Source organism: Argentina silus (genome assembly GCF_951799395.1).
Source record: "Argentina silus genome assembly, chromosome: 8".
In the NCBI taxonomy this organism is placed as follows: Eukaryota; Metazoa; Chordata; class Actinopteri; order Argentiniformes; family Argentinidae; genus Argentina; species Argentina silus.
The window spans coordinates 17631818-17703344 of record NC_139662.1 but is presented as its reverse complement, the minus strand read 5'-3'; the positions used below and the strand labels follow the sequence as shown (position 1 = coordinate 17703344).

General features: G+C 43.2%; 6 protein-coding genes across 7 annotated transcripts in view; 5 read left to right on the top strand and 1 right to left on the bottom strand.

Moving 5' to 3' along the window:
- Positions 1-24610: 24610 nt before the first annotated feature.
- On the top strand, positions 24611-32020 carry dnajc11a (DnaJ (Hsp40) homolog, subfamily C, member 11a). The gene is made up of 16 exons (XM_083674481.1): positions 24611-24708; positions 25317-25446; positions 25621-25694; positions 25848-25949; positions 26102-26230; positions 26342-26464; positions 26613-26686; positions 26792-26981; positions 27611-27696; positions 28018-28134; positions 28348-28503; positions 28884-28953; positions 29146-29203; positions 29289-29431; positions 30259-30388; positions 30572-32020. Exons 1-16 carry the CDS (start codon positions 24637-24639, stop codon positions 30595-30597), a joined length of 1680 nt encoding a protein of 559 aa, XP_083530607.1. The 5' UTR covers positions 24611-24636; the 3' UTR covers positions 30598-32020.
- A 1297-nt stretch (positions 32021-33317) lies between these two features.
- On the top strand, positions 33318-36817 carry LOC310807952 (uncharacterized protein). Its single transcript, XM_083674623.1, has 5 exons — positions 33318-33445; positions 33875-33998; positions 34207-34730; positions 35149-35319; positions 35794-36817. The coding sequence occupies exons 2-5, from the start codon at positions 33986-33988 to the stop codon at positions 36001-36003; spliced, it is 918 nt and encodes a 305-aa protein (XP_083530749.1). The 5' UTR covers positions 33318-33445; positions 33875-33985; the 3' UTR covers positions 36004-36817.
- Positions 36818-38296: 1479 nt separating this feature from the next.
- Positions 38297-42958, top strand: LOC310808044 (uncharacterized protein; the record flags this gene model as incomplete). The annotated part of the gene is made up of 4 exons (XM_083674741.1): positions 38297-38496; positions 40074-40359; positions 40528-41370; positions 42365-42958. The coding sequence occupies 4 exons, from the start codon at positions 38297-38299 to the stop codon at positions 42563-42565; spliced, it is 1530 nt and encodes a 509-aa protein (XP_083530867.1). The 3' UTR covers positions 42566-42958.
- Positions 42959-43648: 690 nt separating this feature from the next.
- Positions 43649-64733, top strand: cep104 (centrosomal protein 104; the record flags this gene model as incomplete). The annotated part of the gene is made up of 22 exons (XM_083674326.1): positions 43649-43692; positions 44238-44364; positions 45195-45368; positions 45740-45878; positions 46084-46146; positions 47316-47392; positions 47881-48049; positions 49432-49587; positions 50330-50563; positions 51574-51789; positions 52034-52201; positions 53840-54013; positions 55756-55932; positions 58213-58413; positions 59577-59672; positions 59992-60043; positions 60255-60330; positions 60624-60732; positions 61053-61191; positions 62032-62099; positions 64270-64357; positions 64588-64733. Exons 2-22 carry the CDS (start codon positions 44252-44254, stop codon positions 64731-64733), a joined length of 2835 nt encoding a protein of 944 aa, XP_083530452.1. The 5' UTR covers positions 43649-43692; positions 44238-44251.
- A 2437-nt stretch (positions 64734-67170) lies between these two features.
- On the bottom strand, positions 67171-68502 carry b3gnt7l (UDP-GlcNAc:betaGal beta-1,3-N-acetylglucosaminyltransferase 7, like). The gene has a single exon (XM_083674325.1). The coding sequence runs from the start codon at positions 68451-68453 to the stop codon at positions 67173-67175; it is 1281 nt and encodes a 426-aa protein (XP_083530451.1). The 5' UTR covers positions 68454-68502; the 3' UTR covers positions 67171-67172.
- Positions 68503-70552: 2050 nt separating this feature from the next.
- cUnh1orf174 (chromosome Un C1orf174 homolog) overlaps positions 70553-71527 on the top strand; it is a 2335-nt gene continuing 1360 nt past the window's right edge. Inside the window, exons 1-3 of one of the 2 annotated variants that reach the window (XM_083675404.1) lie at positions 70553-70763; positions 71262-71348; positions 71479-71527. The exon at positions 71479-71527 is cut by the window's right edge and continues 335 nt beyond it. In XM_083675404.1, the coding sequence (XP_083531530.1) occupies positions 70749-70763; positions 71262-71348; positions 71479-71527 (151 nt within the window). In that variant the 5' untranslated portion in view covers positions 70553-70748. Of the gene's footprint in view, positions 70866-71261; positions 71349-71478 lie in introns of both variants that reach the window. The other variant, XM_083675405.1, reaches the window with a different exon arrangement.

The window sequence follows — 71527 nt, the reverse complement described above, 5'->3', positions numbered from 1 at the left end:
GAGACGCTGGGCTCTACGTTTGTAGTCCTTTCATATTTTCTTCAATAAACACTTAAAAAGTAATCATTACCGTTACAAAAGAACAGAGGAAAAGATGAAAACTGTATCTGATTGAACCAATCTCCTGCAGCTCTCCTTTGAAATATTGCGCCACGGATTCTCAAATAATAACAGTGGGGGGTGGGGGGGGGGGGGGGGGGGGGTGGGGGGAGTTGAAAAAACAGAGGGGCGGGGAAAGGGTTAAAAGACATGACGATCCAATCAGAGATAAGGACCGAGTGATTACACCACTGTATCCAATTGTCCTCATCATTATGGCGCCTATCTCATATTGTCGCTGATCGTCTCTCCAGATTACCGCTCTCCTCAGTCTTCTCATTTCATTAGCTATGCTTTTTGACCACTGTAGCTCCCCGCCTCGCCACCTCCCCGGCCCGCCAACTCCCCGGCCCGCCACCTCCCCGCCTCGCCACCTCCCCGGCCTGCCACCTCCCCGCCTCGCCAGCCTCCCCGCCCCGCCAGCCTCCCAGCTTGATCAGCCCCCGCTGCCCAGGGTCTGCTGAGTTGAGTGTGTCCGCTGAGACTCTGCCGCGCTGTCCTGAGTGGGGGCATATTGCATGTAGACGCCACGCCGCGCCACTGCCAGTGTTAGCGGCAAGCAGAGAGGATTATTCCTGACGAAAGGGGCATTACGTGTGTAGCAGGCCGACGGAGGCCAGAGCTGATGCCCTCATCTCCCTCGGTTCAGCAGCAGTTCAGAGGCGGTGCCAGTCCCTCTAAACTGTGTGTGGGGGGGGGGGGGGGGGTGGGGGGGGGGGGGGTTGGGGGCTCAGCTCACACAAGTACCCTGCCGTTCATTAAGGACTGAGGGTGTCACACCAGCTTAGGTCCCCTGTCTCCTCTCACCCTGAAGCTTCATGCTGTACACCACTGGTTTTGTTCTACTGTATGACCGAGGACGGGTTTTTTTCCTCAACATGGCAAATGTTTCGTGGTTCTTAATGCGTTCTGATACCTCACAAGCGGTGGTTTTCATCCAAAGCAGCTTCCGATAACATTTTACATTAACAAGTTACATTAAGTTGCTCTATACTGTACCTGTGTAGCAATGCTGCATTTACTCTCGTAACAATATTGTATGGTTATGTTGTCACTTGATACTTTTTAATAGCTTTTTAATTGCCTTATAATTGAGTCGAACTGTTATAGTATATTACACAACTAGAATAAGTCACTAAAGAGCTCCTCTATGTAAAAACATGTTACAGTAATATAATGTTGTTACTATTATTTAAAACAAAATCACCCAGGGTGAAGTGTTACTCATTTATGCTAAATAATGTAGCTTACTTTTTCGGTTACCTGTCCACTAAAATTGACCATTGTGTTCCCACAGGTCCAGACCAAAGAGAGACAAAAAAGCAAGGGATGCGTTTCAACAATAGCACTGGTGCGTGGCATTGCAATTCTCCAACACATTTCTAGTCATCCTGCATCCCTATGCTGGAGTCACCAAACACGGAGCTTGTTTGTTTGATCTTGAAAGGGATATAAGCTTAAAGCCCCTCTCGTGTGAGGTGTCCTTCTTTAAAACGATTTTAATCTCAACAGGAATGTCCGGCAAAATAGAGGTCATGGCGTCGGAGCACCCAGCAGACAATAGCTGCTGGTTGCAGACCTGAAAGGAATTCTGGGAGGATTTGTTCCTCCCAGGCTCATCTGAGAAAGCCATAGGGGCTGCAGACTGAAAGTTTGCAATGACACAAACAAAACACACTCACACATATAAAGGAGCTGGACTGTCTGTGTTGAAACAAGCCCACGGTATAGTGCAAATACGATGGGAATCTGGTAAGTTTAAGAGGGTATAAAGTGCCATGTAATGTTAAGTACTGTATGGACTGTAAATCTCTTCTCATTTGATGAAACTGAGGTGCAGTACTTATTTTTTAATATCAAGGGTTTAAAAACCCTTAGCTAATTCAATCCTGCAAATAAATGCCCCCCAGTGTTTATTTCTTTAGACATAGTCCCTACCTCTGTTTCCTTCTGTTATGGTTGTGTCTACTAAATAAATTGTCAGGCTTTGCCTCATGTTTACTCTTAATCTCACTTTGACAATTTAAAAGCCGAGCAAAGCGTGTGTGCGTGCGTGCACATCCCCGGCTCTGGGGCTGCCTCCGAGCCTCTGACGCCAGCCTCCTCCCTCCTCCCTCCTCCCTCCTCCCTCCTCTCGCATTTTGATCAGATTGGTTTATCTAATTTTCCAGTAAATGGTTGAAATGTATTCCTGCACACCTTCTCCCCAGAAATGTACACAAGGGAATCGGGAGAATGAGATAGAAATGAATAGCTCTGCATTAGCAGCATCCCCCCCCCCCCCCCCACCCTCCCCTCCCCTCTCCAACCCCTGCATTCCACCACAGATTCAGAAAGGCAAGAAAGAAATATTTTCCACCTACAGAGGGATGAAATAAACACTTCTTCCCCGACACGGGTGTGACAGAGATCTTTCTTACCTATAAGGGACAACGCAGACACCTCTCCGCCCACAGAGGGGGGAGATAGGCAAGACAGATGCCTTGACACCCATGGAGGGTGAGGCAAACCAGCACCACTTGACTCTCCAGCTCAGACAAATAGAGAAATAACATATAGGATTTGTAATCGTTAAAGATTAAATGTCAGAATCATTATGGAACATGAAATGAAAAGGTCATTGAATGACACAATAGGTAACTAATTAGTATCTGGTTTCCATGCTTTACTCTTTTATTCTGAGTTGGAAAGGTAAGTGCGGCCCAAATTCCCTCACATGTACAGGAACGCACACACACGCACGCGCATACACACACACACACACACACACACACACACACACACACACACACACACACACACACACACACACACACACAAAAGGCTGCAGCTTGCATTTTTCTGCACACATCACGATAGTCTATGTTTTCGGGAAAACAAATTAAAAACAAATTCAATTAAATGCTATTGAATCCTGCTGGCAGAAGCGGTCAGTCATCAATGGCCCTAACCCGCCAAAATGTTAGGAATGTAATCAGACAGAGCAAAAAAGCAACAAGGTTGCATTAGGCATGCTGAACCAGCTCCAGAAATATGCAGAGAATTGATGAAGTGCCACTTTCGCTAAGAGTCACACAATCGCGTCGACAAGAGACTCCGTAATCCCTCCCTGCCTCCTCGCCTGCCACCAATGAGGCTCCTCGGCGATGGTCGGCACGAAGCACATGAAAGAGAAACGCCCTTGATTTTTTGGGAAGGTTGGTTCTTTCTCTCTCCTCAACCCTGGAAAGTGGTGCTCTCTCGGGGGCGAACAGCATAACAGAATCAGACATGCTCTTTTTCCTTGTGCTATTCCAAAAACAAATAAAACAGGATAAGCTATGACATTTATCCCTAAACCCCACAAAGCAATATATGTTGTGCTCTGTTTGAAGTGATTGTAGAAACACAACTAGGTTGCCTTTCATAAAATCTGTCTGATGTGACTTAATTTGGGTAATAACTGACATGACAAGCCAACAGCTGTAGCCAACAACATTCAACCCTCAACAAGTGCTTAGTCCTACATTTTGAAATCAATTTCATAAATACAATAATTAAATTTGACTGCTAGCAGAACACTGTAGGTCAGACAGGGGAGACAAGCTACAACATCAGCCTCAATTAGAAACATGCTAGAGGATTATTTTACTTTTTTTTTTCCTAACATGAAAGTGAGTGAGCAAAAAGAGAGGCAGATGGAGATAAGGATGTGATAGAGAGAGAGAGATAATGCAGAGGAGATTGTGTGCATTATTGTTATTGTGTGCCATTGTGTCTTATTCAAATCAGCTCTGTAACAGTTACTCCCAAAGACAGATGGATTCATACAAAACAGATAAATTGCTGTGCATCATCTTGAAGAGCAGCACACACACACGCACACACACACACACACACACACACACACACACACACACACACACACACACACACACACACACACACACACACACACACACACACACACAAACACACACACACACACACAAACACACACACACACACACACACACAGACATACACACACACATACACAGACACACACACACACACACACACACACACACACACACACACACACACACACACACAAACAAGGTTGCAGAATGCACGTGTTTTCCCTCCCCCCCCTCACACACACACACACACACACACACATTACAAGTGAGGACTTCTAATATAAATACAAATGATACAGTATCGTTCATTTCAAAACCGCATCTCTTGCCTTGCGGTGCAGAATGTGTGAATAATCTGTCACGATGTTTGTTGTCATATCTGCTACCCGTTCTTCAGTCAGTTAACTTCCATACCAATGATGACAGTAATTCTGGTCACAATTTGTTTAATCAAGAATATGGGTGGCTGCTTTTTGCATATTGGTTAAATTTTTTCTCCCTTCATAATTAGTGGAACTGACTTCGATCAAATCTTCATGCATCTAATCATTTCAAATCATTCTCAATTTAAAAACTAATTTCCTAATATTGACTGCAATTTTCAATAGATCAATATCGGAAATTAAAGCCATAGATTAATTGATCTGCACCCCAAGAAAAATAGTTGTGACAAGATTCTGGCAATAGTTGACTCTTAACACCAGGAATGGCTTTCCTCTCCGTCTCCATCTCTGTCTGGGTGTTTATTCCACACACAGCGCCATACTCAAGCACAAACCTTGTCACTATATACAAAAAAAGAAACCACTTCACTGTTGAAGTATCAAAACGGTTTCCGTGTCATAGACCACACCTTTAAGAGAGGATTGTTGACTATTTGTCACTCCAGAGTTTCGGCGGGGCTTGAACTGATGTGCAAGAGACAGGTGAGTGATGATGCGGGTGAGACCGTCAAAAGGTTTCTCAACCAATCAGTGCGCTCCTCCGCGCTCTTTTATTTAACAAATTACGCCGTTGAATGTCATTAATTATAAGGGGAAAGGAAACACAGTGAATAACTTTAGAATGATAAAAAAACAGGGCTGCTTTTTCTTTGTCTTCTCTCCTCTGACGTTACCATTGCCTGTCGATTAATGTGCTAAAACCACACGCCTGCTTCATTGGGATCAATTGTATTAAAAATGCGAGGCCTTCAACGGCAGCTTATGAATTTCCTTGGAGAAACTATGCAATAGCAATCATTTAAAATCCCTCCAGCTTTAAGCAGCTAAATATTGTTTAGTCTCAATCTCCTGTCGGTCTCTATACAGGGAGAGCCACACAAAACAGATTGAACGTGGACGACAAATAAAATGTGAACATCAAGCAAGACACTGTCTCACTTCCATTAAATGATAAAGTAGCTGTACTGAAAAGAAATGAACTAATTTAAAATGGCTGGCCTATAGGTCAAGGACAGGCAGAGCAAACGGCATCTGTGATTTCTTTTCACACGGGCATACAAATAAAAACATTTTGCACTTTCATTTTTAAACAAGTTGCGTTATCTTGGTTTGATACAGTATATGAATGTGAGACACCCCTGGGCTTTTATGCAGCCTATGTTAAATACTCTCTGTGTTTACATTACGGGTTCCACATAATGCTTCCTGAATACAACTGCAATGCAGCTCTGTGAATAAGAAATAATGCATGATTGACAGTTGGATTTATTCTTTAGGCATAACTGGGAATCCTTTAAGAATGGGTAGTGTATAAATACATATAGGCTACCAGGTAAGACACATCCATTCTGAACAAGCTATTTTTTCCCTACTGTGTGGTGGCACTAGTGTTGAAACAAATCCTTGTGCTCATCTTTTCATTGTTCCGGTGAGCGTGGCGTGATCAAAGGTCAGACTATCCATGAGGAGGGCAATGACACGACGCCGGAGAAACCTCCCATGTCTGTTTTTACAGCAGCCAAACAGGGAGCAAAAGCCTCCAGACAAATTAAGACAATGAATATTTTACAGTGGTAGAAAATAAATGCTAATGTGTTTTGGAAATATAAAGCTCTGGGCATGTACATTATGAAAATTCCAAGCTTAACTGTTTAAATTTCAGTGTTCTGTGACATCCTAAATTCAGTATCATGCATTTCCCGGTTTATTTTACTGTTGGCAACAGTCCCAACTATGTAAGTGAAACGAGCAAATGGAGTTCTGGAGCTAAAAAAAACATGTTTTTTGTGATTATGCTGGCGCTGAATAACAGATAGGCCTTGAACCAGGAGCATATCATTATATACACACACACATTATGATTCAATAATTTGAAGACAATATTTTGCCAATACTACCTTTCACTTGAAGGTAAGAATAACATTTAATACAAAATATGAAGTAAGAATCGGTTGCCTTTTATGTTATGCAAATGTTACATGCAAGGTTCTTCAGGGTTGAAGTAAAGTGGAATGATAAATGAAGTGAGCGAGAGTGTTTTAAGAGTTCTTAGAACTAAGGTTCCAAGAATTCGGCAGGTACCGACACAGTGTGTTGCCTAAACAACCCACAGCATGTCCTGTATAACTTTGTTTCTGCTGTATCTGATATCTGTGTTAACAACCTGAAGGCCGAATGCTGTGTTTTATCAGTGGAACTGTACAAGAGACTCAAACATCTGCAATGATAGGAGCAGGGTGACTGGGAGAAACGGCCATACCTCATTGGTGTTCCACCTGTGTCTCTCCTTTGGCAGCGAGGAGCATTTTGGTAGACATTCAAGCAGCTTTTTGGGCAGGTATATTTTCAAATGTCCATGTTCATCTGCAAAGAGAAAATGAGACAGAAGAAATCAGACAGGTTTGCACAAAACTGCAGTAGACATGGTGTGTGTGTGTGTGTGTGTGTGTGTGTGTGCGTGTGTGTGTGTGTGTGTGTGTGTGTGTGCGCGTGTGTGTGTGAGCGTGCAATTGCGTGCCTGGGTGTGTGTCTCAGTGTGTCTGAGTGTGTGTACACACAACGGTTCAAGAAAAAACCCCATTACGTTGCCTTGTGGTGAGGGTAACATCCCACCTTACCAGGTAACACATATGACAATACCTATCCATCTCTGAACAAAGGCAATCTTTATAAACTAAAAGGAAAACAATGGTAAGCTTTACCAGAACAATAGTTCCCCTGCTACAGTAATTCCAAGCGTGAGGTAAAGTGGTCAAACACCTTTAGGCAGGCACAAATGCCTGTGGTGATAAAACGAAGAAGAAAGAAAATACAACTTGTTCAGTGGGCAATTAAAGCCGGGCCGTATTTCAAGCTCTTCCTCATTCTCGCCGCGTCGGCCTCCGCATGCCTCGTTACATGGTTGAGACTACATGTTGCATTTTATAATAATTGCACGAGTATAATGAAGCCAATGCAGTACAGAGTAGACAATGTGCTCAGAAATACTATCACACACACGCTCCTGCTCAGTGTCCTGTTGTTCATTTCATTTCCTTATTTCTGTACAAATATGCAGATGGCATTTCATCCGGGACTAAAGCATGTGCAAATTCTATTTGTTTGGAGACCAAATTTACAGTGAATTCATGATATTGTGGACAAAACTAATATAGTCTTTGGGATGAATATTACAAGAAAATTAGAATAATATTTTTCTAAAGCGTCAACACGGTTGTTAGAAATCGTATGCATCCATAGCTTTTGCAATTTACATACAAAATGAGGATAGCTTATTCACAGCCAGCAGCTTATCATTAGGAGTGGGTATAAACAGGCAGAGGGAGTTACTGCCAATCATCGTGACAAGACAGAGCACTCTTTCAAACGGCGGAGGCACCGCTACTGTACGGTACGTAGGGGAACACAGCAACCTAACCTGGGCTAGCTCCAAATCAAGAGTCTGAGTAATAACGTGTTAGTGGAGAACTGCTCAGTGTAACAGTGTTGATGTAACAACCATCAGGTGACAACAAGTGATATCAGCATAACTAATCTGTTTTCCTGAGAAAAGGGTCCAAACTATAGAGGTTATGCATTCATTTATGCCACCTAATGTTTAGATGGTGGCACAATCTGAGCTAACAAAGGTATGGTAATGTACAACATTGCAGGTTTAGTATTGAGATGAAAACAACCACACTTGCATTCAAGGTAGTGTCAGTGGAACCACGTTGCATTCAAGGTAGTGTCAGTGGAACCACGTTGCATTCAAGGTAGTGTCAGTGGAACCACGTTGCATTCAAGGTAGTGTCAGTGGAAATCAGGGTGAGATTCAGATCATCATCAGAATCAGAATTCCACCTTTATCGGGAATGATGCGCTTGCATGTCCCAGCTTGTCATTCCCCTGCTGAAGTCACTGGGGGTGACCTATCTAGGAACATCAGTTAAAAACTGACATGGTTTCCCACTCAATTTGTTTGCATTTTCCGGGGCCAATGCTGCATGTACACACAGTCAATCGTTCACTTAATCCCAATTCTGGTGAGCCTCGCACAAAAGGGCCTGGGGCAAATACTTTTGATTTTGAGAGGTGAAAGAAATCTTATTTGAACCTTCTCTCCAATTGTTTACTAATATATATATATATATATATATATAGGCCTAGTATATAACTTTGCATCAGGCAGTGAAACCTCAGAGAGATGTTTAGTACTGTAGCTCCCACAGGGAAGTGCTGTAAGGGATGGATTTGTAGATCTGTAGCATTTGCTGTATCCAGCTGTACTGGTAATTCTGAATGCAGTGTAAACTCTCTTTATATGAGCTGAACAGGTATCTGTAATCATTCGCTTCGCCCAATTAACAATCACATGCAGCATCTGCTCCTAGGTAACCAAAGTGGTGTTGTTGTTGTCATCACAGGCAGAACACGATGGAGTTGACTGATCAGAGATGGGCCAGGTAGGAGAGAGAGAGAGAGAGAGTGGGGGGAGAGAGAGAGGCGGGGGAGAGAGAGAAAGAGAGAGAAAGAGGTGGGGGGGGAGAGAGAGAGAGAGACAGACAGAGAGAGAGAGAGAGAAAAGGACATATTGGGAAAAGCCAAAATAGGCCCAGACCATGATGAAAAAAATCTGATTATAAAGAGAGGTAGGCTAATTACCAGAAAAACCTGGTGTCACCTAATTAAATTATTGTTGTTGTTTCTATATGCCACCTAATTGTATTTCCAACATTAGCTCTGGATCGGCTTGTATCACAAACTGTGCCTGAGGAATGTTTATTTGTTTTTCCTCCAATGAGAAGCCACACGAACCCAGGCTCCAGCATCATCAGGGTGATGCTTCATGGCAGTCCCACACTCAGATATGAACCAGCGGAGGGCGAGGCTTGGCCATCTCTCACCTCCCTACACACAGAGCACTCCAAAGGCCCGCTCCCTGTAATCAATCATCAACACTCGCCAGCCTCTCCCACCATGGACCGCTGCCAGTGATCAATGCTAACCTATGGCACGCCCTCACATGACATCATCAAGAGGAGACAGCGATTGCATCTAAATTCAGTGGCTGTATCTAAATCCAAATTCAGAATTGGGACGCAGAGTCGCAGAGTCGCAGAGTCACCTAGAAATGGAAGTAGATTAGAATACAAAATGTGGGACTAGATTATAGGGCCCTGTTAATGTATGGCACCAGACGCTCTATGGCGAGCAGGCCTGGCAATGCCGGAATGTCACTGACCACATTTGAGTCGAAATAAGCTTTGGCTAGCTTAATGTTTCAAACAACTGCTCTTATTTCCAAAATGTTTTAAGATATTGCATACACGTTTTAGATCTTTAACGTCAGTCTTACTTATGCAACCCCGATTTGCTCTGACTTCCTGCTGCCTGGCTCTTGATTTGCACTTCAGGAAGGCCTTGTTCTCTGGTATGAATGCACTCTAACTTTCACATCTGTTATTAGAACAGAGAACCATCCACAGAGCCTGTTTTAGATACTAAACTGGAAGCATCTTTTCTCCAGCATCATTAATATTACATCGGCATTTTGTTCACATGTTATTTCAGAGATCCTATGATTTCCTGAACCGGGCCTTTCCACAGATGTGGAGGAGGAGACCGGCCCCTTTGAAAGAGATAGTTCAAACAGAGTATTGCACACTAATAAAAGGTCTGTCAACTGTGCAGCTGAGAGAAGAAACCCACATGTTGTCAGTGTGACAGAAAGAGCCTGCATCCACATGGGAATAGGTTGGTTGCTAGACTCGGAGCAGAAACCTTTGACAAACCTGTCTCTGATTAATCGATGTCTGAAACCGCAAATTACCGGGAGAAATTTGCCTTTGAGAATATTAATGAAGCCATTACTAGGGTTTTCTATACAAATCTGTCTAGTGACAGAATATAGCAAAAGACAGACAAAGTAGATCTGCCCAAATATAATGTTGGTTAGTATAACACACACACACACACACACACACACACACACACACACACACACACACACACACACACACACACACACACACACACAAGCACACACACACACACACACACACACACACACACACACACACACACACACAATATAAACAAGTGAAATTTGACAAACTAGGCATACGTGATTATTTTAACCTTATAAAACAGTATTTTTTTTTGAACAACTCCTCTAAGGGTAAATGACATGTAGGCCTAACATTGAAATTAGATGTTTTTCAGATCATAATGAAATATCAATGGCCATACATAGTCTCATTTTTCATCTGAACATTGAAGGGGACATCCTGGGAAATCTGTGATTCCTCGCCTTCTAATGAAATAAATGAGATCAGACAAAGGCTTTGCATTGAGCCACACAGGCCTGCATGCAAATCACTACAATTATCTCTTAAAGGCATAGTTCAACGTTGCACAGTTGGTCACACAAGCACGCACACAACATATGAGGGTACTGTGGTTCCTAGGGATTACAGACACTTAATTGCATACAGTATGCATGGTAATGGGGTTCAGAGATTAGTATTTTTTTATGTCACCCAACTGGAATAAAGACTGTGGAATAACAAACAAATAAATGCTCAACTCCATTATCATTCGATTACAAAGCAATTACTAAATTAGCCTACTAGCCTACGTAAGTAACAACATTATAATGTTATTACTAGAGTGCAAGGTTAGGTTACTACACAGTAGTTATATGCAATATTATGCAGGTATCAGGCTGTGGACCACAATATCAGGTTTTAGATTGTGAGTGAGGTCCAATTGGCTAATTCTCTAGATGTCCTGTTTACTTGCTGGTAGTGATTAGTGGAAGGGACGAACACATTAAGCCATGAGAACTACACCCGGGTAGAACTACACCCAGGCATCTTTACTTTCATGGCTCAACAGTAATGACACTATGCTGTGGACATTATCATAATTCTCTCTACCCCCTTGCGGCAAAAAAAACAAAAAAAAACACAAAGAACAATTTGGTTGTAAAGCACTAAAGTGCAAGACAGGCTGAAACAGGAGCTTGTTATATCAGAGGATGTGCTGAGCTGGGCTGAGCTGAGCTGAGCTGGGCTGAGCTGGGCTGAGCTTAGCTGAGCTGGGCTGAGCTGAGCTGGGCTGAGCTGGTCTGAGCTGGTCTGGGTGTGGCTGAACTGGGCTGAGCTGAGCTGGGCTGAACTGGGCTAGGCTGGGCTAGGCTGAGCTGAGCTGAGCTGGGCTGAACTGGGCTAGGCTGGGCTAGGCTGAGCTGAGCTGAGCTGGGCTGAGCTGGTCTGGGTGTGGGTGAACTGGGCTGAGCTGAGCTGGGCTGAGCTGGTCTGGGTGTGGGTGAACTGGGCTGAGCTGGGCTGGGCTGTGCTGAGCTGAGCTGGGCTGAGCTGAGCTGGGCTGGGCTGGGCTGAGTTGGGGGGCAGCCAATTAAGGCCCTGGCCCTGATGAAGAGAGTGTGTAGAGGAGATGTACAAGAAGGTGTCTTTCCTTGCCAACTAGGACACTTGGATGCTGCCGTAAAAGAGGAGAGTGAGATTCCTAAAGTAGTGTCATACGCAGTATGAGGCCCAAATGAGAAAGACCAATATTGCATATCAGTGCAATTACTGTTGGGTGCATCAATAATTTCCAGTTATTGTCGGCATGGCATCACTTTAATGTTATAGCCTAAGTAAGATAGATAAGATAAGATAAGATATAAGACATAATTTATTGTCCCCAGGGGGAAATTCCTAGGTGTTTTCAGATAGCTTATACTATATGTTCAGACAAAATCATAATGACATACTCAATGGCCATACGTAGTCTCCTTTTTCATCTGAACATTGAAGGGGACATCTTGGGAAATCTGGGATTCCTTGCCTTCTAATGAGATCAGATGAAAGCTTTGCATTGAGATATACAGGATCGCATGCAAATCACTACAATTATCTCTTAAAGGCACAGTAGGAGTTTAAGAGTAAGAGATACTCAGAGACAGGGTGGGCTGGTGGAGATTTAAATCGGAGGACAGGGGGTAGGAGCTAGGGTGTAGGAGCTAAGGTATAGGGACTAGGGTGTAGGAGCTAGGGTGTAGGAGCTAGGGTGTAGGAGCTAAGGTATAGGGGCGAGGGTGTAGGAGCTAAGGTGTAGGAGCTAGGGTGTAGGAGCTAAGGTATAGGAGCTAGGGTGTAGGAGCTAAGGTGTAGGAGCTAGGGTGTAGGAGCTAAGGTGTAGGAGCTAGGGTGTAGGAGCTAAGGTGTAGGGTCTAGGGTGTAGAAGCTAGGGTGTAGGAGCTAGGGTGTAGGAGCTAAGGTATAGGGGCGAGGGTGTAGGAGCTAAGGTGTAGGGTCTAGGGTGTAGGGTCTAGGGTGTAGGAGCTAAGGTGTAGGGTCTAGGGTGTAGAAGCTAGGGTGTAGAAGCTAGGGTGTAGGAGCTAGGGTGTAGGAGCTAAGGTATAGGGGCGAGGGTATAGGAGCTAGGGTGTAGGAGCTAGAGTGTAGGAGCTAAGGTATAGGGGCGAGGGTGTAGGAGCTAAGGTGTAGGGTCTAGGGTGTAGGGTCTAGGGTGTAGGAGCTAAGGTGTAGGGTCTAGGGTGTAGAAGCTAGGGTGTATAAATGTGTGTTTGATACCATTCCTCATTCCATTCCATGCATTTCAATGAGCCCGTCCGCGGTTTTCTACCTCCACCTGCCTCCACTGCTCAGAAAGTTCACTCAGTGTCAGTCTACTCCTGTGTACCCTACACCTGGTCCTGGACGACAAGCATGGGGATTCTCCAGCCTCAAAACCTTGCAATCTCTAGCTTGATAGACATAATCTGGAGTTCTGACTCTTTTTTGAGGACCACATGCCGGCCCTGTCTATTTTTTGGAGGGTGAAGTATGTCTCTTCATGAGTCACATCACCCTCAGTCAAACGGGAGGGAAAAATATATATTTCTCTGTGCTGATCTTGTGGATTATCACTGATCCTGTCTGCGAGGCAAACAGTGTGGGGAATTTAAGGGTATCTGTCATGCTAGCTTGCTCCGGCCCCACCCCAGAGACGAGGGTGAGGGTCATGAGACTGGAAAGGCTGACAAAAACAAATCTTTAATCAATACGCTAGCCCTCAACGCAAAACCCTCTCTCTTCCGTCTCTGTCTCAGTGGGCTCTGAGAGTGACAGTTTTTCCTTTTAATCTGTGCCCACATTGAGGAGAAATAGTGAGCTAATGTTACGCTACCTTGCACATTCAACAATTGTGCATTGCTATTTAGTGAGCTGCTCTAAATATGTGCAACACATTTAATCAATCATACTCATGCATGACACAGGCTACTGATCTTGTGAACGTAACTCTTAGATACCACCATGTCTTCATATGAACAAAAAGGTGAGGCTTAGATATAATTATTTTTTGTCTTATAAAAAAAATAAAAATAAAGTGAAAGCAAATCCATCACCAGTTCAAGATTTAAGAGAATTGCTGCCATGGCTGTTGTGTTCTTCCAGCTTGGATGCCCGCCATCCATTGGTCTATATATAGAGCACGGTTACTGGAGAGAGAGTAACTGTTCTCCAAAATGGTGCTTTCTTAATGGGTTCAGTTTAGACGTCTACAGACAGGCGTGTTGGGGCTGCAGATTCTCAAATAAGGTTGGGAGTGGGACTTAAAGAGATTGGCTAGTCTGTCAGCAAACACTCTGCTATGTGCTCATTTGCTCTCCTGGGTAGGGAGATGCCACTTCTCAAACTAGACAATATTGTCTCATGCAACTCAATGGTGCTGTAGGCCTAAACTACCAAACCACCAGTGTAGAACTAGGCCTACATGAAATTGGATTCAACAGCAAGACATGGATGCTCCTCCCTATATACCATCCCAGAACTAGTCCAAAATACTCCAACTGCCTTACAGTCATGTTCTAATGTTGCTATGGTTCCAAAACCAGGTGACAGATGAACTACAACAACATCATTGTAGACTCATTTCAGGTGGGGCTATGGAGAAGGACAGCATGTCAATCAAACACACAACAGACACCAACAGCCTACACACACACACTCACTCACACGCACACATAACATAATATATGCCATTGCAGCGACTTACATTGCAGTGCATACATTTTTCAGTATATATGGTCCCAGCAGGAACATATGCACGCACGCACGCACGCACGCACGCATGCACGCACGCTCTCACACACACACACACACACACACACACACACACACACACACACACACACACACACACACACACACACACACACACAGTCCTTTCCACAGCAGAAACATAAACCCACCAGACAGGACCAGATGAACAAAGGTTTGACAATCGGCTAGTGAATAACATGGGCCTTAAAGGCTTTCAACAACATGCACAAGTCAAGCACACAGTCAAACCAGGCAAAACAATAGATTTTCTCCAACATGCATTTCTGTCATGCACTTTGTGTACAGAGGGCCCATTCAAGCATAAGAAAGAAATGACACAGCAAAGACATAACAAAACACACACTAAAACAACAAAGAACAAAACAAATAGCCTGCCTAGGCTGGTATACAATTACAGTGTCTGGTATTAGCTAGGTTTGCATTTATGGGGTAATTACCAGATCTATATGAATTACACCAGCAGACCAGCAATCAAATCAGTGAATAACATGTCACAGAGTGAACTCGATATGTCTTTCTCTGATTCCACCTCAAACCCCACACTCTGTGATCAGACCCCCCTCTCAACCAGCTCAATCATGTGGAGCAACAGAGCCCTTATCCTTGGCCAGTAAAGACCCTATGATGTCCAGGTCCACACACACACACACACAAACTGTCCCCTCTCAGTAGCTGAAAACTGAAAACAGTTATTAGAAAAGAAAAGGAATGCTGTGATTGAATCAACACTGGTGCAAGAAGGCATAAGTCAGCCAGGATGCAGTGGCTGGATAATAACATGCTGTCAATCAAAAGCAATCAATCTGGGTGAGCTGTTGTGAGACGTGTATGAGGAGGTGGGGATGATGTCACAGAGGGGCGTTAGTCTCTGGGGGGGGGTCAACCTGCAACCTGCATTATGCCGCACTGATGTGACACAAACAATCATTCCTGATTGTCAAACATCGCACCAGCTTAACAGGCTATAGCCTAACACTCAATGCAATGCCTTAATAAGAACTCTATCTCCAATGCCATGTTGTACTGGTCGTCAAACTAGCCTATTTTCCATCGGAAATATAGAAAAAAAGAACAGATCTGCTGTATTCATTCATAGTCTATGATCCCAATATCAAAACCTCTGCCCGTATTCTGAAATAGTCTAAAAGATCTCACTGATTTTTTAATGTGGCTTAACAAGGCTTTGATTGCTGGACCTCTTGATTAACACAATCTCCTCAAATATTAATGATCAGAGGAACAGAGATCCCACTTCTAAAAAAGTGAACCCAGTCCTTGATTAGAGCCAACTGCCAGGAGAAACTTGAGCTTAGGTTTACTATGACAGAGGGCAAATTAAGATGCATCACATTTCCCTCACAGTGATATCAATGATGGTTAAAGGCTCCACGGGCCAACTTCCATACAGTCTGACGACTCTCTTCATGGGGGAAAGAGATGGACAGTAGCCGAGCCTCCGCTTTTTGCGGAATGTTAATAACAATTATCTTAATTAGTCACAGTATACAGTATACAGTAAAAACAACAACTAGGCTACTTAAGTACGTACGGGTCTCAGGGTACCACAGTGTTGCCATGTATAGCTTTTGTAAAAAGCCTGCGCAAGTCAAAGAACTGCAAAATCTAAACGTGAAGTTCAACAAACATGCACACGGTTAACTGCCTGCAACAAACTGAGAATGACTCTTTATGTGTTTTCAGCCCTCACCAAGCTCACCCATCCATGAAAATCCCATCTCAAGGAGAGCAGAGGTGAGGGCTTGTGCGCACACAAAGCCCACACACACATACACACATACACGCACGCACGTACACACAAACACACACACACGCGCACACACACACACACACACGCACGCGCACATGCACGCACACACGCGCACACACACACACAGACACACACACACACACACACACACACACACACACACACACACACACACACACACACACACACACACACAGCCAGTGAAGGACACGATGTTGTTAGAGCCACAGTAGAGCCCTTTATCCTTATCATAACTACTCCCACAATTACTCAGATCACTGGTTTACCTGCCTGCCTGCCTGCCTGCCTGCCTGCCTGCCTGCCTGCCTGCCTGCCTGCCTGAGCAGCTCTGTGCAGCTATGGAGTGTCCTGGTGATACAGAAACCTGGAGGCAGAGTACATTAACTAGGCCGTCTGACATGGGAATAGGATACTGTAATAACACGCAACAGCATGAGGGAGAGCAAGACTGGCAAAAAGACTCACCAGTCACAGCTGCCACATAAGAGGGGGTAGGCTAGGCTAACGCTAAAGCCTAAAACTGCACTAAACCAACTCCTGCCTCTGAATCTAGGCCAGGGGAGGCTGGTGGAGGTAGAAATCGGAGGACGGGCTCATTGTAATGCGTGGCATGCAATGAGGAATGGTATCAATCCACACGTGTTTGATACCATTCCTCATTCCATGCCATGCATTACAATGAGCCCGTCCTCCGATTTCTACCTCCACCAGCCTCCCCTGGCCTAGGCCTACACTACATCTCAGAGTGGGTTCACTTAAAAACATTGAAACAAATCCCTATCAGAGTAAACAACAGCGTAAAGATCGTGGTTTGCAGCAACCAGGAGAAGTGGCTGATTTCAGACTTTCTTTTTTTAAAATGACAGCAAACATGAACACACTTAATTACCTAGATCAACAGAGCACTACTCTGCAGAGGAGGTAGTGGAGGTGGTGTGTTCATTAAGCATGAAGAGAGTCACTTCCAAAGAGACACAAACTGCTCTACGCATCGCAATCTTTTCATTAACAGAACGTTGTGAATTCACTTCCAAAGAGACACAAACTGCTCCTCACGTGGCAATCTTTTCATTAACAGAACGCTGTGAATTCAAAGAGGGTTTCTCTCTTTGATTATGTTAAAACAGAAATTATGCAACGTATCAGCCTGTAGGCCTGATACAAATCTAGTGTTCTCATACACAGTGGCATCATCATCTCTCTCTCTGCAGATGAACGATTATTATGAGGGAGAGCTACAGAAACATAAGTGATAGCTGCTCCAAGCAGCAGGGACCTCTCCCAGGGTCTGCCCAGGTCCTGATCCTCTGGCCTCAACCCCAAACCATCAGTCTTAGTTAACGACAACACTTCAGCTATTGACAGCGTGATCCCGTAAAGCAGACACTTCAATCCAGAGAGCACACTGGAGCAGGAGCACCCAGAGGAGGTGGTGGAGGAAGAGAAGGGAGTTTGGGGGGAGTGGGGGGGGGGGGGGGGGGGACATGGGGGGCCAGGAAGGTGTGTGTGTGTGTGTGGGGGGGGGGATCAAGATGAAATCAAGAAGTCAGTAAATAAAAGAATGAATCGATGAATGAATAATAGATGGGCCGGCGAGTAGCCTCTTTGAGCAGTGCCACTGACGGGGGGATGCAGTATTAATAACCAACTCTTACTGTTCATGTCTGTGTCATCACTGATACTCTTAGGAGGACCATGGCCAGCATAACACACTGCTGATCTGAACATTCGATCCGGATTACGAATTTTCTTCAGTCCTTCAGGAGGCAAAAAGAGAGTAGAGAAAATCGAGGAACAGTTCTGCATTCGTCCCCGGCTTATTGTACAATAGCCCAGCACTCTTTCCCCCATGCAAACATATAGACAGCAGCTGTACACACACAGGACGTTTAGGTGTACAACAAACACACATAAGAAAAAAAAAAAAAAACAGTAATGGAAAGCATTCAAGACACAGAAGTAAAAAACTGAATTTCAATGAAATAAATAATTAATAACAGTAGGCAGCTAAACATAAACATAAAAAAAGAAAAAAAAAAGAAAAAAGAAAGAAAGACAGAATTCTCCAGTATCTAACCCTGACCTTACACCCTTGGGCTGCTGAATCGTGAACGGCTGTGTGTTTTCAGATCTTTCCTCCCGAACAGAAGCTCTCATAAGGATAGGCTAGGTAGCACAGCAGCAGTTTAATCATCACTATGCACTGCCGCGGCGTATGGCCCACAAGTTTCATCCAATAGCCTATAGGCTAGACATCCACAGATAGGCTATGCCTCTGACTAATATCAAATGGTGAACCTAAGCTCAGCTAAGCAAGGCCACGCGTCCCAAAACATTAACTGCACCCTTGCGAGGGGCCCTTAGGTAAAATACACACCAGTCTGGTCTGGTGTGACTTAATCTGGTGTTATCTGAAGAGTGAGGGGATTATTTTAGGAAAGGTAAGGTATCAGGTAAGGTGCCGCATAGCCTACATATGGAAGCAAGGCTTACACAACTTTCATGAAAAACACATTTGGAAAATGTTTGCATATCGTCAGTACAACCGTTCAACTTCCATGTGTGGCTGACATACCTACAGAGAGCTACTAAGCCTACAGCACTGTTGAGTTGTGTTTTAGATTGATACTGACACGGTCACACTTTATTTTACATCTCATTGAACTTAGATCATACTGTTAAAATAGCCCTAACAGCCTGTGCCATACCATTGCATGCTATACATAATGTGTCAAGAAATCACCAAATAACGAGAAATCGATGCATAACATGGTTAGGGGAATACTGTGTGGAATACTATAACCTCTGAGATAAGTAAGCAGTTGAAACAAAGAGGTGTTGTTTATCAGAATATCTGCCAGATCCAGCCTAGGCTAATTGATTTGTTCTTGTGCCAGACAATATGCTTGCTCACTGGCTCCGGCTATGTGCTTGTTTATCTATTCATTATTTTTTCCTCTGTTGATGATGATGCTCCTCCCGGTGAAAACTTCTGGGTTGTAAGGGTACTATTTCTTTTTAAATTCTGGGAATGGTCCCTAATGACGAGTGAAATGACCAGAAATCAGGCTCATTAGAGTTTGATGCGGAGGCTGGTGGAGGTAGAAATCGGAGGACGGGCTCATTGCAATGCATTGTGTGGAATAAGGAATGGTACCAAACACACATGTTTGATGTCGTTCCTCATTCCATACCATGGATTACAATGAGCCCGTCCTCCGATTTCTACCTCCACCAGCCTCCACTGGTCGACAACACGTCAGTAAGCTGGATGAATCAATGTGATCAATCAGAGGAGGCCTTGTGAGGTAGCTGGTAAGGGCTAGTTAGAGACAGGCTTAAAGGAATGATACGTCTCAATAGCCAGAGACTGAACCAGGATCCCATCCATCCACGCCTCACTAATTCAATTACCAGGGGGAAGAAATCTCCAGCTTGATTCCACACACAAAAAGAGAATTTAACCAAGGGATATGTTTTAGATCAGGAGGAGAACTTGTTCAACAACATACGCAGCAGCAAGCACTGATGTAAGTTAATGACTACCTGGTGTTATGCTATATTTCACCTTGCACTTTCAATGTGAATATGGTGAAACCACAGGTTAAATTACACAACTAAACCTTTGACAGAGCTTCTGCCCCAGAAATACAGAGGGGAAATTGCAATCTGTCTGGATTAAAGAGGGTATTAGGCTATGTGTCTATGAAAGGACATACAGTATCTGGTTTTGCCTCCATCCAGTTTAAATACCCAAGGCCTACTACACTACACAAAAGGCACTGCCATCACTCCAAGTCCTGAAGGACCCAAGATATCAGGAGTTCACCTATTGAGGTGCTGGTAAGTGGCTTGACTGGTCTTAATTCCAAACTGCACTTAACACACAAGACATATCAAACGTGTCACTTCCTTTATCCTCCACTACATGTGGGAAAGTCCTATCCTCCGGGGTCTGGTAATCAGCTAGGTGGGTGAGAAGCAGGCCAGGCCTATCTCAGCATGGAAACAGAAGACCACCGAGAGGTCGGGTCCTGGTTGTAGCACAGGATGTCCAGGACCTACAGGGCAGTCCTTATGGGACATCATGAGACCTGCCAAACAACCAGGAGCGATGGGTACACACCACAGTCCAAGGTGCTCCAAGGACAAAGGGTTATGGGAGAAGCTGTCTGTTACAAACTGCTCATAGGCTGCTACACAGTATGATTTAGAGGACAACTGTGTGGCACTACAGAAATAACCGAAATAGATTCATGTTTCTAAAACATCTAGGCCTTTTCCGCCTTCTTCCATACTGGCTGGGGCACATTGGATAACCAATACCAATGAATATTGGATGGAGGAATTTAGAAATTTAGAAATCTATCTCTGACTGTTCTAGTATGTGAAATCTCTGAGGCCCCAGTTTGCCAGAGAGGACATTGTGTTTATGTGAAGGTATGAAGCCCTCTCTCTCTCCCTCCTCCTCCTCCTCCTCCTCCTCCTCCTCCTTCTCCTCCACTGACCGACCTCACAGGAACACCGAAAATAACTCAACCTGCTCAGCATTGGGAGTTTCAAGTCAGGGTTTTCAGTTGAAGCTCCCGGTGATGGAGAAGCAGAGAAATTAACAAAGGTAGCCTGTATGTTCAATCCAACATATATGGATTAGGTCTAAACACCAGCGGGAAGTCATTACTATAACAGAGGTAGCCAAGTCTTCCCTTTTTAATTGTGTCTTAGGCAGACACCAAAAATGCAAACTGTGTAAAGGGATGATGGTGGCTTCTACAGCTCAATACCACCCCCTTGTGGAGCTTTGTTTAGAGGTTGGCACTGTCATGCAAAACAACTAGCTCCCTTACCTTTGTTATTGTGGTCTTACACATGACTACGCTGAACAAATTCATCACCCCAATCTCCTTAATCATATCACCTAGACCTATATCATTAGTTTGTTGTAATGCATATCTTATTTTTTACAATTGGGGAGGCACAAGATCAGACACGCAAAACCGACTGACACAGTCTTCATCATTACCTTAAACACTTAGGGAGGTGTCATGACTAACAGCTACCTATGTGCAGCAATGTATCAATGTTGTACGTAAGAATACTAGGGCTATATCTGATTTCAACTTAGGACCTTTCCACGGCTTCCAGTTAGGCCTAATTACAAGCGTGAACATTGCCGACAACACGATTCCGCGAGCTCGCTCTTTGTCTCCACCCCGTGGTTACATGAACAATATAACTTCATTCAGCTCAATATCGAAAACAATTCGAAGAGCACGGGCGAAAATTGCATTGTAAAAGACGCGCGTGTTGATTCTGATATATGACATTAGATTGAATGTATACCCGACTGAAAAGACTCTAAAATATCGTTATTACATGCAATTAATATGGCCTCTATTACCAACACTATACTTCTACTATATAATAACAAACACTGATTATAAAACAAATCAACAACTGAGGTTAATTTCGTTTAGCCATACTCTGACGTCCAAGTAAACCTATATCCAGTCAAACAGTGCACTTTTTTAACAGTTTTCATGCATTCTACATTGTGATGGTCACTCTTATTATATTTATAATAGTGCGTGCAGCCCTGTCTTATTCAAACGCGCTGATCAGAACGACAGTATATTTGCCTTGACCTCTAGTTAAATCAATGTTCGCGAAAACTCTACTTTATCGTCTACTCTTCAACACAAATGACATATTCAAATCAATGTTAACCCTGATAAGAGAGCACATCTCAACCCAAATTAGGTGTAATATGTCTACGACTCAATAAAATACAATAACAAGCATGTACCAACACATTGGTTATTGGTTAAAAAAAATACTTTACTGATGCTAGAATTTCAGATAAACGCTCTTCGGTATCCTACTCTCCGTCATTTCACAGCAAAACACATCTGGGGGCATCCGAACATCTAAACAGAAATGATGCTGGCCGGTCATGTCTAGGAGAGTAGCTTTATACATCGTATAAATACTAAGCAAAAAACGACAATATAAAACAGCACTTTAGACTAAGCAATGATGGTCTCTGTAACACCGACACTAGTGAGAAAAATCGCACGCGAAGATACGGGGGGAGGATGCTCAAAGGGTGGCCGAGTAAATAAAAAAGATTGTTCAGGACTTACAAGCAAGCATTTTTTTTTTTTTTATCAGACATGGTCACTGGATGTCTGAAATGCATTCTAAGCAAACTACCATCCAACATTGACTATATCGGATTTAATAAACGTATTCTGACAGAGACGTCGTTACTGTGTAATAGCTTGCATACGTTTAGGTGACACAACCTTCTTCTGAAAGCTGGATAAATAGAAGAGAAGTTGGTCGATGGCAATGACATGTTGTCATTAACTTAGCAAGCTTGTTAGCTATTTAGCTTGCTCCTTCACTAAACTGAATCTTGAATAAAATAGGATTTCAAGATGTCTGTACTTAGATCATGCTGGCTATTTAGTCCCCGTCTTTTTATGTAGGCTGTGATGATGGGCAAAGCTGGGCTAAAAAGCTAGCTAATATTAGCTGGCTAGGTAATGTTGTCTCCACCAGCACCACGTTTAGATGGCTAGTATTTCGGAGGAAATATTGGAGCGTTAATCTTTCAAAAGCTCTACTTGTCTTAACATGTATGTCATCATAGTCTGACTTTAAAATCTTACAAATCACATAGTTGTCATACAGCTGAATTAATCCCATTATATCTCTCTTACCTTCCGGCTTGTTTTCGGCAGCCATTTCCCCTTCGCGCGCAACATCCTCCTCCTCCTCACGACCGTGGGTACCACGCGCGTGCACGGCGAGGACAGCACGAGGAGGGACTCGAGGAGCAGCAGCGAGTCCAGCCAATACAAACTTACCATTGGTTGTGAGGCAATGACTGACAATGAAACTCTGGAATGGCTTGTGACATCAAGAAAAACACACATCTAATGCATCTACTAAACCACGTTATTGGCCGAAAAGTAATATTAGATTAACAGAAAAGCAACCAATCTGCTTGGAGTGGACTAATAGTTTAAATAGTGTAGGCTACACAACATAACATAGGCTAATGCGTGGAACTGTCTGGACACAATAGACACTCTGGAATTGTTAATGTGGTAGTCTATGTCCTAAGGTATTGCAAATTCAAATCACCATTTCAGTCAGTGCAACAGCAACGCAATAAACTTCTGGCGCAGATGATTAGATTTTTTTTTTTTTTTTTTTTTTTTTTTCAAACAAATTGTTTTACACGTTTGAATGGTCCAAAGCCATCCCGCTGGTCCTGCACGAGACAGGGCCAAGAGGTGGTGCTGAAAAGACAGCTCCATTCAGCGAGATGAGCGTCGGATGACGTCACAGCACTGTACCGTTGAAGCGCTCAGCCCAGCGCTCATAGACAAGCCTGGGGAAAAGTCATTGAATGACAATTTATTAAAATCAAAACACCACGCGTTTACCTGACAATCTGGTTCATTTATCAAACCGGGGGGATATATAGCGGAGCGTTCAATTTTAGGAGGATGCTGTCCCCAAAGTCCCCAGGATGTTTTCTTAATTCCATATTGTGTATAATAAGATGATCCAAAATTGTGTAATATCATGCGACATATCAACATTATTTCTCAACTTTGTGATATTATGACTACGGCCTAATGTGCGTCAATAGATAGTCAGGGTTGCACATAATACATTGTCAGTTTCCCTATTAGAATAAAACTAGTCACAATAAGTTGTGAACGAATTATATCACAGTCGTTTTCGATTGGCTTCTCTGATTAATTACAAACACTATATTTGCCAATTGTTTTACCCAAACATAGAAACATTTCTAAACATGGTCATGATCATTTCTGAACACCTGACAAAGCTTGAGCTCAGTGACACGGATGGCCAATCGCGCTTATACGAGCCCACATTGATAGGCCTTGTGAAAATGCCCGACTGACAGTGTTCCCTGTCCTCCAGAGACATGTAGAACCAGTGGAGGAATTATCTCACGCTACACCCTATACAACTGAAAGGCCATGGAGATGCCTGTTGTCTAACAAACATGACATGTCCTTTGAGTGGGACTCGACCTGAGAAAAGGATGAGAGCAATAGAAAATGATCGACCACTCTTTCGCATGAATGAAGATGAAGCAAAGGAGGCGAGGAGAGGAACCCACGCTAGCCTATTGAGATGCAACCCGGAGTTTTGACGCTTTCTAGATACATCCAATCCACAAGGTGGCAACAGAGACAGTAACGGAGCGTCTGCATGCACAGACACTGAAAGCAACGAAGCGCGGATGACAGGTTGTAAATATGGCGCCGGCCTTGGAGGAGGATGAAATTGATAATGATGATTACTATTCTCTACTTAATGTCAGAAGAGAGGTATAATATACCGGGGTCCTGTTTATATTGTTTGTAATCCTTTATTCGGCAATTGTTTTGTTGTCGGTTTAATTCATTTAGCGTAGTCTCCCGAAACAAATTGAGGCAATGCGTTAAGCTAGCTAGCTAGCTAAGCTAGTTGACCCTCGCTTATCATTGATTTCTGACTCTTGGGAAATGTTGTCAGCAAGTTGGTTAGCTAGCTAGGAACATTTCTTGAGTTGTTCATCAACAACACTCAAATGATGGTCGTTAGCTAGCTAGTTGAAAAAAAGTGGATAGACAAAACTAGCTTTCTAGCTGTAAGCATCAGTCAACACTAACTAAAACTGTCACACTCATGGTTGGCTTTCAGGTATGCGGCTAATTTACCGCCTGTCAATGTTAGGGTCGTAGCTACAAGTCACGGTATTACAGTTCGTTGACTGTAGCCCGTGGTAACTAGCTCGCAAGCAACTTCTGCATATGACAAGTTGTCTTTCTGTACAAGCAGTATGTATCAAATTATATTGTACCGAATTTCATGAACTCCCAGCTGGAAATCATAACTGGAAATATCTTGCTAATGTTTAACAATGTTCGTCTGCTCTTTCCATACTGCTCATTAGGCACCACAGGATGAGCTTAAGGGATCATACAGGCGACTGTGCATGCTGTACCATCCAGACAAGCACAGGGACCCAGAATTGAAGAGGCAGGCCGAACAACTCTTTAACCTGGTGCATCAAGCTTATGAAGGTAAACCCTCTGCAGAACTCATGCTCACTGGTTTAGCGCTTTGAGCTGCTCATTCAGCTCGACTGTGAGTAGAAAGATTCTTTGTTGTCGATGATCGAGACGAGAACAGATTTTTATAATTTTTTATTATTATTATTGAAACTAATTCATATTGTTTCACATTTCTCCCTCTAGTCCTCAGTGACCCACAGTCTCGAGCCATCTATGATATTTATGGCAAGAGAGGACTGGATGTCGAAGGATGGGAGGTAAGTCCAGGGGGTTCTCTTTGATCTGATGATCACTAACAAACGTACAGGGGCCTGAAGTGACATATGATGCCTCTTTATGCTGCCAAGCTAATGCTGGTAAGTAAGTTGTGCTGGTCAGGCAGCAATGGCTCACAAATGTTCCAATTGCAGGTGGTTGAAAGAAGGAGAACACCAACAGAGATCCGTGAGGAGTTTGAGCGTTTGCAGAGAGAGAGGGAGGAGAGAAGGCTACAGCAGAGGACCAATCCCAAGGTGAGATGTGTGTGTGTGTGTGTGTGTGAGTGTGAGTCAGTCAGTCAGTGTACGTGTGGGTGTGCAAGGAAGGGGTTCCAGTTAAGTTGTGTCAGTAACTGTAGGACTGATAACCTACTAATCCATGATTAATGTATGTGTGTCTCTTTCAGGGGATGATCAGTGTCGGTGTCGATGCCACAGACCTCTTTGATCGCTATGAGGAGGATTACGAAGAGGTGCCTGGAGGGGGCGTTCCACATGTTGAGATCAACAAGATGCACATATCACAATCTATAGAGGTAATGAATAAGCTTGGACATACAGTACAGTGTGTGTTGATAAGTAACCTCTCTCTAGACCTGCTGAGTTGCATGAAATCTCACACCATGTGTATCTGTCACCCATTGCAGGCGCCCCTCACCACTACAGACACAGCGATCCTCTCTGGCTCCCTCTCAACTCACAATGGCAACGGAGGGGGAAACATTAACCTGTCACTGCGGAGAGTCACCTCAGCTAAAGGCTGGGGGGAGGTCAGGAACCAGTTAGTTACACACACACACACACACACACAAATAAATAATCCACACATATCTGAATGACAGTTGTTGTTTTTTCACCATCTTTCTACACAATTTGGCCCAATGTTAGAGATAATACTTCTTGTCTTTGTGTGCACAGCTGGAGTTTGGGGCAGGAGACACACACGGGCCGCTTTTTGGAATGAAGATATTCCGCAACCTGACGACTCGCTGGTAAGTCAGGAGTGTTAAAAAAAAAAAAGCAACACGGTGTTTATGGTATATGCAATTGTATCAAGATGGACAGCTCATTAATTTAGGATTTTCTTTTTCCTCCAGCTTCCTGACAGCCCAGTGTGGGCTTCAGTTTTCGTCTAGGGGGGTGCGGCCTGGTTGCAGCACGGTTCTGGCCCGCCACTTGGACAAGAACACTATGGGCTACCTTCAGTGGCGCTGGGGTACACAGTCCTCCATGAACACCAGCATTGTCAGGGACACAAAGAGCAGCCACTTCACCTTTGCCATGCAGGTCAGCATTGACAAGAGGAGGGGGCGTGACTTGATTAATTTGACAGAGACCACAATGCACGTCAGCTGATATTCCTCTTTGCGTGCCCTACAGTAAACATGTCCCCCGCGAATGATGTAGCGCCTCCTTGTGTGAATTGGTGACAATCAGTCAATCAGTCGGAATTTCGGTTGTTTACTATAGTACCCCCCGTGGACCAATCAGTGAATTTTGTAAATGCCGGATCGCGATGACAAGATGCACCATGCAAGTTTTGTCAAAAGTGTCCCAGTGGTGTCTGAGATATTGTGTGTAACATACAAATGGACAGAGACTGATCCACAGTCCCTCCCCCATTTCATCTTGGGGGACAACGACACAACATGAAGCAGTAACACAGGGCATGTTAGACAGTGAAACATAAGCGTTCAACAGGTGAGTTATGTGGAGGTAGAAATCAGAGGACGGGCTCCATGGAATGGAATGAGGAATGGTATCAAACATGTACAATGAGCCCGTCCGACAATTTCTGCCTCCACTGGCACTCAATGTGACTGATATATGACACTGTTTATGAAGTCCTGCTGCAGAGGTATTCTGTCTCTCCTCTCTTGATGCATGTTGTTGTTGTTGTTGTTGTTCTCCTGCAGCTTGGAATCCCTCACTCCTTCATGATGGTGAGCTACCAGTACAAATTCCAGGATGACGACCAGACCAAGATCAAGGGCTCGGTCAAGTAAGCTCCTGTAGAGCCTTAACTTAACACCATCCTCATGAGTTTCTAACTAATTTCCTTGTTGAGTATAATGTTGCATAATGCTAAACTCTACTTTAGCGCCCCCTCCTGGTGAGTCGCTGACCACCTAGTCATTTGCTACAGCTTCAAATCACGTCAAAGCAAAGTTAAACCAAAGCGTGGTTTTGTGCCTAGTCTCTCTGTGATTGTACTTAGTATGGAAATAAACACCCATATTCATCTGAGAACTGAGACCTCTACTGTACAAATACAAAATAGGAAGGTTTGCTCATTGTTTCCGTCACTGTATTTGCCTTGTAGATCAGGGTTCTTTGGGACAGTGGTGGAGTATGGCGCTGAGAGGAAGATCAGTCGACACAGTGTCCTGGGGGCGACTGTCAGTGTAGGGGTGCCCCAGGGTGTCTCCCTCAAGATAAAGTAAGTATGGCTTGGTATTCCTTTTTAATGCTGCGTTTTTGACACCACAGCCGACCATAGCCTGTATTGTGTCCGTATAGAATCTACAATCAGCTGTACTGAATATTGAAGTCTCTTTGAATAGGTGAGTCATAAAAACAATGGGCACGATGTTAGAGAGTTTACCTGCTCAGCCAATGATGGCATCTATTTCTGTGGCATCTATTCCTGTAGGTTAAACAGAGCCAGCCAGACGTATCTCTTCCCTATTCATCTGACGGACCAGCTCCTCCCCAGTGCAGTGTTCTACGCCACAGTTGGACCCCTGGTCTTCTACCTCGCCATCCAGCGGCTTGTCATCAGACCCTACGTGCGCGCCCAGAAGGAACAGTAAGACTGCCCTCGAGTGTTCAGTTCATGCCGCAGCATCTACTTTTGCACAGTTTCAAGTATCACTCTGACATGATTTGAATTGCCCAAATGCATTCTCTTACATGCTACTTGCAAATGGATAGTCTGATGGCTTACAGTAGTATTGATAACACGTTATGACCATTGTTATTAATGAGACATTTTGAATTCATATAAATGTTTTTACTACAATGTTTCACGAATGTGTATAGATAGCTAACATACTCATTCGATTATTTACATACTCTCATTTATCACTACCTATGAACTGAATGTTAGCAGTACTGAAGCTCTTACTGGGTTGTGTGAGGCTTTTGAAGCCCTCCTAACGCTGCCTCCATGACTCCTCCGCTGTACAGGGACCTGGAGAAGCAGCGAGAGAGTTCTGCCTCCGACATTGCCAGGAAGAAGCAGGAGGCGGAGTCTGCTGTGAGCACACAATGTCTCTTCACAAACATGCACAACACACATCCTTCTTCACCTAAACATGAGCTGCGGAGTCGAATAATATGACTAGACAAGCACCTAGATGCTTTGTCAATTTATCTAGCCATGCTTGTCTGTTTGTGTTAATGTGAGCAATCTGATTTGACATTTGACTCTTTCTCTCTCGTTATGAAGATCTTGCTAATGCAGGTGTCTGTACGCAGGATAATTGAAACTGAGGAATCTAGATTGGGTAAGTGTATCAAAGTATCAAAAGATGGTCTGTGAAAAAATGTTGTATTGACTCTCAACATGCTGATGTTTACTTCCTGCATCAGGTCTCATCATCCTCAATGCCTGGTATGGCAAGTTTGTGACAGACAACAGTCAGAGGCATGAGAGGGCAAAGGTCATTGATGTGACCGTTCCACTGCAGTGCCTGGTGAAGGACTCCAAGCTCATTCTAACTGAGGCCACAAAGGTATGTAGCTACACTTACTAGGTGCCGTAGCTTTCACATTTCACATGATTTTCAACACAAAAGCACCTCTCGATTAAGTGTCACAATATTTCATATTGTATTGTCCCCAATGCGCATCCCCTTATTGTCTGGTATTTCAGGATGAGGTCGTGAAATGATAAAGCCTTACATCTCGTGAAAGAACTTTCTCCTTGTCTTGAAAAGGTTATCCAACCACTATCGTGTAGTGCAGTGTGTACCCAACACACTTAACACTGATCTTACCCAACTCACTCACTCGAGCCCTTTTGTTTGGCGAAGCTTAAAGGTAAATGTCAGAGTATTAGAGTTATCGCAGTGCCTGTCCCGATTCATCACTGCAATAATGGAGCATAGCGTTAGTTCAGGTAGGGGACTCTAAGTCAAACGGCACCGCTGTCCGTCATGTGACAGGACAGCTGGTTCACACGTGTGCAAAAACACCATCACATGTTCAACGGACAGGGGCTTAAAAACAGCCGAATTGACACTCCTCCATAGCATTCAACAGAAGTGACATGGTTGCACCGGCTTTGAGAGTGAGTTGTGTGGTCATCCCAGCCTCCTGTATGTAGCCTACCTAAGGGAGGGTTTGATAGTCATGGGCTCCATGTTGTATACGGAGCCATCCAATATACCCCAAGCTTAAATGTATTACCATTTTCATGCAATAAAAAGTTAAACTGATGTGAGTGTCCTGACTGAATTCTGGTCATACAGATTACTATTGATTTGTTTAGTCTGCCATAAACATGGTAGTAGACTGTACAGTACTGTAGGTGTTCAGTGACATTGTGTTGCCTCTCCAGTCAGGACTACCTGGGTTCTATGACCCCGTTGTGGGAGAGGAGAAGAGCCTAAAGGTGCTGTACCAGTTCAGGGGCGTCATGCATCAGGTCCTGTCTGGAGACATGGAAGCACTCAGGATACCAAAACAATGTAAGTATCTGAACCAGGAACTGTGACAGTCAGAATACATATAGCTAGAGGTTCGATAGATTAGCTTCATTCAGTTTCATTGTAGTGTTGCACACCACTACATCATGATCGTTTGGTGTCTGTCTGCTGGTGTTGTCTGACAAATATTAACCTGTCATTTGTTTCTCCCTTGCTTTCATGTAGCTCACAGGATTGATGCTGACACCTAGGGGGCCATTTCTTCTGGACCGATAGGGACACATCATTGAACAGACAGTTTGACATGATATGAGGATGGGCAGACTCATATATTAGAGACAACAGTGTGGATTTACCCACGTGCCCAAAATGTCATGCGTCCCCCCCCTTTACAGTCGAAATTCAGTGGAAAGAATGCGGCCTTCTTTGAATTATAAATTTACACCAAAAACAGCCACACACTTCTTTTTTTTTTTTTTTTTTCTTCTCAGGCTTCTTATTCTATATATCTAATAAATCCCCCTCCTGGTGTGGCCCGTAATGTATGATGTATGTACCTGTACTGTACATAACACTGCAGTGCCTATGTGACCATTGTTTGAAGGTATGAATGCACCTCTGTAAATTTGCCATATAATTAAAATCAATCTTTTCCATGTTGATTAATCAATTTGGTGATTGCGCAGGAAACAGGGATCTCCATTTGTCACAGTATTTCTTTTCTTTTTGATCACATTGGTAAAAATCAAACTGATGGCCTTGTTTAATTAAAGAAACAATGAAAGAACTTAGGAATTACTGACCAGTGTATTGTACAAAGTAAGCATATATTTATCAAAGTTTACTCGATGATTGGAAATGAACCATACTCAAATGATGTTGACCAACTGCCAGAGAGATCAGTGATACGATTTGTGACTAAAGCTTTGTTCACACTGCAGGCCTTAATGCTCAGATCTGTTTTGTTTTTCAAATCTGTTTTGGAATGCTGGCTGTACAAACAGCATTTACGATCGACAAAATCGGATTTGTGTGTGTTCAGACAGTGTGACAAGGCTATGCTGGTTGTCATAGTAACGGCCGTAGGACATCTGTGCAGTGTAGGTGGTGGTGCTTCTGCCTCCTCTGACTCAGAAGTTGTTGTGAGTGACAACAATGCCGACCATGGGAGTTTCCCAGTTGCTTGCTCTGTTTCTCTTTATGAGAATCATTGTGACAGAAAGTAACAGAACTCTTCAATACTCCACAAACACTTGTCCTCCATGCTTGTGGGAGTGACGAAAAAATCACTTCAGGGCAAATAAATCGCATTTGACCGTTCAGACACAAGTCGCAAGGCCAGGAATCAGATTTGTATGTGATTTCAAACCACGTATGGATGCAGTTTGAAATATCCTATTCCATGTGGTTTTTGCCTGTTCAGACTGCAGGGGGGGGGAAACTGTTTGGAATCAGATATTGGACAAAAAAGGATTTGAGTCACTTCAAACTGATAGTGTGAACAAGGCTATATTGTACCCAGTGAGATGAGATTAGGGGAACAATCCTTGTGCCACATGAAGTACAGTAGATTTCAACATGTCAACAGATGTACCAATCTCTTCTGTTAAGTTGTATTATCATAATGTATTTTTAAGAAGAGTATATGAATATTCTTAAATAAACTCATACATGGATTATTTCAATAATCACTGCGTTAATGTTGCCTTTTGGTGCCCTTTTTTTTTTATTACACAAGAAATGTACAAGAAATCATCATGAATGTTCATAATTTGGACATTCTCATGGAAATTACTTTTTTATGCTTATTTTCTTCAAACGATCATAGTATCCAATCAAATAGTTTAAGTCAACCCGTTCTAGCTGGGGTTAAACGGCGCGTGTGTGAATCATATTCGTGCTCCCGAGTCGCGAGAGTGAGACCCATTTTGTGTTGACAAACATTACCGCACGAGGGCGATGCGCGTGCAAATCAATGGGTGCAACTAGGACGCTGAAAACTTGCTAATATGGAAACCATTAGTAAATCTGCGTGGAGCTCAAATGTGAGTTTTTCACTATTTATTCAGAATATTATATTCTCAGAGAAAGAGCAGGAGTGCCAAACATCTTCTCGTATCTGATTGAAACGCCTAGTGTACAGAGAAAAACGTAAAGCCTACAAATCCCTAGATGCATAGATTGTAGTCTTGTGACGCCTAAAAGGACAGACAGCCAACTCAAGGCAGCCATAGAAAAACGTACTGTGGCATATAGCCCATTTGAAAAGTATTTTGTTCACTCAATAGTCTACTACTACTATTATAAACATGCCATGACGCTAATGGGCGTTCCACAGTATTATCAACAACGCGTCAGCGCGAAACGACCCGGAAGCAGAAGCTACCCGAGTCGATTTCCACGGCCGAGTCGATCACAGAAACGCTGAAACCGTAGCAACAGTGCGTGAAGATGGCTCAGCCATCGCCGATTAAAACCGAAATTGATGTTTGCCGTGTTTGTAGACAGCCTTTCCACTCCAAGAAGAACAAACATAACCTTTTGCAAGGTAAATATTCTTTATTGCGACCGGACTACACACTGGCTTTAGAAGAGATAACGGGACCAGTCACGTTGAGCGATGGGTTTTCAAGAGCAGTATGTAGCTCCTGTCGAACTCTTCTAGTCAAATATAGAAGAAGTGCCAATGACGTGAAAAACATCGTCAGTTTCGTAAGGGAAAGAGCATATGCTAGTAGTGGAACAACGAAAAGATGTGCCGCGGCTGTCTCGACCTCTAGTAGAGCTCAGGAAAGCACAGATAGTCCTGTGAGGCAAGGAATGTTCAGGGCCATAGCCCCAGCCCCAGCCGTCCCAGTCCCAGTCCCAATCCCAATCCCAATCCGAGTCCCAGCCCTAGCCCTAGCCGAAGCCCCAGTCTCCCCAGTCCCAATCCCAATCCTAGTCCCAGCCCCAGTCCCCCCAACCCCAGTCCCCATCCCAGCTCCAACTCCAGCCCCAGCCCTAGCCCCAGCAACAGACGACCAGGTGATAGATACACCTGTTGATGCATCATCGGAAGAGGGTGACCAGAACGAGAGTTATCACAGATTAGTTAAAGTAAGTGCTCTAGCTTTTAACAACAACAACAACAACAACAACACAGTGAAGGGTTGTGTTGATGCAATATCCATGCAGCTACAGCTCAACGTTTGTTTGTTTGTCCCACTGTTAATCAGACTCTTAAGTAGCACAGGTAGAAAACCGTGTTGCAGGCTCACATTTGTACATTTAATATATCATCTGTTGATCATGGTAACAAGTTGATGTGTAGCATAGATATTTTCAACATACATATTTTTTTTTTTTTTTTTTAATTAACGATTCAGCAATTGCTAAAGCCCATTGTATGTGCAACACACGCAGATGTTATCATTGCAAGTTTGTTCCATAATGTAATTAAACATATTTTTTTGTTAGCTACTGCCAATTGAAAAGATGGTCTGATATTTAACCATTATTTTTGCTTTTTGTTTTTGTTTGTCCCAGGTCACTGTTACAAGTACTTATACACATAAGTCACGGATACTTAAAGGTCCCTTGGAAAAAATTGGTTTATTGCTCCAAGGTAATCGGCCCCAAAGCTTACCAAAGTTCTTGATGCAAGTTCCAGGTTTGTCACAATTTGTTATCAAGCAAGCACTGGAGATTGTGACTGAGGAGTGTAGAGGATTGACCAGTAAAAAAGTGGATTTTGATTTTATTACAACAAGCCATAATAGAGACAATGCGAATTTGGATACAATCTTTTTTGCTTGTCAAATATGTTCCTAGCAAAAAAACAGTTCCTTTCAGGATGTATTCTCATGTGTCTGTCTCAGGTATGGCTCCCATAATGATCGCAGAGGTCCTTAAACTAGTGAATCGGGAGTGCCAGATCATGGTGCGACACGACTCGATCCTGTGTCAGACCTCCCCGCTCTCCCTTCAGGAGTTTGACTGGGATAAGGTTCAAGAGGAGTTGAAGACCAGGGCTCCCACCTTCCTCAGATTCCTGGAGGTCTCCAGTTCAGTGCCAGGTTATGGAGAACCCATTGATGGATCCAAAAAACAGATTACAAAGGATCTTCATAAGAGGGACAAGATGGCCTGGGCTGGGGCTATCTTACTGAGAGCACGCTCCAAATTTGTGGGTGCACCGCTGTACCGCAACGGTATTGAGTTGTACAAATGTGGGGTGAAGAAGAGGAGTTTCCCTGTATTTTACAAACTTGGATTCAGTGTGAGCTTTAAATCTGTGGTGTCGAAACTGAAGGAGAGCACAGATGGCAGACTGCTCCTGAGAAAGGGATACACAGGTCACACACCAGCCTCTGTGGAGTACACAGTTGAAGAGGAGATCCAGGTACTGCGAGAACTACTGAATATCAGTGTCTTCCATTGTGCGTCTCATTTATTATATAATCAATGTTTTGGTAGATTTCGTCCTCATTGAGTTCGGGGAATTTCAAACATCAGAACTCACACAAGGCTGTAAATGCCAGAACTTCGTAGACTAGGGGCAATCCAGGTTTGTGGAGAAGCATGACCCACCAAAATAGTGAGGAAGGGTGGAAAGATCTGTTAAAAAATATCTTATTGTCTCCCCTCCACTTGTGCTTGTATAAACTACAACAGTGGTGAGGGCATACTGAGGTATTCACTCCCATCTGTCCAATACCGCTCAGATCAGTGTCAGTGAAGGATTTGAAAACAGCCATTGGAATGCTGCAGTTATTAAACAGGCATTAAATGTGCTTTTCTCTCTGTGTTCCATGGCTAAGGAGGAACAACCGGTCTGGACAACACAGGCCACTGACGATCCATCAGAACTTGATCTTGCCCACCATGACAACCAGATGAATGGTTCAGAACCTGAATCAGAACATCACATCTTTGAATCAGAATCTGAATCACGACCACAGACTCCTGAATCTGAGCTGGGACTCTGGATGGTACTGTTCCGTCTCATCCTGTATCAGTCACTCCCTTCATCAACTAACCCTCTCTGTTAACTATTGCAATTAATTATAAAGAACAACATGCTCACTCAAATCTTATTAAAAGCTACTGTTCAGGTGCCGGATCCATGTAGAATATCATAATATCCAATTGGTAATCTTTAAATCGTAATTTATTGCAAATAAAGACGCAAACTACATGCACGCTGAGGAAGGCATGTAGTTTGTCGAACATGTCGAAGATTATCAATTGGATTGCTGTCCATACTTTATTCCCAACAAGTACAATGACACACTTCAGCTTCATTCACAAGTATCATTATAATCAGGTCGCACATCACACAACCTGTGTATTTGTAAAGTACATACACTTACAGTATATTAATTGCCATATCAAAACATTGAAGGAAAATGATCTCATTAGACACTGCTATCTCGGCAGCTGACCATTGTGTGTGTCTGTTTTAGGAGTGCATTTCCAGCTCTGCAGATGAGGAGGAAGAGGGGCAGAAGACAGAGATGGAGGGAGTGGGGGGAATGAGGGGAAGGAAACGGAGAACAGTCTCAATGGAGACCACAGATGTCTCGTCTGAACTCCCCCAGACCCTCAAAGTGAGGAGGACAGCACCCCCCAAAAAACATACAACCTTGAGGAGTAAAAATGCAAGCTTGCATTGAATGGTTCACACGTCCTTTCTTCAGTGTATTCCAAGTTATTGACCTATGATAATATAGTCAACTTTAGTTGTTATACAACTCCTAGGAATTCAATTGCCCCATTTACAGATTTATGAAAAAGAAAATGTTGTTCAAGAGGAGTACCTTATACCACTGTTACTTAGTGGGAGGGCATGTGAAATGTACTACGTGAAAAGATATGCTAGCAACCTCATGGAAGGTACAGTATTTCATTTGTTTCCTAAAACACCTTTGTTTGGATACAAAACTTTTTTTATTGACAATGACAACCCATCAGATATTTGCATTCCAGTAAATGTTCAACTCTAAAAAGCTGTGTGTTGGCCTATTTGAAGAATAGGAATAACATGGCCAGACAATGAAGTATTTTTGGTGGGCCTACCACATCTGGGCATCCTTTACATAAAGGAAGGGATGTTTATTGTTTAGACAAATTAATGTTCCCAATAACAGGTTTTTCTTCTATACTCTTTTAATTATCATTATATTGAAGTTAAACCTCTTTGTTTGCAACAGATGGGTGTGGGTTTCCTCTCAGCCTTAGATAAGTTGAATCTTGGTTGAATGTGCTCCATTCATTGTCGCTGAAGTTAATCAAGTCTTACGTTTTTGCTCATGAGATCTGTGTAAAGTAGATTATTCATGTGAACACAATATGGCATCCACAGTTCTGGCTGGCAAGTCTGGCACAATCCCCCATTGTGTGCCCAGAGGATGACTGTGGTGTGGTGGGTGATCTTATTCTGTCATTACTGTATTGAGTTGGAGTCGATTTTTATTAAATTCACAAGGAAAAGTAGCTAGTCCTGAATTATGCATGAATACACCAGATAATTGTTGAAAAGTTCTTAAATCCTACCCGTAAAGAATTATGCCCATAGTATCTTTACATTTACTTTTTTTTTATTTTTTTATTATTAATTAATTTGCCCTCTACTGTACAGGGGGGTAGTGGGGATGAAGAGGTCTTTAGGATGGACAGTTAAGATGTAGCCTGAAGAGATGGGTCTTCAGTCTACGGCGGAAGATAAGTAGTGACTGCTGTCCTGACAGCAGTGGGAAGCTCATTCCACCAGCGGGGCGCCGGACAGTGAAAAGCCGTAACCGAGTAGCGCGGCTGCTGCATCCATGTATAGGCGGCGGTGCCAGACGGCCAGCCGAGGTGGAAGAGCGGAGTGATCGGGCAGGGGTATGGGGGCTGACCATTGCTTGCAATTATTCTAGATGTAAACATGCAGGGTTGTATCTGACATATGGCAGGGGAGCAGAGAATAACACAATACATAACATGAAGGCCTATGACTAGTGGATCGTACACATTAAACGTGTGTTTTAAACGTGTTGTGCATATTGGACACTAGGGAATGAGAACAAATCTGCACTAAAAAGTACAGTTAGATATTGTAGAGCCTTATAGGTTGGCAGTTGCAATATGAATGATTGGCAAGGACAATTGGCTATGTACTGTTAATAACAAAGCATATTTTAATATTAATAATCTGACTCCATTAATTCAATTAACACTATGAACAAGAATAGTCAGGTATGAATAAATCAAATGAGGCTTTAATTATATTGTAAACGTATACATTACAAGGCAAATACATCAACAATACATGTTACATTCTACTACCCCGATGTAAGAAAATAAAAGGACAGTGACAACTTTTGTGTTATATATAATATTTCAGTGCATGCTCTGGGTCCAGCCGTGTGGTCTGAGCCAAGAAGTAGAGTTTTACTACATCCGCTGTTCTAGTGTTTTACCCCTTTTGATCTATAACCCAGTCTGTAGCTGTATACAAAGCATTACCATCTTAAATGGTTTGATAGTTCTCGTCACACCTAACTTGATCACTCACCATCACAGGAAGTTGTGAAAAACAGTTCCAAATGGTTGGCCTGATTAGCATGCCTTCTAACAGCCTACGTTGTACACCAGCAAATGACAGAGAGAGAGATAGGACAGTTATGTGTGTAACAGTTCCTCTTAATGTCATTATATTCACTAGTAATCAAAAGCTGTATCTTTGTTCTTCTTAAAGGTGCAATCTGTAGCTTTTCCCCCTTGAAAATATTACTAAATAACCATGCTGAATCATTACCTATGATGCATTGGCAGTCTGTGACAGCGCGTGCACCTGCCAAGACCCTGCCCTTCTGCCTGAAATTGTCTTCCCAAAAATGTTCGGGACTTTTCTGGGCGTGTATAATCTGCAATTTGCGTGGGACGTGGCTACCTACTGCTGCACTAGAGCGCTTCTTGAGTGCAATGGCGGATAGTAGCCGACCAAAACAATTGCAGCCTTCCTCTGCTAAAAAGAGGAAACCCAGTGAAGCAAAGCGAGCTGCCGACAAGTCTCGTTCCAAAACCAGAGTCAACCTTGGTTGGGCATTTCCACGCTGGCGACAGCTCAAGGAGCTGAAAGGGATGAGGAGCGATGCAGAGTTGTCTTGTTTTCTGCTAGATAGGTAGGTTGCTTGCTACCGAAGCTTTTGGTCCTGTTGTTTGTATTTACATGATAACTAGCACAGTAACACAATTAGCAAGCTAACATAAACATGTTCTGATTCGAATAATTATGAGGATCCATCAGCACCAAACAAGCGCCCGTCTATATTTCCCAATATGGTATGGCTGCAGACCACGCCCCTTGCAAAAAATAAATAAGGAGTCTTCTAGAGTAAAGTTACATGAACATCTCTGCTTGATGCGCACCGGGCGTGACGTCGTCCTGGAACCGGAATGATCTATGCCTGGAATGCGCTTAATGTTTTATTACCATTTAGCGCGCTGCTATCTAGTTCCGTCCTTAATGTCAATGGCTGTTCTCGAAGTTGTTGGGACAACGAGGAAGGATGTCAGGGACGTTGAGTGGAGGAGATTTAGGGACAAATCTAGAAATCGGATTGATATCGGAAAAGCCTTTTTCAGATGGAGGGACCTCAAGCAGCAGAAAGATCTTGCTACGGATACCGAAGTGGCTTCATTTTTGCTTGACAGGTCTGGTGATAGCATAGTTAGTTAGTTGGCTATCAGCTAGCGTTAGCATAACGTATTGAGTTAAAGGTGCATGATGATAACATTCAAGCTTTCAATCGGTATCGATCAGGGAATGAGATCTCTTGAAATAAATATTTCATTGACAAATGTTGTTTTGGTCCCGAAAAGCGAGAACGACTAAACAAACCAATAATATACTGTAGATTTTGATACAAATGCGTGCACAACAACACCATATTAAAAGTAGTTAGCAAAGTTAATTTATCCTACGGAACTGTTGTGACATATTATACCTGAAATTCCCACGGCCATGGCAATCTTTCGCCATGCCCTCTCCTTTCTTGGCGGATCCTTATAGTACAGGAAAGTGTTTCTATACCTCTGTAATGAGCTACTGCTCCTCCATCTGCTGCTTTTACCACTTACACATGTTGGTTTATTATTGTTTACAGGAAGTATTATTGTGTGAACCAATGAACAGATGGGAGAGGCGGGATTTACAGAATATCACTTGGAGCGTGCGTAGCGTCTCAAATAGAACCAGTTTCTATGAGTCGCTGTGTAAAACAGGCGCTCGCAGAAGTACGCGAGCGGTGTGGATGAAATTATCGCGTAGAATGATCGCATGGCGTTGGTGCACGCGCGCGGCCAGTGTAGTGTTCGTGTTACGTAGTTACTACACCGGGATGCAGGGTGCGCAATCCGTGAAGTACCCGTCAGCGCAGTAATGAAACCTGCTACAATAACCTGCCTATAAGTCATGGACTTGGACTTGTATTTTATGTTGTTAAACTTAAGGCAGGGACCTATACAGAGCGGAACCATCCAATCGCGCCAATCTCGCACGTATTTCCATTTTCATTAAATAATGATTAAACCGACATAAGTGTCCTGACTGAACCAAAGTTTACGGGGCAGTTACCATAGAATTCAAATACCTCTATGTATTAATGTTACCTCTGTATAGAATTTGTCAGCTCTTTTCTCTCATGTAAGTAGAAATTAAGGAGTCCACCCTCATTATGCTCTCTTGCATTTGACCTAGGTGTGCTGCCCTCTCTCAAAAGGATGCAGGTGTGAATGAACAGTCTACTGACCTCGGGCCACATAATGTGTGTGTGAATATCAACAGCCTGCTGCAGTTGTTCAGGCAGTGTGGGCAATGCAGTAGTGACTGTGTGCTCAAGAGGCAGGGGAATTGTTGGTGCTTCTCTGTCATTCAACACTGCCAGATCTGCAATCAGCTCAGCACATGGAACAGCCAGCCTTGTGATAACAGAAAAACATCCGGTAGGAATGAAATTGGGAACAAGGAGCTACAGAACGTCCAGGTGTGTATTCCTCGCCTTGATAAAGCGTGCAACCTTTACTATTGTATTGATAGCAGTTTGGATTGAAAAGTTTGGATTTCATATATCAGTGGTCTAGTTACTATCTATTTATTACCAATGATAAATAGCAAATCATGTATATTTTTCATACATTTTTCCTTTTCTTAGGAAAGGATACTGTTTGACAGTGAGACTGATGCCGCTTCCTGCCGGGAAGAGTGCCATCTGTCCTCAGAGGTAAAGGTGAAGAATGAGGGAATAGTGGAGAGCACAATGGAGGAAACGGTAGTTGCGGAGATGGAGGTGACTATAGACTCTACTGAGGAAGACCAGGAAGAGATGGGGACATTTGAGGAGGAGAAAGATGATGACGAAGAGGAGGAGGAGGAGGAGGAGAAGGAGGAGGAGAGGTGTTCTAGTGACTCTGACTTTGACCCAGGGTCAGAGACAGATGAGACAGAGAGCATAGGGAAAGGTAGAGAAACAGAGAGACAGAACCCCTTAGGAGAGGCAGATGTTGACATTGCTGTTGACGAGGGAGATGCATTGTCATCCCAGAGGACCCAGGACCAAGAGCAGGAGCAGTTCCCGGAGCTCTGTCCAGACTGTGGTGTCTTCTACATTATTAAGAAGCATCAGCATAAATGTGACCACAAGACTAAGCTGTTCCCCTGCCTTGACTGTGGGAAACGCTATTTGACTGAGCCAAGTCTCAAGGCCCACAGACGGACCCATCAGGGCATTCACCCATGCAGATACTGCCTAAAGCCGTTTAGAACGCAGTCAAACAAGCAGAACCATGAGATGAACCACTCCTATAAGGAGAAACAGTCATTCCAGTGCTCTGAATGCCCACAGACATTTTATAACGCCCGCACACGAAACCACCATCTCAGAAAGCATGTGTCTAGGAGACCCATCTGTCACACCTGCTACAAGGAGTTCCCCACGCGCCATCTTCTAGAGAGGCACGAAGTGTCCCACAGTGTCAACAAGCCCCACAGGTGTCAGGTGAGCAGGAAGGGGCAGTATCTCAGTTGTATGCGTTTGAAATGATTAGCCTATTTTAATTATGCTTTGTGTTGTGTATTTTGTTAACCAATAATAATATACTAATGTGAATGACCTTTTGTAACTCATATTATGAAGTAAAAAAAAAAATGCTGGAGGTGGAGATGTATCGCGATTGACTTGTGTACACGCATTGCTGGAAAACATTTTTGGTAACACTTTACATGAATGTCACATTTGTAAAGGGCTGGTAATTAGTTAATCATTCACTTATAACCAGTTTATTAAATTATAAACAATTTACAAACAGTTATAACTCATTAGTTTAGATTGTTGGTGCTTGCCAAATAGGGAGCTTGCAATCAGGAGCCAGCCTAACAGGGCTGCTATAGTGAGGGCAGCCAATACCACCTACGTTGGCATTACACAAACAGTTTATGTTGCTTAATTTCACGCTTGGAGTCTCTTTTAAATTAATTATACGCTCGTCTCTACCTGTCGCAACTTTTCTCATGCAGTATTTTAGCATTTGCATCAGCTGTGTCCTCCATTGTCCCTCGTGACTCCCAGTCATGACCGTTATCAACTGCCACTTTGGTTTAGTCTTACTTCAGTTGCCTTCATGCATTTCGTTACATGTACCTTTCATCTAAATTTCATTTATTTTGTATTTCCTCTATAAATGCCTTCACAACTGTATGGTTATTAGAACTGTATGCCTACTTAGTGTCCTTGGCAATGGTGGACACTATTTAATCTGTCTATTCCCTCCATGTGTCCCCATTTAACTTCTATGCTTCTGCTATGCTTAAAAATACAAAAGGTAGACTCCTTTAAAACAGTTAAATAAATACATTAGAAAATACAAAATGCTTTGAATTAATTATGTAATAATTTGTATTGTAATAATAATTAAATTTGTCACTGAATGCATTGTTGGCCAAAGTAAAGGAATGTATTGAATTCACCAGGTTCATGTTGCCCATTTCTGCAGGTGTGCCAGCGTACGTTTGCCCAGGCCAGCCAGCTGAAGTCTCACCTGCGTGTCCACACTGGGGAGAGGCCTTTCCAGTGCAAGCTCTGCCTCAAGAGCTTCAACCACAACATCAGCCTGAAGAACCACATTAGACGCTACCACCCTGGGGAGAGCTGTCACAGCTCAAACCCAGGCCGAGACTTGGGAGGGAGGTGCTAGTAGAAGCCCACAGGAGAGAGACTGGTGGAGACTCTCTAGCTGGATGGAACAAGTGAATAAGGCCACGAGTGGTCCTCTTTGTGCAATGTTGACCAAAATGTAGTTCAGACTCCTTTGAGGTTTTATATGTTTACCAATACAAAACATTCTGGTACATCCATTGTACCTACAAGTGATGTTGTGTCCTATCTGTATTGTTTCTGTTATCACTGATCACATCTAGTTTCATGGGATATCTGATACAGTCTCTAGTACTGCAACTACCTGGGCAACCAGGCATGTTTGGCCAAGGACACTTGCAATGTCTTTGCAACATGCAATCTGTACGGTGGGCATATGTTAATAGCCCTTCAAAAAAAATTATATTTGCAGTTGTCAAATTAAAGTTTGATTGAGACCTAATCATTTGCAACATTGTTTGAAGCTGTAAAATCACATTTACCATCAGTCTACCGAAAACAGAATATTAACAATGGAAACATCAGATTTGGCCTTCAATTAGTCAACTAAAAGATAATAGACAAAGAACAGAACAATTTACAATGCATTTCATAAGATGTGAACAAATTCTAATAAAAACATAGTGTTATAATAATAATAATAATAATAATAATAATAATTTGTTTTTGTATTAGTTTTTTGTTTTTCAAGTGCCGTTAAGGCAAATATCAAGTGTACAATAATGGGAACGTTTTGGGGTTCTGTTAATTGTGCTGTATTGATTATAGTTTGTACAAGTAAATCCAGGTAATCCTTGCACCATTTAATTGTTTAGACACAAACAATGTCAATGTCATGGTAATGTCACAGTTACATCAAGTAGATTTCAGTCACATGCTGAACAGTTTGAAATGAATGAAATCCAATGAGTAAAATTAAAGCATCAAAGCCCCTTCGTCAAATTACACCATGCATCTCTGAGTTGGACGCGCCGGCAACGAAATGACGCTTAAAGAGAGCGTGAAATGCTGTTAAAAGAGAGTCGCAAGTGAACTTCATGGACCACAGTCCCTCGCTCTCTGTCGATGCGATGCTTTTGCGCATGTCATTCGCGGGTTGTTGTCAGCGGTGGTTATGGAGATGGCATGCGACTTGTGCAAGCTGTCAATATATTTGTGATGTTCATGGTAAGATATCGTTGATATATTTGCGGTAAAGGTGTGTTTTTTTTAAATTGAAAATGTCGCATTATAACTGTACTTGTTGTATGTAGGCTGTCTGTATATTTATTTGTATTCAGCAAGTTTTAACAAAGATACGAAAGCAGAGTTGGCTAGCTACTGTATCTGCTCGTACTAGCCTCCACATCCTGTCATCCTGCATTCCTTCAAGCAGTTTGTAAGATGAAAAGCTTATCTACGGTGTATGCTATCTGAGATAATTCACTCAAAGATGTATTAGACCTAGTCATACCTCTGGAAAGATTAAACAGTATGCTAAATAGAAGATGGCTATGCTACAGTAACATTATCCAACTTTGACGAAGGCTTAGCCCAGGATAAGCTGCTCAGTCTTCCATGTGGTACATCAGACCAACAACAGCATCTTGTTATGCTGCTGTTATAACTTTGTTTCATGAAATGTGGTATTTGGCTTCGGTGAAAAGTGCCTCAGACGAGATGCCACTGAAGTTATGTGATAAAAGATGACGTTTTGCTTGTACCATTGACAGTACACAGCAGCAGGATGCCTAGGAAGATAGGATTTGTCGTGGTCAGTTCCTCGGGTCATGAGGATAACTTCAGTGAGAAGGAGCTGATGGTCCACGCACCTACGGTCAATGGCTGGAGATCTGCCAGGTAAGTTGTGTTTCTACGACTTAAGGAGAGAGGCTATTGGTTTGATCAGTTGCTGTTGGTATAGTATCTGGAATATACCTCTCTGGACTGAAGTCAATTAGCACAGTTGCTAACTAAAATTATACTGTTACTGAACAAGATAATTATTCGGCATACAGAGTCACAGAGTAAGATATTATTTACCAATCATTTATTTCACCGTTTCCATTATTGGAAATTACAGTATTGTTCTAACAGTGTGTTTTAAGAATGCTATTCATTAATTTTCATTTCTGTATGTTTTTGTAAATTAAATGCAACTGAGTATAACAACAATAATTCAGTATATGATCAAACTGTCACAACAAGTTAGATTGAACAGCAAATCACTGGTATCAACATGCGGTGATGTGAAATTCTCATTTTGCATAGTACACATAACTGTGCCTATGAAAACTGTGCTAAAAAGGAATTCTGTAAAAAAAAAAAAAATTAAAAAAAAAAAAGTCAGGTCAACAAAAGTCTCTAAGTGGTGCCCAAAAACACTGCAAGAGAATGTTCCTTGAACAAGCTCCTGCTAAATTACCCAAGATAAGGTCATTATTCAGACCAGTCAGAGGCAGCGACGCCAGTACCCTTTGCACCAGCTACCAGCCTCCCGACAGAGGCCTGGTGGGATTTTGCGTTATGCCAGTACACACACACGCACACGCACACACACACACACACACACACACACACACACACACACACACACACACACACACACACACACACATAATTAGCTTTCCATCAGTAGTGTAGCCTACATGTAGCACTCTACATCACTCACCCTTCATGTCTTTCCACAGGTTCTGTCCATACCCTCAGCAGATCACTCTGCAGCTGGTGGAGCGGAGCCGGGTCCGGAAGCTTCAGCTGCTGGCCCACCAGTACCTGATCTCAGCCAAGATAGAGTTCCACATCGGAGACAGACTACCAGATGCCCCCTCACCTGGTCTCTCTGGGCCACTGCGCAGGCTGGGGTACGTTAGTAAACAAGGGAAAGACAGGTGGAAGTTGGATGAGGAGTGGAGCTTGTTGGTCTGTTTCAGTGGTCGCTCTTGAGTCATCCCCTTTGTCATTGTCATGGTGGCATATGTGGCATAGTGTTGACTTGTGTATTTTTTTTTAATTGTGGGTTTGAATCCTTAAATTGTGGGTTCGAATCCTACATGAGACTGGTGTGTAGGCCTAGATGCACTGTATTTTTAAGTCACTTCGGTTAACAACATCTGCTGAATTACTTCACTACGGTTTCATCACATTTTCATCACATTCACTGTAGTGCCATAGAGAGGCACTCAGTAAATGTGGCCTACACTAGGCCTAATGTGAAATGTCTTCTACCACGAAGGTATGTGTCCCTATCAGACAATGAGAAAACAGGCTTTAAAGCTCGGGAGCTGAAGTCTGTTCACGTGGATGCCATTGGAACATACCTGCAGATAACTTTTCACAGAAACCACATCAACCGCTACAACCTGTACAATCAGGTACTCCACCGCCATGATGCACCCACAGTCAATCCCTATTTACCACCAATGATGTCATATACACATATTTTCTATGCTTACTTGTAAAGATATTCCCCATTACCTATTCCATTGGTTATATACCCTCATACTATCACATTTATGATTTTTCTGTTCTGACATCTGTTTGTTTGTTTTTTGCATCAACCTTTGTTCATTATTTCAGGTTGCATTGGTTGCCATAAATGTTTTGGGAGATTCTATGGATGGCAATGATAATAACACGATTGTAAGTGGCCACTCTTGAATGTTTGTGAGTGTTTTGTAACGTGTAAAAAAAAAAGAAGTAGTGTTTCACTGATTATTGAACATGCAGTACTGCTGTTATTCGCCAGATGGTGTTGTTGTGATTGTGTTTGTGTGAGGGGTTGCCTACATGCACTTATTTGCAACTGACAGATGTTGCATTGACATATTTAATTTAATGTCTATAGGTGTTCACGGTAACCCATAGCATTATAGCATTTGAAGTTCTAGCCTATGGCAAAATAAGGTAAGAAAAAATAAATCTAGTCATTCAAACTCATTCATTTATAATGCGTAATACAGTTGAACAAGAGCAGTCTCCCTAACCATATAAGAATACAATCCTGTTTTTTATTCACTATTATCAACCGGTGCACATTAAATGCACTGATCTGCTGATTTAATGTATGCGTGTGCGTGTTTATCCTGATGGGGCGTGGGGCAGGAATGTGGTAATCAGACTCAGGGAGCAGTGTAATCACAGAGGAGGCCTTAGCTAGTGTAATCAGATAGACGTGTGGACGGACGTGCCCTGGAGGAGAGTGGCTCGCCTCTCTCTCTGACACAGAGAGGCAAGATTCCACTGAACAGGCTCCACATTGTTGCCCACTAATCCCACTCTGAGCACCTCCACCGTGGCATTGTCACTCTCTCCCTCAGTCGGGGGCTGGTTATCTCTCTGGGGCTTACTGTTGTGCTGCTCAGTGCTGTTGATTATATGGATGAAGTCTATAGAGCACCCTATTGAAGTTTATGGAGGGCCATGGACAGTACAAAGACTGTTACTGTATATACCCTGTGTTTACATTGATGAGAATAAACTCATGGTAGATTACTTACCTCAGTACTGTTTACCTATGGACTCACCTATGGCACTGACTATAGTTATAGTCTGTCTGCCTATCTGTCTCTGTCTGTCTGCCTGTCTATTTCTATTAGAATGAAGTATAGACCTTTTATATCCATTATTAATTCAAATCTATGTTACTGTTTGGATTACGGCTTCGACATGCCCCATTCCTGTTTTTGTAATGACGAGCCACTTGACAGTGTTTGCGATGTTTCACTCAGCAGATGACATGGCCGGCGTGGTTGTGTGTTGTGTAGCCTGTCATTACCAGAGTGAGTAATTGCAACTCTGTTTGCCCTCAGCCCAGCAGAGAGCAGCTGATTGATCACTATCTCAACAGCAGTCAGCATGAGACCGCCTTGGATGGGACCTACATGGGGTGAGGGGTGAAGCCGTGCCCATTGTTTGGTGAAGTGCGGTGTGACATTGTTCCAATAACCATTAACCCGGAATTCGACCACTCCTCATTTTGCAATTTCGAATGGGTTTCTCTCCAGTTTGTTGACAATAGATCAGGTTAATGGACAAAGCAGGTATAAACAGTCAGTTAGCCACTCTGTACAAGAAGGGATATTTCACTACCTCTCCAATGTTATTAAAACATTTTATAATCCAAAAACGCAATATTTGGAAACCGAAAAAGCTTTTTCCCATTAATGGAAAAATATTAAGTGAAAGTTTTTTTCCAAACTGTTTTGTCATATATGTGACCCATCAAATGGACAGAATGTGCCGTTTGTGCAAATGATCACCACTTCCAGAGAACGTGAATATTTGGCTATAATGTTCAGGTTCCATAATTTTGTCATTCTTAAAGTTTGGTCCCTGTATGGAAACACTATCTATAACCTTGTGTCTCTCCCATAGTAAATGTGAGTCCATCTCCCCCCTGGATGACCTGGCCTTTGACATGTACCAGGACCCCGAGGTGGCCCACATCATCCGCCTGCTGGACGACAAAAAGCAGGAGATGGTCCACCAGGAGAGATACGACCTCGCCAAAAAACTCAAGCAGGCTATCGCTGACCTGCAGAAGGTACAGCACTTATTGTGCTGGTTTCTAGGACACAGATTGACCCTACTATTGGCCTAAATCACATTTTCAATGGAGACTCTCCAGTTAAGATGCTGGATGAGGTTTAATGTCAGTCCTGGAAACACGACCACAAGACCACAGGGTTTACATGCCGGTTTCACGTCACTGTTTATTCAAGTGGGTGAAGCTCCTATTCAGAGTGTATTACCAAAAAGGAATGCGTACACAATATGCTCAGTTACAAATCCACCCCTACCCCCTTGACACTTGTGTAGACCTGACAGGAATTGCATAGGTGTAAGCCATATGGCGGGAAATTCCAGGTGGTTATTACCATATGGGCAATAGCTATCCTATTTCTTTAGATCTACATGAAACGCTAAGGCGGTAGGGGTTAGGACCACAAGCTAGAAGAAGCTTTTCATTAAAGCAATAGCAACAGACATGCTACCTTTTGAATTTTTCTCCCATATTTACCAATATCAATGTCTTTGTTGTCGGTACCTTGTTTAATTTTCACTTTCCTATTGATGCGCTGCCTGATTTTGTTTGCATCTGTAACCGCAGCCCTTAAACATTGTTCAGATTCTTGTTACCAACCACCTATGTGTACATGGTTACCATACCAACCATGAATACTTGATAGCCACAACAGCTGTGGAGACGGCCAGTGAGTGGTTTCTTTTTGTTGTGTCAGACAACAAGCGTCCCTGTAACCAAAGAACCGTTTCTTCACTCCCCACAACGTTTCTTGTTATACTGGCCAATGAGCATCGCATACAGTGTTGTTGCCAAGGTGGTCAAGCTGAAAATTGTTTGTAGCCCCGTGTTCATAACACACGTCAATAGATTATCACTTTGTAATATGACACATTGCTGGACAGGCTGACGAGACATGTACTTTAAATTGCCTGCCAAATTAGCAGTTAGTGCAGTGTTGCTTGGCACCATATTAGCAACTTGGTTCAGCTATATGGAATTTACTTGTAAAATGACACAACTGACTTACTGGAACTTGTAGTCAAATATCCAGATCGTAAATGTTAACGGTTTTGTCTGTGGAATACCATGGTTCTCTGTGAGCATGGCAATGCCCTGTTGCATACAGTATTAATCAACTTTTACATAAAACCTTGTTCACCATTTCTGATTCCATGTTGTACCAAGTCATATCATTATTGATGATATAGTTCAAGCAAATGATGTCAGTGATTTCCAAATTACAGTCATCTGGATCTCGTCCTTCAGCATTCTCTAATCCGGAAATCATAGAAAGTAAGAGAGGTTTAAAACAAAATAAAACCCATTTGCAGTGTTAAAATCCACACTTCCCCCATCTCTCTCTCTCTCTCTCTCTCTCTCTCTGTTTGACCATGGGATAGGTAGGGGAGCGCCTGGGCCGCTATGATGTGGAGAAGAGGTGTGCCATAGAGAAGGAGGACTATGACACAGCCAAGAAGAAGAAAGACCAGATGGAGGAGTACAGGATGACAGTGTACCAGCAGCTAGAGGTTCACCACCTTCTGGACATGGGCACGGTCAGTGGCTCGGTCTGACTTGTGAAACGAACCGTTGCTTTGCTTCTCTGAACTTTGAGAGAAGCAGTTGTTTTCCCTCCTCATACCTGTGGCCTTTGTATCCCATCCCACCTAGGGTTGGGCAATAGGACGATCAACTTGTTTGTGTGTGATATAAACATTTCCTCTGAAAACATTCTCGTTAAGACGATATCCCCACCCCCCCCAGCTCCCGTATGAACCCCACGTGGCATGATGTTGTAGGTACTTCCACGTTCAAGTCGCAGTCCGAAGTGATGGAGTACTACTTGATACTAGATTGGTCAGTTTTGGGTGTTGGGGGAGAGAGATGAAGGGCGAAATCCAATGATAAAGTTGGGTAACATCCTTGAGTTTCAAAATAAAAAGCCTCAACCTCCAACTAAGAGCAAGTGTTGCAGTCAAGTTCTTGTTTTTTAATTATTATTATCTTGTATACATAATGCCAATATTTGGGTCACAAAAACATCAGGATATTTTCCAAAGTAATATTGTGAATAAGAAAATGGTGATATCGCCTAAACCTACCCACCTGTAGTTTATATATACCATCAGCTTGTGAAATGTCATTGTCTTTGAAGGTGCTGTCTGTAAAGTGTTATTCGTAAGTTCAGCATTTTGAAATATCCTCCTGCATATAAAGTATTTAAACCCTGAAACCTTCTAGAAGGTATAGGGTGTTTGACGAAAGCCCCTCCCTCCTCTTTCTCAATGTCGACTGTAGGTTACGAGGATGGTGGAGGCGTTGCCACCCGAGGACCCTCCTGAGTTGCCCTCCCCCAGTCGCCAGCCAGCAGGGCCCAAAGGCAAGGTTGCCACGGAGACGACGACAAGGAGGGGGAGGAAACCGGAGCCCACGCCCTTGGTGCCTGAGCAGGTCACCCCAAAACCTGTCAGTCCCCTGCCGCGGTCGCAGACCCCCACACCCCGCACCCACCCAGCAGTGCCCAGAATAGACGTGAGTCCCAGCAGAGTTCAAATAGCTCTCTAGCTAATGTTTACACCAATGGTATTTACTAGTAAATGTTTAATAGTAAGTTACTATGAGCACACACACCACCAAGTTCCCTCATTTCATAAGTGGTCAGATATTTATTTTACCTTTTGTCCGAAACAAAAACAATATGGCACAAGGGTGTGGAATCACTCTTGAGTTTGCAAGTAAAAAACTGGTGTTTAATATTGTGCGCAATATTGATACTGTGCTAACAGTATGTTAAACAGTAAGCACTGTCTGTTCTCTGCTGGCTCCCCCTGACTTACTGAACAATACAGCACATAATGTCACTGCAAAAAAACAAACAAGTTGCCCCCCTCCCCCCCTCATAAGCTGCTGCTTTTGTGTCTGGAACACTGGTACATGTAGGATTATGACCAAGCTTTTATGGTTTACTCACCAGTGTGACCAGGCCTTACAGGTTGAGTTTCACAATTTAATTAAAAAGTGTGAAACACTTGGGTGACTTTAGATGGGTGCCAACCTGGCTGGAAGACTTCAAGCTTTGAGCCTTTTACAGGACTATGAGTACTATGCCAGTTGGCTGGGAGAGTTGGACTTGGACAAATATACATTTGGCTGTCTTATAGAGGGAGTAGTGTAACTCATGGTATATTCAACGACCAAAGGTCAGTGAAAGCAAATCGTTCTATGGTTGAAAATGTAATCAATCAATCAAGTCTATGACCCGCTATTATTCAGCTCATAGAGTCTGTTGCTCTTGTCTTGCCTGTATACATACGTACACTGTGTACCATTTTCTCAGAACAGGACTGAATGCCTTGTTGGAAAAGTGTTATCAAGTCAAATTCCTTATCCCATTCATTGGTAATAGATCATTTCAAGCCCCCCCCAAAACAATTTGGTACCAGCCAAATAATCGTGTCGTGTAGGGCGGGAAAAGAAATGTGGCTTGAAAACCGGAAAGAACCAGTCTTACATTATGTTGCATTGAATCACGACTTACACAGGTCATCGCCCTGCCTTACGACGAGAGGCCCTTGCCTGCCCTGCAGAGGAAGGAGAGGCCGGCGGAGACCCCCCAGATCCAGCCTGATGAGTTTCCCTCGCCACCCTCTCCCCTGGGTACCCCTCGTAGCCCCTGGATGACCGGGGAGCCTGAGCCCCTCACAGAGAGGGCCCAGCGAGAAGCCAGTTTCCCCATCGAGGTCTACGGAGATGGCCTGGTAAGAGAGAGACACACTTTCTCACCAACACAAAATGCTCCTACTGTATTGGACATGCATACATACATACATACATACATACATACATACATATTTCTCATGTTATAAGATATATCATTATAGGATTATATGCCCTATGCAATAAAAAAATTTAAAAAAATAAAAAGACCAAAACAAGGATGATTTCAGCTCTCTCTATTTAGCCTATTTAGAGGGTGACTCACCAACATCTCTCTCCCCTCAGGTGGCTGGAGCCTATTCAAAAACCTGGTCTTACCGAGAAGACGCCCTACTTGCAGTTTACAAGAAGCTGTCTGCGGTAACACCTGGAACCCCTAAGGAGGAAATGAGGAACATGATGAGAGCTGCAGTGTTCCTGGTCAAGAAGGCCCTCCTGGATAAAGTATCATCTGTGAGTTTAGGTGACATTTATCCAGATTATCTTTCTGGTACTAGGCTACATTTGAATACCATGATCATGTCTTCTTTTTTTACTAGAAGTTGAATGTTGTTGGTTTAGGAGTTGGGTTAGTGTAGTATCACTCAGTATCACTCACCTGTTTGAGTGCCTCAAACAAGACTTTACTCCGATTGAATCGAACACATGTAGAACTTGAAGATGTAGTACTTGAAAAATGGATTGTATAGGGGTTATTATGACACCCACAGTACAGGTTATATTGTTGCTGTCCCACATAAAAGCATGTTTAGGTTGTGGTTGTTTCAATCATTTTTATTTCGTGACTCATATTATTATTATTCAATTCAATTGAATATTATTATTCCACTCTCTATTATTATTTCTAAACTCATATTAATCGAATGAATGGGTGCATTTTCACGGGTAGGAGCAATGAATTTACCTGTTTTTTTCCACAGTGCATGTTTGATTGAATCTGGCCTTGGATTGTGTGTTTGCTGAGTTAATGATGACTGACTGCAATGCCCCACTCCCCCCTGAATCCAAATAGGTTGTTTCACAAGGGTTAGGGTTTTTCCCTGTGATGAGAGTGATTTATAGAATGATTAAGTGAAAGCACGAGACCTTGTCCTTGCTTATAAAGCCTATCTCACGTTGCTGTCAAGTGAAAATGACACAACAGCTACATGAAGGACAACAAGTCAAGGTGGATTGGGAACCGAAAGGCAGGTTTATATGGAATGGTGGATGGATGGTAGACATGAGGCTTATTCTGTTATGGTCCATGTTTAAAAGCTTGAATTTAAAATAATAATAAACAGTTTGTGAACACAAGCACCCCATTCCAACCAAGGGTCTAACAAAAAAAACATAGTACCAAATATTATATACAAATATCTATAAACTGATTGTTGACTCATTGTTGATTTACACATCTCTAGAACCCCCCCCCCCCCCCCCCCACACACACACACACACAGATATGTTGTTCGTATATTACTGTCAGTCTTTGATTAATCATGTTCTCTGAATACCTTACACTGCAACTAGTCACCATTCACACAGGCAGCACACACTCTCGCCCCCCCCCTAACAATGCTCCCCCTGTCCAGCTCACATTCCCACCGTTCTCTCCTAGAGGTCTCTCCCTTAAACAAACATTATGGAACATTTGTGACAAGGGTGGCCTTGTGGACGGCCACTTTCTCAGAGGCTCACATAGCTTATAAGGCACTGGAAAAGTGGGCCGCAATAATCCTAGGATATGTTGCTTGTAAAACTGATATTAAGGCATATTTTATGGGGTTGGTCTATTAACTTCTTTGCTGATTGAAAGTATAGCAAGCTACCTCACAGTCGGGTTCATTCCAAGATTATTACCAGGCTGCAACCTGGTTCTCAAGACTCAATGTTAATCTGTCCCAAAGCCTGTTCAATATGAAAAGCTGTTTTGGAGGCTGGTATTTTTAGTTTCTGCTTTGTTAACTGTAAAGACCTCTGTTCTATCAGGCATTAAAAGCCAACTAGCTACTGTGCCAGGCTAACTCCTTTCATCCCCATGCAGCATGCTACACTTCGGTAGCTAGCTACATCCATAGTCTTTCAATGAGTCTGTATCTCCTCCTCCAGGTGTTCCAGGCGTCTCTGAAGCTGCTGAGAATGCTGCTAACCCAGCTGATCCCCAGCCAGGGCCTGGGCAGGGCGGAGGTGGCCCACTGTGTGGAGCAGACCTGGCCCAACCTGCTCTCCAGGACTGGAGACTCGGCCACCAGGCTACGAGCTGTGGCCACAGTTTTCATCCAGGTAGGGATGCTAGCTACCTGCTAGCTTGAATGGATACACAGTTTCAGAATGATATGTGGGGAGTATCCTTCTGACACAAAATGGCTGCCGTGTATCACCTAGGTGCGTCACTCAGAATGGGTGCTACACGTTGATTGTGGATGAGGTGAGGTCCCATTCTTAGAATGTAAAGTGCTTTTGAGACTTTGTGAAAAGGGCTATGCTAATGCCATCCATCATCTTTCTATTACAAATCCCTTATTGACTGCATGCTGCCTACTCGACCTAGGGAAGGTTGAAACCGAGTTGGTCATATTCAGTCCAACCCAATGCTAACTTGTGCTAGCTACACTTTGAGACACGTTGCTGGGTATGGATGAAGAGCTAGAGGTGATGGGGTGGTTTCATGCTCTCCCCCCAACAAGCCCCGTGTTGTAGGAATCCTGAGTTGCTTGGACTGCCCCCTCAGAGTCTCTACAGGAACAGAGTGTATGTGTGTTTTAAAGAGTGTTTGAGGGAGTGTATGTACAGTGTAAGCAAAGTGTGTGTGTGTGTGTGTGTGTGTGTGTGTGTGTGTGTGTGTGTGTGTGTGTGTGTGTGTGTGTGTGTGTGTGTGTGTGTGCATGCGCGCGCACGCAACTATCTCAGTTGTGTGGTCATGTTTTTGACTTCTTAGTTTATGTGTGTAAGCCAATACTGTGTGGGTGTAGGGTTGTATGTTCACACTGGACAAACGGCAAGAACGATAAGCTGTCTCAGCTGTGGTCATGTTTTTGACTCTACCCTCTTAGATCACTACCCATGCCCTCCAGAGCCGTTAACAACTCAAATGAACTCAAGCAAAAAAACGTTTCGGCGTGAACGGGCTAAACCCACGGCATGAATGGCCCCTTTGTTACAAGTCCAAATGATCGCTTCCATTTCATTTATTACACATGCTCGCTCTCTCACTGACAATGACTTAACAAGTGGGGAGAAATAAACGTCAGACGGTCACTGCATTGACTTCATCAAGGTTAATTTGCAGCCTGCTAACAATACATGTTATTCCTAAAGCCCTGGCCACACTCGTCTGTGGTATCCGTTAGTTACGGATTGAGCCAATGGTTTCTCAGTGGGAGTCATCCGTTGACGGACAATGGAGATGACAAGGGTCTGGATGTGTCCAGTTGTCGTTTTTTTTATGGACAGAAATGTCTGGAGGAGTTTAACTGTTTGTCGTTTAGCCAATCAAAAACAAAGAAGGGTTGTTGGGTTGCAAGGCTGTTTCAAAGATCACACACAAATGCCACGGGTCAAATTAGTGACTTCATACTTATGTTTTTGTCCGTTTTCTGACGGACTAGTGTGGCCGGGGCTTAACAGTATTCCACACACCTTATTAATCACACTGATTAATAGTCTAGCTGTGAAAGGCAAACAAGCTGAACTGGAATATACTGTTTTCTCTGAATGGCTGTTTTGCTACATAAACATGGCCTTTTAGGATGTGTGCTTAGTAGGGGATTAATTTACATAATGTTGAACGATTAGCATACCAATCTCTCTTAGTAGAAGAGCAGTTAGTCCTTTTGGGGGGGAAATAAGCCTCCTGACACACACACTCAAAGTCATACTCTTGAAAGTGAGACTACGCCTTCTGTGTATGTGTATCGCAAACATTGTCAGCTGACATTCGAATGAATGAACAGCGACTAGCCTGGTTCGGTTATCTCCTCATTTCTAAATGTCCGCCTTATGTCCCTCCTCCTCCCCCCTTGCAGGACATGGCCCTGTTCAAGGAGGTTAGGGCCTTGCACGTGGTCCCCGGGGAACTGGTGAAACCCATCAAGTCCAACATGCCCACCCGGCTGGCCCTGAGCAGGGCAGAGATACTGGAGAAGGTGCTGGGAGAACTAGGCACAGACAACTCTGGTTTCACTCTGGATAACATCATGAAGGTAAAGACAAAAAACAATGGCCCTATTCCTTTCAATTGTTTTTAATCGACTGCAAGAAGGGGTCCTCATGTTCTTAAGCACCCCCAACAAACCCCCGGTGCCCCCCCCCCCCCATTCTAAAACTCCCCAATTGTACTTATCCTCCCTATTTCCCAAGACCAGCATTAGCCAACTGGTCCTGTAATATAGAGGTTTGAATTGAGTGGCAAAAAAACATCGTGATTTATGGATGACTCAACCAGGCCGTAGTTCCATCTGGTAAGCTGGGGAAATGCTGTCATCCCTGGCTGCCACAGTGGACACCAACTCTCTCTATCTCTCTCTCTTCTCTGTTTCTCTCTCTCTCACTCTCTCACTCTCTAACTATCCAAGTGTTGACAGAGTGGGCAGGGGCAGATTGGCTATCCCCCATTCTAGTTTACGACAGCCTGGTGTGAGCAAATTGTTAGGTTCTGCACAGTCCTTCTCTCTGAAGCAGAAACCACAGATGGTATTTGGTGGCCTGTGTTTGCATGTTTGTGCATGCTCGCCAGCACCAGCACTGGGTCCTTTGTGCTAGCTTCTTCCATGTTTGCTGGGAAAACGTTTCTCGGCTCCATTGAGATGTAACAGTGGGTCTATATTTTCCCTTTACTGGTACTTCATTGGCTGACTCTGAAATTGGTGCCAGTTGAAAATGCTGTTGTTGACAGCTTAACAGGGGCATTTGCACCCTGTGTAAACACATCTGTGGGATATACTATAGGTTATACTATAGGTTCAGAAATAGTATCCCACACCCAGTTTTGTCAATACATATGATTGTTATTGTGAAGTAATGGCTTCACATGCGTCCGCAGCCCTGTGCCATCTCACTGAACAATGAGCTGATGCCACCGAAACTGTCGGGATTGAGTTCCACACCCCTCACCTCAGGCTCAGTCTCTCCTCTTTCAGTGAGGGATAGTTAGTTGGAGGCAGCTTGGGAAAGTACCATAGAAGTGACCCAAAGGTTTACAGATTATTTACCCGTTGTGGATACCAGGGTTGGGATCAGTCCCATGTCATTTCATTCGATTGAGGAGATGGGACCCAATCCTGTTTTCTGCTGAATTTGTCTCAAACGGAACAGCATTGTTTCCGTGGGTCATTTTTGGCATATATGAAATCCTTCACATGTGGGAATAGGTAACATTTCCATATTCTCCCTACTATAGTCATCACTTCTCTATTCAGCCAGTGTGGAGCTCATAGCTCAGTAAATGGGCAGCCTAGCCAAACCCCTTGTCCCGAGGAAGACAGATCCACATTTCTGCCTTCTCCCTGTCGTTACCTGGGAGATCCGCCGGGAGGGAGCCCGGGCAAAGAGGTGATTGAATTTCCTGTAATTAAAATGAGAAGCGGAGGAGAGACAACCGAGAATAATGCATGCCTGTCCAGAGCCCGTTGAGTCAGGGATAGATGCCCTTTGTACACCGTTTACCTCACAAGCTACTGCGTCTAAATGCTCTCTGGAGCTGATACGCTCGGATTGCCAATGGGCTTTCAGTTCTGGACAGACTGGGGTTACAATGGTGTCTGGATAGTAGCATGTTATGGTGTAGGTCTCACAGCTCAGGAATATCCAGCATTCTCTCTGTTCAACAAATCAACCCCCTTTTATGATGATGTTTCAATATCTCATGGGCATATTGGCAGGGGTCATCATAGAAATGGCTCCTAGTTTAATCATATCCAGTATTTTATCAGGTTAAAATATGTGGTGTCATGATGGAAAACAGTTGTAGCTCACAGTTGGCTAAGTCATGCACAAGTGAGAATGCAAACCTCTCTGTCTAGGCATAGGTGGCTCACACTCACCAGCTAATCTCTGGCCTGTTCGTGTTTTCCTCAGCATGCTAACCTCTCTGTGTCTGTTTCAGCTCTGTTTTAGCATGCTAATACTCTGTGTCTGTTTCAGCTCTGTTTTAGCATGCTAATACTCTGTGTCTGTTTCAGCTCTGTTTTAGCATGCTAACCTCTCTGTGTCTGTTTCAGCTCTGTTTTAGCATGCTAATACTCTGTGTCTGTTTCAGCTCTGCTTTAGCATGCTAACCTCTCTGTGTCTGTTTCAGCTCTGTTTTAGCATGCTAACCTCTCTGTGTCTGTTTCAGCTCTGTTTTAGCATGCTAATACTCTGTGTCTGTTTCAGCTCTGTTTTAGCATGCTAACCTCTCTGTGTCTGTTTCAGCTCTGTTTTAGCATGCTAACCTCTCTGTGTCTGTTTCAGCTCTGTTTTAGCATGCTAATACTCTGCCTCAGTTCTGTACAGGGGCGCTGGAGCATAGCGCGTCAGAGGTGAGAGAGCTGGCTGTGCGGGTCATCCTGGACATGTACCGCCAGCACCAGAATGCTGTCCTCCACTACCTCCCGCCCAATGACGCAGCCACTCGCAAGAACATCCTCTACAAAAACATCTTTGACGGATTTGCCAGGATCGATGGGCGGCCAGTGGAGTCCCAGGCAAGGGTGTGGTCTGGTCTTTGTCACGTGTCCTGACTCAAACTGTGTTTTTAAACTTGTTTAAGTGACGGGCTTCTTCTTTAACTGGCACTGCTGTCCACTTCTCATTAGAGGACTGGCGATCCCATTAAGTAATGACTGTGCTGTTAAGTAATGCTCCACTCCTGAAGTCTGGACATGTCTCACTCGGGTGAGTTGAGGACACATCAATGCAGTGGTCTGTAGTAGCCTGCCAAGCTCCCAGACATGACTGGGCTGTTAGCGAACTGTGACAGACAGAGAGATGAGAGGAGAGGAGAGGAGAGAAGAGAGAGAGGAGGTGGGGGGGTGGGAGAGAGAGAGAGAGAGAGAGAAGGGGGAGAGAGAGAAGGAGGAGAGAAGGAGGAGAGAGAATGGCTTGCTTATTGGGGTTGTCGTGGAAATGTTGTGGAATCAGAACCAGTCAAATCAAGAAGTATTCAGGAAAACTGTTTTTATTTGTGTACACAAATACGGAGAGCAAAGGACTTAAATGTCGCCACCTGCTCTGCCAAACATTTCAAATTTACCAGCATTCATAGGGAGGAACAAACAAGCCCAGATGTTTGACCACATTCTTCCTCAGAAATTCATTGCCCTGTTGCTATGGTAGATTTAAACATATTTCCTCGACTAGCGGATAGAGCAGTGACACACAAGCAGATGCAGGCAGGCACATTTCTCAGAAAGTGATAAGCAGATATATTTTCATAATTTGTGGGGGGGGAACACGTTTACTGTACACTTGTTTATATTCTTTGTTTGGTTCTTGTTGTAAAGCACTTTGAGACAGTTGTCAGCTGTAAAAATTGCTATACGAATGCATTTGATTGATTGACAGAGGGAGAGAGAGAGACTGAAAAAATGAGAGAGAGAGAGAAAGACACATAGTGTGTGGATCAGATTCGCAGGGTGCAGAGGCCCCCAAACCAGAATCACAGGGTGCAATTAGTATGGTACTGTGCCATTACTATGGGGACGACTATTACATTTTCTACGGAGACTTCTTCAAGTCCAAAACTTTTTATTTTCTCAAAATAATACAGTACAACGGTAGAGGACACAGATAAAGAATGAGGTTAAGAAGGAGAAAGAGAGAGAAACTGTGGGACTGAAAGTGTGTCACTGTGCTCAACTTCCCTTAGACATCAAAGAAGGGAGGCGGCCAGCAAGAGGGGCACAAGGAGATGGAGGAAATCCGGTCACTTCAGGAGCAGCTGGCGGCCTTGAAGGAGATCAGTGTAGGTGGAGCTGTCATCAGTGCAACGTTACATAATTCCTATTTGCCCTTATTCCACTATCCGTCTCCAGCACGGACCCTGTTTTAGTTTCATGTTGAATATATCCATAAGACCATTAATCATAGACTGTGCTCCATTGCTAATATGTATGCTTGTAATATACAGCCATAGAGGTCCTGTTGCAATGTTGTGTAAAGCTTGGATTTACCAAGTGGTGTTTTAATATGTGTGCACTGTTTAGTAGCTGAAGATGTCACCCGATCGATCATGTAGGCTACGTTTCTGCACAGCTGTTGCATTTTCTATTTATTTTCATAAGGAGAAGGGGAAGGAACATACCAAAGGAAAAGAGGCTAAGGTTGTTAAAACAGGTATGTATGAGGGAACCCTCTCTGACCACATTTGATAGATCCACTTTTATCAACCCTCTTCTAAAAGTCAAAGTCAAACCTATTCAAGGTCATGTTTTTGTCCTGACAGTAGAATGCTGGTTTCACCATGTTGTGAGGTGTCACTTCAGTGACTACACTGTCCCTCCAATTTATAGTCAAGTCAAGTGAATGTGTCTTTGCTGCTTTGCAGCTGTGAGAAAGGCACCCCAGAACAACCTGAACCCAGCAGAAGACGACCAGTCATCAGGTGTCAATTATTTAGACAAGTAAGTGTTGATTCACAACCAGATTAGGAACCCCAAATCTGACTGGAATGCCCTCAAGATGCAGAACCCTGGATGAAAAATGTAATCCTGTGGAAGTGAATGTGTTTTAGCTTGTGAATATTCAGATTATGTTTCTGGCTGGCTATACTGCATGTTAGACATGTTCAAGCCTTTCTTTCTTCTGAATATGTTACAGCATTTGTACTCTGTTTCAGACTATATTCTGAAAGTGTTTTATCCTGTGTATATATTTGGAATGTTTCAGCCTTGTTTATATTCTGACTACGTTCCAGCCTGTGCATATTCTGTGGTGATAAGGATGAGTTGTTCACTGAGGATGGGCTGGACCTGCACTACTGGAAGCACTGTCCTATGCTGCGCCGCTGTGACCAATGCCGACAGGTACTCTATGTTCACGCCCGTTCTCACTAGGGCCCATCACTAGGGCTGACCATGCTATCATTCTGAGCGTACTATTTAGGTAATTTGATGCTTTCCAAAGGTGATCACTGACTATCCAGTCATTTTCGCAGGATAAAAAGCCAATTCAAATAGCAATTTTATGGAAAAATAAATAATTTCTAAACCCTTTATAGAGGGCATCTTAATGTAATGTTAACATTACCGGATGGGGTGATAATATGATATATGATATGAATGCGATGTACTTGTGGTTTTGTGCATCCTTGTCCTCATGTGACTGCCTTTGTGTGTCTCTTCAGGTGGTTGAGATAGCCAGCCTCACAGAGCACCTTCTGGGGGAGTGTGAGAGCAGGGCCGGGTTCAGGCAGTGCCCACGCTGCTCAGAGGCTGTCCACACGGACCAACTTACCCGCCACACCCAGGGCCCTACATGTCACCGTGAGTCTCAATGCTCGCTGGGAATCAGGCAATCATTTTCAGAGCATATCCTTAAATACCCAGAACACACCATGTCGTGTTGCCGTTTTTCGAATGAAGCTTTTCCAGTGTTGTCATCAGTCATTTTCTGTGGGCATATTTGTTGTATTGTATGAGGTGAGTTGGTGTGATTCTGTACCAAATAATGTGTGAATCCTTGTCCACAGTATCACATTAGAGCACATTCCATATTTTTGTAACATCCTTGCCAACAATGGAACTTAGAGATATGTATTTTAATCTGAACTACAATATGAATCTCAGAGGAACCCCTGTACAATAATTAATTAATTATATAATCACTTTGTGTGAGCATGGCAGAGAATACAATCATTAATGTACTTAATTACATACTGTTGTAGAGTGTGTTTTCTACTGTCACTTGATGAGACAAATTGTATCTTCATCAAACAATACGAGTTGTAATATGTTTCTGTAGGTGTAAATATTTGCATATATTTTTTGAGTGCATAAATCAATCAGTATTTACTGTACATACATCTCTAGGTTTACAACCATTTTGTTCACAGAATTATCTATGTTTCTACATGCAGATGTTGGTCTGTGGTTTGAAACGCTAAAGATGGCCCATGCTCAATGCATTTGGCACAATCTAAACCAATGTTGGCGGTTTGGGCCTAAACCAATGTTGGCGGTTTGGGCCTAAACCAATGTTGGCGGTTTGGGCCGAAACCAATGTTGGCGGTTTGGGCCGAAACCAATGTTGGCGGTTTGGCGGTTTGGGTTCGATGCCCATGCTATTGTTGCTCGCCGAGTACTCATGTTTCTGTCTCTTTTCAGCCCCTATCTCTGGCAACGTCTCCAACCACTGTCCATTGTGTCATGACAACTTCAAGCCTGGAGAGGAGGTGAGATGCTATTGCACTCCCACAGATTACATGATAAAGGACCACCGATACCGGTGTTGATCTCATTTAACCACCGTCGCTGGTGAAACCAAGGCTGTGTTATGCATGTCACTCACTCGCTGCTTTTAAAGTCATTGCAAATAATTATGGAAATTATTTGAATGTTGTTTCTCCTCAGAGAAAGAGATTTTGTTTTTGGTTTAGGAATTTCTGTTATATTTAATAGGACCTGCTTGAGTCACTTTTTGGGGTGAGAGAGTAAAGTAAATGACAAAGTAGAATACAAAGTCTAAAGACGATGCAGTTGTTTGGGACATGTGAAGACGTTCACAACTAACACCAAACTTGTTTTACTGTGCCTTTCTCTTTCCGTTCCTCTGTTCTTGGACTGACTGTCAATTCTTGGCTGCTTTGAGTGCAGCTAATATTAGGCTTGAGAACCAGACAGGTGTGTGTGTGTGTGTAAACACCATTATTGCCTTTCTTTAAAGGCATTTCAAAAAGGTGACTCTCAGGAGGAAAAGCCTTCATTTCAAATAGGTAATTCATCCAAAGGAAAATAAAATGTGCTAGGGTTAGTGTTTATGCATGTTTATTAAATGCGGGACATTTAAGCCAACACAAACACTTCCGTTGTTGTTGAAATGGCCATGTTGAATGTAAAGACAATGGTCTAGGTACCCAATGTCCAGAATGTCAATGACACAATGCACTTTTTTTTTTTTTCAATTCTCCTGCAAACGTGGTAAAGTGAAGACGAAGTATTAAATATCAACAGCCTTTAGAAGTATGGACACTGGAGTAGCACATCCAAGAGCTAATCCTTCACTCCACATTCACTTGTCTACGATTCAAAATGAGGTCAAAATGGGTCTTCCGTGCACATGGCTCTTGTCCTGAGAGAGACGTAACGTCGGTGTTACCTTTCAGTTTCCTTCTCTGTTGTTTTGGGCTTTGTTTGACCTAATCTATCATGCAGGTCGTCTTACAGCCAGCGTCTCCTCCGTGTACTCGATCTGCCTGACACTCGGGCAGTCCTCCTTGCGTGGCCATTTCAATAATGAATTGGCCTTGTGTCCACGAAATACCACCAGCATCTGGACAGGGCTTGATTTTGACTGCCATGTTGAGATAGACTATAATAAGGTACTAATTTATAATTTAATTAATAACACACTTAGCCCCAACAAAACCCACAATGGTTTACCTTGGGCTAGTGTCCCAGAGCCAGATTAAGCTTAGTCCTAGACCATGCTGGGTTCGGAAATAGGAAACTGGGACATTTCTGACTTGGAAACTCGTGTTAGGATGATACCCGAGTTTCCCGTGTTAGAATGAAGAATGTCAAAATCGTGCAAAATTGTTGGCGGGAAGTTCTGAGTTTCTAAAGAGCACTCGAACGTATCACCAAGACCATGTTCAATGGGGTGTCTCAATTGAAAGGGCTTTCTGGTGTAGGAGGAGACTTGTGTTGTGTCTGAGCAGCAACTGTCCCTTTATGTTTAGGGATCTGACATCTGGTCCTGACCATGTACCATGGAGCAGTTCTACAGAGCATGTTTGTTTTGCCAACACAAGCCCTGACATGATCAGTTTCAGGATACGTTTGACAGGATGTGTATTCTACCTGACATTAGTGCTAGTGCAGATGCTGTCTGGTTTACAAATGACAAAAAGCTATGCACTTCAGTGATTTTGAAGTTTTCTGGTCCAGTCACATGGTGAGGACAAAGTCAGGGCCTGTTATCTTACCAAAGTGCATTTTTTAATTTGAGGTGCTTTTTGGTCTTTGAAATCCTGGTATTGTGATGGACATAAAAACAAGGGTCTGAGTCTCTTAACAACTATCCATCTCTTCACACATGTGCACAATTTTCCACAGTGTCCTCTTTAAGAAGCACTGGACACATTTCAGGAAGCTCTAATGCAACGCTCCCCATTCATTCAGTTCAGTGAGGGGAAAACTCACCCAGCAGTTGAACCTCTGAGGCCCAGCAGAGCCCTCCTCCGTGTGCCAAATGAAAAGCTCCAGTGTTAGGGCGGCCATTATGGCTCTGACACGGCCCACAGTGGCCCACAGTGCTGCTGCAGTAGGGGGGGGGGAGAGAGAGAGGGAGAGTCAGGGGGCTCCCAGGGCAGCCGTTGGACTGACTTGTGCTTTGTCCTTTAGGCCTGGAAGGCTCACCTGATGGGCCGGGAGGGCTGTAAACAGAACTCGCGGAGGACTGCGGTGGCCCAGATAACCCAGCAGGCACAAGGTGACTCATTCATTCACACCCCCCTCCTCCCATGTAGCCCAGGCTAGTAGTATTAGACCCAAGGAAAGTGCCCATGCTTGTTATTGAAATATAGAGCCGTGTTTTCTTGCTTCCTACTACTCAGGGTTCCTGCTTCTTACCATGAGGTGCATAGAGATGATGACTAATTTCAATTGCAGCAGGATAAACTTTGAAAAAGTAAAATTAATTTTGCAAACTGTTTTGTTTAGGGAAGCCTGCTGGAGGGGCAAAGCTGAAGCAGGCGTGGTCAGTGGGGGCAAGAGGCAGGGCCATGGGCAGAGGGAGCCGGATCCCCGCCCTGGCACCCAGAGCCAGCCAAACCCACACAAGCCGCCACACCCCGGCCAAAAAGTGAGACCACCCCTTCTCACCTGGCCTCTTCTCCATGGGGAACCTGCAGTCTCCAAAAGCCTGGAATGAGGAGGAACACAAGGCAGCGTCCCAATTGTATAAACTACCTTCCTTTACTTAAGAGATATGACTGAAACCCAGTGTTGGGGAAGCTACTCTGAGAATGTATTTAACTAAATTAACAATTACTTCACAATGGAAGTTGAACAGCACTAAAGCTACCCTGTAGAGAAATATAGTTTGTCAAACTAAAGATACAATGGAAAAAGTAGTTACTGCAGTCACTACATCAAAACTGCTTTATCCAACACACGACAGTCAGTCAGTGAAACATGACCAATCCATGTGACAGAAAGTGTATGACTGAAACACTAAAAAATCACTGAGAGAGAAACAATGGGTGAGGTGGAGCAAAGTGGGGAGGCCGGAGGCAGTAAAGGAAGACATTTGAACTTCAAGGGCTCGAATAAAAGTTAAATTCCTTTTTCTTTTCTTTTTTTTAATGTAGTGAGTGACAGTAGTTTACTCCACCGCTACAGGGCAAAAAAAGAAAGTACTCCTGGAAACACTACGAACATTTGAATTTATTTTAACTGCCACAGGGCTCCTTCAGAATGCAGTTAAACTGATAGTTGAACTACATGTAGTGGAACGACTCCCCAACACTGCTGAAACCTATCCAGTCCTTTCACTGATCGGTGTGATAGGAAATGAGGGTTAGGCAGGTTTTCCGGAGTACTATGACGCTGGTGGTTTACACCCTGACTGGGGAGAGGTGGTTTACACCCTGACTGGGGAGGGGTAGTTTACACCCTGACTGGGGAGGGGTAGTTTACACCCTGACTGGGGAGAGGTGGTTTACACCCTGACTGGGGAGAGGTGGGTACCTGTTCCCTTGGGTACAGCATAGCAGGGAACAATAGTAAAGGGACACTGAACATTACTTCAAAGCCATTGACAGCCTGAGTGTAGCTTTACAGCAAACTTTATGCATTGCAACTGTTTACATTTCTCTTTGTCTGTCTGTCTGTCTGTCTGTGTGAGGCACTGGCTCTTGTGATCTAATGTTATTTATTTATTATTTCACTTTGATTGTGTGTTGATTGTTAACTGATTGTTATCATTTTACCATATAAATGCTGAATATAGTCATATTATAGCACTTTGCCAAAGTAGGTTGTCATGCTTTTCAACTGGATTATCAAGACCATTTATAGCACCAAGATATTTTAGATTTTCGGCTAACTGTCTGGAGACAATCAAACATAGAACACTGGTATAGCCTGCATGGTCTAATGGTATAGGTGGTCTAATGCAAGTTCAGGTAAAAGAGGGAACTCAAATGGTGCCAAGTGAAGTAGAAAGAAAAACCTGGATATTAGAAAATATGTGAGAGATAATAAGTCAGAAATAGCTTGGTTCTTTAAGCATAGTATTGTTTGAATAGCTCTTATTCCACTTTGTACGTCCGCTCTTTGCAACCAGATTGTAACATCTTCAAGTAATGATTTTCCAAACCTCTAGAGTGTGTGTACTGACCTAAAATTCACTGTCATCCTTTCTAAATAGTGTAAAAGGAATAATTCTTAGGGTTGAATATCATTCCTATTGTTACTACAAATGTTGTATTGTGTAAGGTGAGTTGGTGTGATTCTGTACCAAATAATGTGTGAATCCTTGTCCACAGTATCACATTAGAGCACATTCCATATTTTTGTAACATCCTTGCCAACAATGGAACTTAGAGATATGTATTTTAATCTAAACTACAATATGAATCTCAGAGAAACCCCTGTACAATAATTAATTAATTATATAATCACTTTGTGTGAGCATGGCAGAGAATACAATCATTATTGTACTTAATTACATACTGTTGTAGAGTGTGTTTTCTACTGTCACTTGATAAGACAAATTGTATCTTCATCAAACAATACGAGTTGTAATATGTTTCTGTAGGTGTAAATATTTGCATATATTTTTTGAGTGCATAAATCAATCAGTATTTACTGTACATACATCTCTAGGTTTACAACCATTTTGTTCACAGAGTTATCTATGTTTCTACATGCGGATGTTGGTCTGTGGTTTGAAACGCTAAAGATGGCCCATGCTCGATGTGTCGGTTGTTGGCGGTTTGGGCCTGCTGCTCCAATTTAGGTTACACCCAAATGTACTGTGCATAATTGCATGTGTTACAAAAATGAAACATCAAGCAAACATGTCAGTGAGAATGAAATTATATATTATTCATTTACAAAACAAATCACCACATGATTTTGACATTTCATAATGAGCTCTAAACAAATAAAAATAACCTAAATTAATATGTACAATAATCTTCAATTTGATTTTTTTTGTGACATACAACTATACATCAACTGTATTAGTACAATTTAACATTGTTTTTCTGCACAATGTTGAGTCCCAAAGCTCTTGAAAATCAGGTTGTAGTCCTTTTGGCGCAAACGAGGTCCTTATTTTGCACTACACTCCACATCTTGAGTAACTCCTGCGAGCTCAGTTTATGAACCACGATGAGGTGTTTGTAAAAGCATGGTTCGCTGTTCATAGGGCTCACTCTGCGTTTCATGATGCCAAAGGTCCTGAAACCTGGGTGCATATCTGGAGCCAGATGAAGCTTCTGAAGGCACATTCCCAAAAATACGTCATCGATGGGATAGAGCTCCAAGTCCTCGGACACCACGAATAGTCTCCGAGCTAACTGAGACGACATTAGAAACCCCCCACCACCAACGTAAGGAGGGTATGGTTTATCGAACAATTCTTTGGGGATGTAGTATTTACTCTGCCGGTTTCTAATGGGGATGGCTTTGGAGATTGTGTCGCCGACAAACAAGTTGAGCACTTTGCGTTCCTCTGTCTTGAAACCAATAAGTTCCAATAGATTGTTTGTATTAACGAAAACGTCGTCATCCCCCTTGAATATAAACTTGGCACTGGAGCAGTGAATGTCGAACCATTTCAGAAAATTCACCTCTTTTAAGGTTAGATTGAAAAATGTGTCCATAAAGTCCCATTGGAGAATGTCTCCATATATCATGTCCTCATACTGGATTAACTTTTGAAGGTTTTTTGTGTCTTTACCATTGGTTGGGCTTCCCAAAAGAAACAGGGTTTTGATTCTCTTGCCATCAATTGTCTGTTCCCTACCCCACGTCTTGCGCACTGCCTCTCGCCTATCATGCTGCTCAATAACGGATTTCACCACCATGAGCAAATGGACGTCTCCGTCCGCGCACTTCTCCGGGTGGTTTATCAACATTGGGAAATACCGACAGTGTCTGTGGAGCACAAACTGATGGAACCTCGGGTCCAAACGTCGAAACCAGTCATTTTTCTTGACTGTTGAATTTTCACTGCAGTTCATAACATGTACATCCCAGGACGCAGGAGTTGCGTTGGAGACTGTGACCCTTGGCGCGTCCAAATCATCTCCAAGAACTGGCGGCGAGTAGTTCCCCAAACTACTTTTCATGATACCTTTCCCTTTGTATAAATCACACTCTGGTCCACACCAACCGGGATTTCCTAGACTTTTGAGATCCATATTATCCTTAATGTTGTTATCCACAAGCTTGAATTTTTGGATCATCAACAAAGACGCACAAACTAAAGACAAGCTCAGGAGAGTTTTCAATACTCTCTTTCTCCTGAAAAAGTGATCCATACCTAAAGCGCACAAATTGCAATTAAAGAACATTACTTAAATTGAACATTCACCTTTATTATCATAGCGTCTTATCATTTCTTAGTGTCCATATGAAGTCCGACATGGTCCGTTGAAAACGGAGAGCCTCGCGTCAAGTCTGGCTACATTTTGTGAGTCAACTGAGTCACAATTCAGCTCACTGCCCAGCTATATTGTACCGCTGCCCCTTTAGCGCACCAACGTTTACAACATGACCTTCTTTCAGTGAAAACACATACGGCCACAGATCAAATAATAATACTAAAAAAAAACAGTACAACCGGTTATTCCCAGTAGTTAATCTCAGTTCCTCTCATACACTTCCTTTTTGTGTCGTTTTTGCGCACTAGTCTGAAGTAGCTGTGTATTCTGCTCACTTTTCTCTCCTCTCCCCTCCCCTCCCCTCCCCTCCCCACCCCACTAGCCCAATAGGCTGCACCTATCTGTGACAAGCAGGTTTATTGTTTCACATCACAGGTGGCAGTGCATGTGTTGGCTAACTATAATTTACGCGTCCGGCGTGAACAAGGCTTTAATAATATATATGGCATCCTCGACAAAATAAGTGGGATCTGAGAACGTTGGTCAGAGAATGCATTTAATTGCGCTATACATTTCTTTATTGTGTTGATAATGTCATTAGCCTATTATGTCAACACACTTTGACACGCCGTGCCAGTAATCATTAGAGCCAATGAAGAAGCTGTAATTAAGATTTAAAGTCAACAGAAGATAAGGTATAAATCTATGGATTAATCTCTCTCTCTCTCTCTCTCTCTCTCTCTCTCTCTCTCTCTCTCTCTCTCTCTCTCTCTCTCTCTCTCTCTCTCTCTCTCTCTCTCTCTCTCTGTCCTTTTTGCTTTCCCTACTTTTACTGAGATGAGACGAACGCACACGGCATACACGTTAAACATGTTTTATTTTTAGCTCCCCCTTGTGTCGAGTTTGAGAATTTTGACTTTGTCTCTCAGATGTATACAATAATAAACAAGTATTTGTCAAATTGTATAATGCATTTGTTTGTTAGAAGGGAATTCGTAATGCTATGTTTGTAATAATTGTAATGATCATGATGTTTGTTTACACATTTTAGAGCATTTACTCACAAATGATTTTCCATTAATTCAAATCATGTTTACTAATACAAATCAAGAGGTGTTTGTTTGTGGATAGTGAATTATATTTGTGCTTTGTGTTATTTGTTTACGGATCATGGTAAACATTTATGAATTGCACTCTGTTTATTTACGATAATAGTGGCAGTAACATCAGCAAGACAAAGGAGATGGTGGTGGACTTTAGCAGGACTAGGGTCCCCCTGTCTCCTGTTTCCATCCAGGGAGAGGACGTGGAGGTGGTCCAGAGCTACAAGTACCTGGAGGTGCACCTGGACAATAAACTGGAGTGGACTGGTAACACAGATGTCCTGTACAAGAGGGGCCAGAGGAGGCTCAGGTCCTTTGCTGTGTGCAGGACTGTGCTGAACATGTTCTACCAGTTAGTGGTGGCCAGCGCAGTGCTGTACGCGGTGGTATGCTGGGGGGCAGCATCAAGGAAGGTGACACCAAGAGGCTGAACAAGCTTATTAGGAAAGCTGGTTCTGTCCTCTGTGTCACCCTGGACACTGTGGAGGAGGTGGCCAGTAGGAGGATAAGGACCAAACTCGTGGCCATCATGGACAATCTCTCCCATCCCCTCCATGACACTGTGGCAGAGCAGAGAAACTCCTTTAGCAACAGATTATTACAACCACGTTGCACTAAGGAGCGCCATAGGAGGTATTTTCTGCCTGCCGCAATAAGACTGTACTGTACTGTCAGAGTCAGGATGGGGGATGTTAAATCATACCGGACTGTTCTCACTTTATATAATGTTTCAAATGTATATTGTATTCTGTTAGTCTATTGTCACTTTATTTTGTTGTTGTTGTTTGTGATGTAACGCCGTAATTTCCCCTCGGGGATCAATAAAGTCTCTCTCTCTCTCTCTCTAAGCTTCGGCTTCAACTCAAGTGACATCACATCGACCTCCGGTTGAACTGCGCTTGTCGCGCCGCCCTTGTCACGTGACGGACTACTATTACCAGGAACCTTCAAACCGCAGCAGGATAATCTCCTCCTGGACGTCGCCTCTCGAAGCCCACACGACGGGGTCGTTTTCATCAGAAACACGCTCCTGTGGATATAGGATCTACCAGAAAGACGCACAGTCATTTATTCGCAGATAACTTCCATACAAAATAAATACTAAAGCAATACTGTCCACGACACGTTGTCGTTAAAAGCTTGCTTGCGACCTCTCCTAAAAATGAGGCAGAAACAGGTGAGACAACTCTAGTAGCAAGCTAGCTAGCGCTATAGCGAACTAGCTAAAATACCAGTTTATTTCTCAAATAAATGACTGGCTACTGAATACTACCATTTCGTAAGTAGTTAACTACACTTACTATAATTAATTACTGTTGTGTTTTTTACATTGTTATTGTCTGTTCTATGGGACTCGTGATAAGTTTGCTAGTTAGTATTATTTATTTATTTATTTATTTTACCATAAAAACCTTGCTGTCAACACCACCGCATGATGCCATGCTCAGCTGTGAGATCCATTCGTCCCTTGTCAATGTGTGACAGTCATATGTTTGTCAACAAGCGTAGGCGCAAATATAAATACAATGGCAGATAATCATGTTTGTTGCTGTCTATAGTTCATGTATATCAAAGGATGTTCTGTAACGTTGCACCGCCTAAACAGGCCCCCTATGTGTCATGGATGATTAGCTGTTGCAGAGTAAAATGTGTTATGTCTTTCTCCCCATTTCAGATGCCTGGTCGAACTGGCAGCCTGAAAAGACGAAAGGGGAAGTGCACTGTTGCTTTAAGCAACCCAGAGGCGAGGGGTTCACATAAGGTGAATGTTGAAAATGAAAGCATATTACATAATAATGATTTTCTTAAACTCCTCCCTAAGTTCTGTCTTCCTTAGCAATGGCCGGCATCAGACCTTCCTAAATGTCAAGTTGCCCCCCTTTCTCCTACAGGTTTTAGTGAAAAGAAGAGATGTTAAAAGAGCAAAAACGGAAATGGCAG

What these genes read in the sequence shown, in the direction of transcription:
- dnajc11a (XM_083674481.1), top strand. Translation starts at nt 24,637, where the DNA reads ATGGCGCCGGCCTTGGAGGAGGATGAAATTGATAATGATGATTACTAT. An exon ending in TGGATGTCGAAGGATGGGAG is followed by an intron (nt 25,695 to 25,847) that starts GTAAGTCCAGGG and finishes TTCCAATTGCAG; the next exon opens with GTGGTTGAAAGAAGGAGAAC. An exon ending in AAGATCAAGGGCTCGGTCAA is followed by an intron (nt 27,697 to 28,017) that starts GTAAGCTCCTGT and finishes TTTGCCTTGTAG; the next exon opens with ATCAGGGTTCTTTGGGACAG.
- b3gnt7l (XM_083674325.1), bottom strand. Translation starts at nt 68,453, where the DNA reads ATGTTCTTTAATTGCAATTTGTGCGCTTTAGGTATGGATCACTTTTTC.
- LOC310807952 (XM_083674623.1), top strand. An exon ending in CAGTTGAAGAGGAGATCCAG is followed by an intron (nt 34,731 to 35,148) that starts GTACTGCGAGAA and finishes TCCATGGCTAAG; the next exon opens with GAGGAACAACCGGTCTGGAC. An exon ending in CTGAGCTGGGACTCTGGATG is followed by an intron (nt 35,320 to 35,793) that starts GTACTGTTCCGT and finishes TGTCTGTTTTAG; the next exon opens with GAGTGCATTTCCAGCTCTGC.